General features: G+C 36.1%; 3 protein-coding genes and 1 long non-coding RNA gene across 5 annotated transcripts; 3 read left to right on the top strand and 1 right to left on the bottom strand.

Annotated features, from left to right (window-relative positions):
- Positions 1–30,443: 30,443 nt before the first annotated feature.
- Positions 30,444–32,438, top strand: LOC145124403 (NAC transcription factor 56-like). The gene is made up of 3 exons (XM_079059728.1): positions 30,444–30,786; positions 30,868–31,172; positions 31,846–32,438. Exons 1-3 carry the CDS (start codon positions 30,603–30,605, stop codon positions 32,335–32,337), a joined length of 981 nt encoding a protein of 326 aa, XP_078915854.1. The 5' UTR covers positions 30,444–30,602; the 3' UTR covers positions 32,338–32,438.
- A 4,525-nt stretch (positions 32,439–36,963) lies between these two features.
- On the bottom strand, positions 36,964–42,026 carry LOC145124717 (helicase-like transcription factor CHR28). 2 transcript variants are annotated; one of them, XM_079060165.1, is made up of 11 exons: positions 41,654–42,026; positions 41,092–41,179; positions 40,135–41,012; positions 39,952–40,008; positions 39,764–39,841; positions 38,889–39,666; positions 38,574–38,704; positions 38,275–38,496; positions 37,749–38,201; positions 37,445–37,654; positions 36,964–37,366 (listed from the first exon to the last, which is right to left on the bottom strand). In XM_079060165.1, the coding sequence occupies exons 1-11, from the start codon at positions 41,804–41,806 to the stop codon at positions 37,262–37,264; spliced, it is 3,153 nt and encodes a 1,050-aa protein (XP_078916291.1). In that variant the 5' UTR covers positions 41,807–42,026; the 3' UTR covers positions 36,964–37,261. The 2 variants fall into 2 exon arrangements, with proteins under 2 accessions (XP_078916291.1, XP_078916292.1); XM_079060166.1 differs by having other exon boundaries at positions 39,952–40,002.
- Positions 42,027–50,233: 8,207 nt separating this feature from the next.
- Positions 50,234–52,302, top strand: LOC145125944 (LisH and RanBPM domains containing protein). The gene is made up of 6 exons (XM_079061350.1): positions 50,234–50,390; positions 51,057–51,216; positions 51,327–51,433; positions 51,530–51,661; positions 51,738–51,894; positions 51,989–52,302. The coding sequence occupies exons 1-6, from the start codon at positions 50,340–50,342 to the stop codon at positions 52,108–52,110; spliced, it is 729 nt and encodes a 242-aa protein (XP_078917476.1). The 5' UTR covers positions 50,234–50,339; the 3' UTR covers positions 52,111–52,302.
- Positions 52,303–53,378: 1,076 nt separating this feature from the next.
- LOC145123254 (uncharacterized) lies at positions 53,379–54,584 on the top strand. The gene is made up of 2 exons (XR_013715063.1): positions 53,379–53,991; positions 54,257–54,584. It is a non-coding gene; the product is annotated as an uncharacterized LOC145123254 (long non-coding RNA).
- Positions 54,585–72,089: the final 17,505 nt, after the last annotated feature.

Raw genomic sequence — 72,089 nt, 5'->3', positions numbered from 1 at the left:
GGAAGATCAGTGAGTATTTGCATGGTACGTTCCAAGAGTCAAGTGATGTACCTGGTAAAACATTCTATGGAGTGCAATGTTGGTATGCCGACTGGTGATGGTTCGAACCCTAAGTGGGGGAGAATTGGGTAATAAATTGAAAAGATCAGCAATTTGTTCAACTGCGGTTAGAGAACTGATTATGGAGATTTACGGTGCGGACACGTGAGACCTGGGATATTGGTGGACACGACATGGTGCAAGGCGGGGTGATGTATGGGTATGTGCTTAAAGAAGGATGAGAGAACCCACGGCATGTGGCCGTTGGTCAGAGAATTTATTATGGCTAGGGACATTTCGGGATTGCGATTGTTGATTTCGAGGCGGTTGGGTCGCCGAGTTCAGAGTGCAAGAGCTGAGATTTGTGGGTATAAGTATAAAATTGTGATTTATACTCCAGAAGGGACAGCAGATGATTTGTCAACCAATCTCAGAGCCGATATGAGTAGTTCGTATGGGCGGTAATCAGTAGAGGGCGTACCTTCGGATTTTAGTCAACATGTTTCCAGTTATTGGCAATTCCTTTGTGTTTCAATTTGTGAGATGGGAATATTCCAAAGTTACAAGTTGTGCGAGAAGAAGATCGGTTGTGAGATTCTGAGAGGGTGCATTGTGGTATCTGAGTTTGATGTCGTGAGTATGAGATCAGTGGATAAGGCAAGACATCGTGAGGTCCTGTGATGGTGTACCAAGGTATCCGAGTATGATGTTCTAAATTTCGGATTATTTTGAGACTTGAGTTATGAAATTACAAGTAGCGTATCAGGTGTCTACGGTTCCAGTGGGAGCCCCTTTTGCAGCTAATTGACATCAAGCGGGATTATCTGAGAATGTGAATTACAGGGAGAAAAGTGTTTTGTCCCGACGGTGGTCGTCGGGAGTAGGGATGCTTATCTTGGATGAGTATGTGCACCTACCTATGTTGGGCCGCGGAGCATGAGTTAGTGAACGTAGGGTGTCGTGATACTGTGGGGAGCCGTAGTACTCACTAGTCAGAGAGAGGGTGCTGTGATACTGCGGGGAGCCGTAGTACTCACTAGTCGGAGAGAGGGTGTCGTAATACTGCGGGGAGCCGTAGTACTCACTAGTCAGAGAGAGAGAGTGTTGTGATACTGCGGGGAGCCGTAGTACTCACTAGTCAGAGAGAGGGTGTCATGATACTGCGGGGAGCCGTAGTACTCACTAGTCAGAGAGAGGGTGTTGTGATACTGTGGGGAGCCGTAGTACTCACTAGTCAGAGAGGGTGTTGTGATATTGCGGGGAGCCGTAGTACTCAATAGTTAGTGAGAGGGTGTTGTAATACTGCAGGGATCTGTAGTACTCACTAGTCGGTGAGAGGGTGTTGTGATACTGCGGGAGCCGTGGTACTCACTAGCCAGTGAGAGAGTGTCGTGGCGCTGCACGGAGCCGTTTTATTCGATAGTCAGAGCATGACACAGGAGAGTTCCTAGGCTTGAGAAGCCTTATTGGATTGAGTCTTCGGGGACCCGGTGGCCAGACCAGGAGAGATACGGAGGTCTCCATAATGGACAGGAATCATTATATTTTGAGTTAGGTTGTGGAGACCGCCATCGGAAGGAATCGGAGAAGTAGTGTACGCGTGGGTTGCAGGTCATGGTCGCGAGTTGAGTGTTTCGATGGGACGAGTGGTTCCAATTCAGTGTCGGGCCAGACTCTCGAGTTGAGTTTGATTCTAGTGGTGTATTGAGTAGGCGGAATGAGATTCCGGATTCAAGAGATGGATTTCATTGTGGAGGGGGTATTGTTTTTCATCTGGTGTCGTAGACCTGAGTGGGTCAGTTCGTTGGTAAGGGAAAACCGCAAAGCGTATGGGACTAATGGGTGGTTGACGACAGAGGTCGAGGGTGAGACGATTTCAGTCGGGATTATAGTAATCGCTTGGGGTAAAGCGAGCTTCGTGACTTGTGTGTCACGGTGGGCTGAGATGGTTACTGTGAGAAGGAAGTCAGTGAGACGTTTTGGAGCATGCTGAATAACCTTTGGAGGTTCAATTGTTGGGTCGGGAGATGACCTAGTGCTCAAGGTTGAAAGGGGGATATCTGAGGAAGGATCTGGGATTTATGTTTGTTAGATGTCGGAGGACACTGCTGAGTAAGCATGATCATTTCGTTCATTAGAGTATGTTTCAGATCGTTTAGTATGTCTGTTATGAGTGATCGGTAGCTGATTGTTGGATTTTGTCTTGTGAGAATCAGAGGGGCAGTGGGTTATCAGGGTCTGTTATTCGAGGAATGAATAACGTGGTGATATCTTGAGTGGACGGTCTGGCGGCGGGCCAGGCTACTAGAGTTCCAGATTTTGTAAGGTCAGAAAGGGGTATCTTAGCGACAGAGGGGTCGGTTTTGTTCCCGATTTGGAAGTTTTCGTTGGTTTCAGATGTCTGTAGGGAAATATATCTGAGTGGTATGATTTCCTTTCAGTGGTGCTTTTGGGTTATTGGGTTCGATCTATGAGTTGTTGAGAAGCGATTTCGAGGGCGAAATCTAATTTAAGTGGGGAGAATTGTAACATCCGGATTTTCAGGTACATTGTTGTGTATCTTGACTTTGAGGTTTGGGGAGAGACTCGGCGAGTCGAGGGTCTAACTCACCGAGTCGAGTCGAGCTGCTTGCGTGGAATTAATGAGGGGACTCGACGAGTCAGAGAGCTGACTCGCCAAGTAGGCACTGGTATGAGAAACCCTAAATCCCTGGGTTTAGGACCTATTTAAAGGCACTTATAGCCTCCTTATGCGGCCACACTTCACAGAGAGAAACCCTAAACCTGCCCATTCGTTGTGTAGAGAGAGAGAGAGACCAAATTGAGCATTCTTGTGCATTTTTTAAGGAGATTTTGAGGAGAATTGTGGATCTCATCAAGGAGAGGATGTGGATCTAGTGTTCTTCTAGCATTAGCATCTGTACAGAGGTAAAAAGTTCTCATCTTGGCCAGATATTTCGTTACTTCTCATTTTGGGAGTTTTTAGGGTTTTCTTCCAATCATCTTGTGTCCTTGAGTTATTTGAGCATGGTTTGAGGTTAGAACCTCATATCTGGACTATAGGAGGCCTTGAGAGTTCAAAGATCCAATCTTTATTGAGCTAGAGGCAAGCTCATGTGCATGTAACCCTCTTTAGAGCTTGTAATGGCATTTTGAAGCAATAACATCATGCATGAACGTAAAGATCGAAGCTTTACGTGACCATTGAGCCTTGAGATCACAGATCTAGTGTTTGGAGTGATAAGTCTGTCTTAAATCATCTGAACGAGCTTTGGGTCTGAATGAACTTGTCGAGTTGGTTAGGGTTTATCCCGGAGAGCTGAATCATGCGATAGCTCGGCGAGTTGGGGGTCAACTCGACAAGCTGAGCTGGACTTCCACGAGACTTCAGAAGAAATGAATGGACTCGACGAGTCACAAGGGTGCACTCGGCGAGTCGGGTCAAACATGGACTGTTGACTCGGGTTTGACTTCTGTTGACTTTAGGGTTGGTCAACATGAGTAATGGAGACCATGGAGGGGTAAAATGGTCTTTTACCCAATTCGAGAGTTAGAGAGAAAAGGATAACATGTGGTTACTTAGAGTCGAGAATCGAGTATTGATTAGAGATATTTACCCTATAGGCGGTGGCTAGTTTGAGATTCGAGTTGAGGATATTTACTTGCTTGTTTGCAAGGTGAGTCTTCTCACTATACTTACCATGAGTGGTATTTTGTGTGACTGAGATGTCTTATGTGTTTATATTGTGTATAGTGATATCCTGCATTATTCTTTGTGATTTATGATGTATATTACTCAGAGCCATCCGAGTTAGGACTGGAGGGTCCATCAGAGTACGAGACCGGAGGGTCCTCACTTAGACCGGACCGGAGGGTCCAACGAGTAGTGAGACCGGAAGGTTCTCACTTAGACCAGACCGGAGGGTCCAACGAGCTATGGGACTGGAGGGTCCCACTGAGACACATTGACCGGAGGGTCTTCCAGAGATATAGCCTCGAGTGGCTAATTATTTATGCATGGTATTTTGGGGAACTCACTAAGCTTCGTGGTTACCCTGTTATGTGTTATGTGTTTCAGGTTGTTCTCAGGATTGCGGAAAGGCACCGGCTTGATTATACACACCAATGAAAGAGTTACGTTTTTTGAGGATCCTAGATTTTAACCGAGCAATTATGGAGTTTTAAATTGTAAACCTAATAAATGAGATTTTTGTGAAATGCATTATGAGAATTGTGTGATTTAAAATGAAAAATTTGTTTTGAAAATTTACGGTGTTACATTGTGACATGTAACGCCCGCAAGATAGGGCTAGTTGATAAAAGAATAAATAGGATAATTATTAGTCACAGCGATAATTACATATTATCAAAAAAGGATTATTTAGGGTAAATAATCTAAATGGAAGTCGTAGTAGTCGTTAAACCGAGAGTGTGCATATAGAGAACGCCCAAATCTGACTTCGTTAGAGGAAGTTAGGATTTTTAGAATTTGTAGCGTAGCAGTATACAGCTCAGAAACCGAAGTAGAGATCAGTTGATTGTTAGGGAAAACATTCAAAACAAGAGTTGAATATCTCGTCCATATGATTCCATCGATATGAAGACAGTCGAGAACGAATATCATATGAGAAAGTTATGAATTTTTAACGGACTTTACAGTATAAGCCTGTTAAAAATATAGCTTTAAAAATAATGTCAAAATTAGCCAATGGAGTCTAAATGAAAGTTGTAGATCCCGTCAATAGCTACGCATGAATTTAAAGAACGTTGAACGCAGAGTTCGTATGAAGAAGATACGATTTTATGAAGTTTCCCGAGAAGCGTACGTGTAGGTAGGTTGCACGGCGCGCACCTTCTAGAAGGTGGGGGCGTGGACCACCATATTTGCGACACGTGGCAGAAAAACGGCAGGATCAACGTCTCAGGTGTGCACGACGCGCATATGGCCTATATAAATAGAGGTGCTCGACCTCATTCTCTTTCACACCACCCACACTTCTCTCTTTAGATTCCCTTCGATTTTAGCCCATTTCTCTTAGTTTTAGCCTTCAGCGAAGCCCTGCGATCCCTGAAGAAGTAGTAGCTAGCGAGTAAAAGCTTTGTCAGTTCGGTTTCTTAACTTTTGTCAGGAAGAACCTTTGTAAGTTAAGCTACACTCTAGTCTTTTCTGTGTAACTTATATTTATAGTCATAAGTCGTTATTATGAACCTATAAATAAGATTTATCAGTAATTCCATGTCGTTATACTGATTGATCTACTTACGGGAGAGGTGTCTAGAATAGTCATGTTAGCTTGGTTGTTGGATTTCAGAAAAACTATATGTCGAAATGGTCCTGCCTCCCAACTGTCCCGCCTGACCGATCCTTACTTGATAGATCTTGATGTGGACATTAGGATTAGTGAGGATCTAGACTATTCTTAGTCTCCAGGATCATAAGACTAAAACTATGTATTAATTATACTTAGTTCACGTCAAGAAATATCTAAGGTGTTAGGCGAAGCTTTGTCCAGATCACCAACCACCCACTTAATTCAAGTGAGTGAGTAGTCTTTTTCATGAACATGATTTTAATACAAGTTTTAATTAAAGTATTAAATATATGTTAGAAAGTTTATGTACGAGCTATATACTTATTTCCTGGTTTATGTGTTAAAAATGTATTTAAGGATATATGACATGCGAACCAGATATGGTTATATATATGATAAAAAGGTATATGTTTATTTCACATGATAACAATAATAGAAATATCATTAGGGAAATAGACAAAGGTATATTAACACTTAAAATACTCTACGCTAAATATATATATACACTAAGATAGGTTAGTGTTGTCTAGAAAGAGTTGGTATTAGAGGTTTGGTAGCTATGCCCGTTAATAATATAAGACTAATTCAATTAAGTTTGATATCGGGTAGTCTCATTCAGGACATGTGTGTGTAAGTTAGGAACGAAGAGTAGGATTTTGTTCCTTGACACTTTCAGGTGTTGATGTACGGTAGCTCCGTACGGGGGTATGATATAGTATTCCCCTAGGATGACCATATATAGTGGGTCCCGATCAAACAACTATAATGGTATGTCTGCATATTCTTGGATAACCAGAAATGGCAGGTCCTGATCAGACAACTGTAATGGTATGTCTGCATATTTCTATACGGTTCATTAGGCAGGATAATCCCTCCTGATAATCGTAGACTAGGATCTGTGAGGATCGATTGGATGCAGGTAGGATTAGGTATGAGGGTATGTAGATATCCAAATAGGATACACATCTATATTGTTGGGTAATAAGTGGTTTTCCAATATTATATATATATATATGTATATATATATATATAATATAATCACATTGTGGGATTGAAAACCCTATGTACTTACCAGGTTTCCCAACCCAACTTAACCCTATATATATATATATATATATATATATATATATATATATATATATATATATATATATATATATATATATATATATATATATATATATATATATATGTGTGTGTAAATTAATGCAAGGTCTGTTTATGTTTATGCTTATTGTATCGACGATGACGTCCCGAGTTTTTAATAAATCAATGAAAAACATTCCTTCGGGAATATTTTATGGGACAAATTCCGCATTTGTAAATTAAAACTCTGATTTTAAAATAAGCATAAACTGGTATTTTATGGCCGTGAAATTGGGGATGTCACAGACCACGACGTGGCCATGCCGCTTAAATGAGAATCATGTTTGCTTGGCGACCACGACGTGGTGAGGAAGTGACCATGATGTGGTGATCATTGCATCCCAAGCCGATGAAATTTAGGGTTTCTCTCATATTTAAAGACATTAACTCTTGGTTTAGGGGATCCTCTTTAACCTTCATTTCCCCATTTCGAAACCCTAGTCTCCTTTCCATGGTTTTGAGCTTAGTGGCTTGATCTTGAGCTTATCTTCTTGATTTTGTGAAGCTTGAGGGGGAAGGAACTTCACATTAGATCCTTCATATTCTTCATATTTCTGAGTCATTTGAGGTATAAATCTTGCACCTTGATCTTTGTTCTCTTAGATTCAAGCTATATCTCTTTTTGGATGATTTGGACCCTTTCATGAATGGTCTTGGAGTTTGAGTAACTCCAGAGCTTATTATGTCACTCTAATGGTCTTTAGACTTCTATTAAGAGAGAAAAAGGTCCTAGCTTGAGTGTTCTTAATCCCATGCACAAAGATTTAGCATTTAAAGAGTTTATTGGACCTAGGCTGTAGATCTCGCATTGTGGTGATGTTTTATTGGATAAAGTTGGAAACTTTATCCATTAAGTCATAAGGAAGAATCAGGTATGTAGTTATGGGCTTTGATCTGTAAGGATTAAGCTCTTAATGCAGAAAAGGATCGTTATGGCAGCAACCACGACGTGGACAAGGAGTACCCACGATGTGGTGGTGTTCTGCATCACGACAGTTTTGTCCTATCATGCCTACGATGTGGCCAAGAGGTCACCACGACGTAGTAACCATTGGATTGTTTGGCCGTTGACTTTTTGTTGACTGTTTACTTTTGACCAATTTGACTTCGGTTCAAACTTGAAGGATTTGGGTTGTCGGTTAAGGATTTATCTTTATTTAGTGATAGTTGGTTTGCCGGATTGATCGGTACAAGGAAGTGAGAGTGTTGTTGTGTTTCTCCGGTTCTATGATTCGGCTGAGTTTTCTCACTATTCCACGTATGACATTGTATATCCTTTGTATGTTAGGATAATGGTATTAATAAAGTACATGTATGCTAGTTGACTAGGATAACTCCTTGTTATGTATGTGAAGTATGGGACACTTGGTGTCATGGTATGCTAGACCGGTAGGGTCTTGTCTGTTGATTGTATAATACGGTTAGAAGTCATGATTGGTCAGGGTAATGATACTATGGGTTGATTGTTGAGTGAATACCTTATATGGGTTGTATGTATTTTAATTTGGATATCCAAAGAACTCTTGGTCTAAAGCCTTATATCATGGTGCTTGTTTGATTTATTTCTCTTGGGTAGGATCATCTGTTCGACTGTCTATCTGACTCCCATTATGTATTCATGAGGCGGTTGTCAGTATTAGCACTAGACCCAATACGGATATGGACAGGAACAGAATGAAAGATCAGGATGTAGCCCATGACAATATGTGTAGTGGCAAGAGTGCCAGTGGAAGATATGTATGATGATTATGTGCATTGTATGCATGTTGAAAGGAGAGTTGGCAGATTGGTGCTAGATCCGATAACTTTATTTGTATGCATCGTATATATGGTGGATTATGTGGTATATTGGGGAACTCACTAAGCTTTACGCTTACAGTTGTGGATTAAATGTTTTGTAGGTAGTTCGTGTGAAGAGCTCGACGGGATTGTACACTCGTATCGAAGATATTGGTTTCCGTTGTTTTTCAAATCAACTCCGTTAATCTTATGGTATTCAAACAAATTAATGTCTCTTAATGATTATAAGTAAAGGGTTTTATTTGGTTAATCTATTTTAAAATGAAAAATTTTTGTTGTAATTTTTGGGACGTTACACATCTTCATCTAAATCTCTATCTTTGTTATGTGACTCATCACATAATATTTGTCACATGGATAATTTATCTCTTTATCTCATTAATAGATATTCTACTACACATATAGTACTTAATTCATTAAGTACTTAATATTTATCTAGGTATATTAACATATAGGTATTCTACACAATACCATCCATGTCTATACATAGATATATACACTTATGATTATACTATGTATAATCATTCTTTATCTCTATCCGAAATCTCTTAGATATACATAGATACCTTTTCTCATTATCCACTCTTACATAGGATTAAAAGACATATAATCCTATTCTTTCTTTATCTACTCTTAAGGGCATTACTCTTAACACCCTTGTTCTTTCTCTATTAATCTCTACATACTTTGTTTATACACACATGCTGTGACATCCCCCCATTTGTCAACACCAATTAAAACGTTTTTCTTTACGCTCTATAAATTGAGATGCGGAAATTCCCATGTAAATAAAACATTTTTAAGATGATGAAAGTTATTTTATTAAAACCTTGAGGATGTCATTCGTTCATATCCAAACATACATTACAACGTAAAATATAAAAGGTCCTGAAACTACTTATTACAGGCACATCCATTTATTCCAATCAACATCCTAACTAGATTAGAGCAGCCTTGGTTCCACTACCTGTGATGTATAAAAATGAGTGGTTCATGTTTGGGAAAACCTGGTAAGATGCATAGGGTTTTCAAGCCCATAATAATTTAATGATAATAAATAATATCATTCCTGCAAACAACGTTGTCAGATAATATATATAAATTCTGACTTAAGACCAACTACCAAACCCAACCGATCCTCACATATTCTAAAGCATGATTGTGACATCCCCATTTTCACGGCCAGAAAATACCGATTTTGTTTATGCTTTATAAAAATCAGAGTACCTCTTTTAGTAAAAATGTTGCGAAATTTGTTCCCAGTAAAACATGATAAATACGTTATCAAAGCATTTCCGAAGAAATGTATTTTTATTCATTTTAAAACATTTGGGATGTCATCGTCAATACAGAAACATAAGCATAAGCATAACTTACATTCATTTACACTAGTGATCTACATCTCTTTAATCTCTCAGTGTGATGTAACTTCGTATCGACACATGTGATACAAATAAGCTTGAGTGGGTCTGGTTGGGAAATCTGGTGAGTACATAGGGATTTCAATCCCACAATGTTATATCATATATATATAATTTAGAACTCACAAAATATACAATTTCATAATATATATATATATATATATATATATATATATATATATATATATATATAAGCAACTCTTACCCCACCCCGTTAATCCTTACAACGAGATTATCCATACTCTCGGACCTTAAATTTTACCTCTTACTTAACCCATACTCTCGGATCTAATTCATGCTCTTGGATCAATAATTGTGCCCATTCCATACTCTCGGATTAGGGACAAGTGTCTATGTGTAAATCCATTCTCCCGGATTAACGACGAATGACTATGTTTTATCCATACTCTCGGACTGAGGACGACTGACTGTGTCTTAATCCATACTCCCGGACTAAGGACAACTGACTATGTCTTAATCCATACTCCCGGACTAAGGACAACTGACTAGGTCTTAATCCATACTCCCGGATTAATGACAGTTGATTATGTCCAATCCATACTCTCGGACTAGGGACAATGACTATGTCTAATCCATGCTCCCGGATCAATGACATATACTAAAGTTCTATTCTCTAAGTATAACTCACTCATACTCGTAAGAAAATACTACCCAATATTCCTCATAATTAATTTAGGTTTACTCTTTATCCTAAATCATCATATATAATCAGGTATGTTCTTTAACACGTATTTCAGGCAACTTCAATTAACTTGCACATAAACATATAATTAATACTTCAATCAATACTTGTATTAAAATCATGTTCATGAAAGGGACTATGCACTCACCTGATAAGGTGGTGACTCGGTACTCGGACAGCGCTTCGTTTACTTTAAAATAATTTCCTTCGACGAAACCTAGTATTATTACCACTAGATTTTAGTCTAATATTTACTGTGACTAATTATTAGTCTTATTATTATTATTATTATTATTATTATTATTATATAAGCGTTTAAACAATACTTTCCAACCACTATGTACAGACAAGGGCCAAACATAAAACACCGGAGGGCAGGACCATTTTGGCATATAGCACTTCTGAAATCCAACAACCCTATGCGGCCCTTTAAACCAGATCCCCCGTACCGCGAGTAGTTAAAAAGATATTATAACGACACTTATATAAGTCATATTAATAGCTCAAATATTTATTATAAGTTCATAATAACAATACTAATTTTAAATATAAGCTATATTAAAATAGGGTAAGCATAACTTACTTACAAGGGGGTTTTAGCTAGGAGTCGGGCTCTGCAGGGGCAGAACTTCGTCGCTGAATCTTTCTAAGAAATATTCGTGCAGCGCTTCAGCGCTCACCTTACTATACTAAAACTACAGAAAGAGAAGTCGAATCACGAGGGACCGAAATGCTCGGGGGATAAGAAGAGAAAGACTCTTGAATCAAGAGAATGGTGCAAGAAATATGAGAGCCCAAGCCTCTTATTTATAGTAATTGAATTTACAAAACTACCCTCCATAATTACTTAATGACCTTATAGTTATATAAACGACTAAACATCCCTTCATAATACTATTTTAAATATATTTAACGATATTTGTACTAAACTAATGTCGAAAGTACTCAACACTAGTCTTATAATAACCGCATCGTCGATACCTTTCTAATGATATATACATTTGTATATATATGTGTACGTATATATGATTTATACTTTATTTTAATATGTAAATATGCTATTATAATTTGTAACTCGTTCATACGAACTCCATTTTTGACGTTCTTTATATACACGCGTTGGTATTTACGAGTACTACAACTTTCATTTAAACGCCGTCAGCTAATTCTCATTCTATCTCAGATTTACAAAACTGTATCGAATTTATCGTGCTCGAAGAGTAGGGACCAAGTTTCGTCCATATCTTTAACATACGAGCTCTACTCTCGACACTCTTTATATCCACGCGTAGGTAAAAACAAGATCTAAAACTTTCAGTTAGACTCCGTCGGCTAATTCTCGACCGATCTTAAATTTAACAGTAGGAGGAGATTATACTGTTAAATGTCCGCGTAAAATTCATAACTTCTACATACGGACTCCATTTTCGTCTGTCTTTTTACCGTTGAGTTCCTATTAATGAGATCTTCAACTCTCATTTAGGTCGCGTAGGCCAAAAACCGCTCGAACTAAAATTCGAGTTTCGGGCCGTGCACTGCTATGTCAAACTTAGAAAATTCATAACTTCCTCATACGAAGTCAGATTTGGGCGTTCTTTTTTTGTATGTTCTCGGTTTAACGTATATTACAAATTTTGTTTAGATCACTAAGGCTAAAAAGTATTCTACCGTAAATTCACTATTTACGTCTCCCGGTGTCGTGCCGGTTTTGCCGTAAAACTTCGACGGGCCATAACTTCTTCGTTATAACTCGGATTTCGGCGTTCTTTATATGTACGGAACCCTTGTAACATATAATACAACTTGGTTAAGATTAATCCTTCTAAATAATCTTCCATCAAAAACTCATTTTTGATGCTCATCATCTCTAAATTGACTAGTCCGGATCTGCAGGCGTTACAATGATTATCTGGAGGAATCACCCAACCTGATAAATCGCTTGAGCAACTGTTTGACTACACTGCTAGGGGATTCCTTGGCCAGTGTAAGTCATATAAAGGCAACCAATGTTCAGAGATTTGATAAATATGGTATCCTATTTTATCTATGTCAATGGGTTATAAGTCCATGCTAGCAACGTAATTCACTAGAGCGCCTATAATAGTCAAGAGTTGTCATCTACTCTGGTAAATGACCCAGACATACTTTCCAGTTGTCTGATCTAGACCCACCATTTATAATCGTCCAATAAAGAGGAGGACTTCACTCCGTTATGATCTCACATTCTACCCCAACTATGAGACCTAGTCGATATCAAGCTTAATTTGAACTAAGCAACCTTTACAAGTCATATTCTTAAACTTAAGGCAAGACTCATAACTAAAGTCAATCGATTCCTAATATAGTTTCTAATCTGTTTATCCTATTTATACAAATAACACATAACACAGATAATACATGTAAACATTTAATATTACTTAATAGTATTAATACTTTTTAAATTAAGATTATGTTCTCGATAATAACTATGCACTCACCCGACAGAGTGTCTGGTGATTGGTGAGTTGGGAAGAGCTTCGCCTTACACCTTTTCCAAAAGACCTAGATGCATATAGTACTAAGTTTTAGTCTAGTTTCATGGTTAGTATGCTACGGGTTTAGATTCCTCAATCATCCTAATGAATACTAAGAGTTCCATTAATGAATAACCAAGTAGGATCATATCGGAGGTAGGGTCCATTGGGTATATAGAGCATATTGTTTGGAAAATCCCACTTTAAACACCTCACTAAATCCATCGTAGACATTACTCCCATAAGTAGATGAATCAGTATAACGACTTGAAATCATTGATAAATCTTAATTATAGGTTCATAATAACAATTATGACTATAATTAAAAGTTACACTTGACATAAACTAAGTGTAGCTTAACTTACAGGGGTTCTTGATGAAAATCGGGAACTAAGCAGGCAAAATATTGACTTGGGATCTTTTACTTCAAGGCTACTATTTAGATCCTCTAGATCCTAGATAGACACCCAAAAATTAGAGAATTCTATGGCTAAATATCAAATATTTCAGAGCAAAATCGACTAAAATGGTGTGAGGACAAAGGAATAAATGAGCTGCTATTTATAGGGAGGTTTAGAGCTAAGCGCACTGCGCACCATGGAGACACGCCGCACCTATGTTTAGAAAATGATGACGTGGTAGAATTTTGGCTTGATATGTGGTGCAAAATGGGTGAGGTTGTGTGGTCTTGTCGTGCACGCCGCGCTCTTGACGCCCGCGCGTACCGTTTGTTAGATTTTCAAAATTATGTATCTTCCTCATACGTGCTCTGTTTTTGACATTCTTTATATCTACATAAAGCTCTCGACAAGATCTATAACTTTCGTTTAGACTCTGTCGGCTAATTTTGACTTTATATTTTTCACACAGACTTAGACTATTAAAGTCTGTATAAAATGCATTACTCTCTCATCCGGTGTTCGTTTTTGACAGAATTTCTATCGTTGGACTCCTATTAACGAGATCTTCAACTCTCATTAAGATCGTTTTGGATAAAAATCAACCAATCAAAAATTTGATTTTTGAGTTGTATACTACTACGTCGAATCTTAGAAAAATCATAACTTCCTCTTATGAAGTCAAATTTAGACGTTCTCTATATGCATGCTCTCGGTTTAACGACTACTACAACTTTCATTAAGATCACTTAGGCTAAAAAGTAATTTATATAACTTTACTTTTAACGATACGTAGAGTCGTACCGGTTTAATCGCGAAACTTCGAAAAAGCATAACTTTTGCATATGAAGTCGGATTTTTGAACGCTCCTTATATCTCCTGAATTTGTGTTACATTAAATATAACTAGGTTAGGATTATTTGTCCTAAATAATCTTTTATCTTCGACGCATATTTTAATCTTATTTATTTTATTATTAAATACTTATATAACTTACACATAATATCATATAAAACACATAAGCATATAAATATATAAATAATCATTTCTTATTCATTCATGTCACACCCCAAAACCAGAACGGCGGAAACGTTCGGGGCCGGAGGACGTCATGTACAGTATCATAACAATGCACAATAGTAAACAAGCAACAACATCATCCATTGCATTAATAATATAATTTAATACAAGTGTGTTTTAATGTATTTTTAAGACACCAAAAATATATATCAAAATAAAAGACGAGTCTTGAACACACTCCGTCTTCTCAAAACCTGGTCCAGTGAACTTGTCTATTGGTGACCTGAGAATACAAGTTATTTTGAAAGAGTAGATCAACATTAAAGCTGGTGAGTTCATAAGTATTTTAGTGTCAATGTTTGTATAAGTTTGAAGAAAATGTTTGTAAGTGTTTGATGTAAAGTTTGTAAATGTTTGATGTAAAGTTTGTAAATGTTTGATGTAAAGTTTGTGTACTTCCTAGAAAATCCTATATTTTCTACTAAAATGGAGAGTAGTCTTCTACCAAGACCTGACTGTTCTGTATGTTTGTTCTTTTGTAAAAGTGAGTGTTTTCCCAAATATATGACTATTATTACTAGAAAATAGTTTACATTACCTTTTATGTGAGAAGATCACTATATGAATGTAATGGGAAAATGACAGTGTACAGTAATGTTGTAATAAGTAACTACTGCAACACTAACTACCTTAAAACCAATTTGTTTAATTAAGGTTAAAATGTGATGTGGTTATAACCATACTGATTGACAAGTGTCTAACACGACGACCTACTAGCGTCGAAACTGATGTGACATTTGTCACCCCTTGGCCTTTCCGGCCAAACTTTAGCGAACAGTCGGGATGCGGGCTTGTCAGTCCCGTATAGATCTATACACACAATGCCCGCTCTCCCTCCAGGAGACTCTGATTACAAAACGCGACCTAACAAGTATATTGCTAAGCCGTGAAGTAGTTACACATAAATGTTATTTTGTTCTTGTAAAAGGATGTATGTTCCTTTCTGTTTCTTGTTATTGTATGTTCCTTTCTGTTCTTGTTATCGTATGTTCCTTTCTGTTCTTGTTATTATATGTTTCTTTCTGTTTTTGTTTTTGTATGTTTGAACTGACTCATGTATGAAATGGCTCTTGTAAGTTTCATTGTTCTAGAAATAGTAAGTATTATTCTCCTAAACTATACCTATTATAGTTTACTAGTAAGCTCTGTAATTGAATGACTGTTCATGTTTGTACACCTTTGTTACCCAAAGGTGTTGAACTGATTGTAAGTACTTTTATATCTACATACATATACATAATATATAACTAAGACTTAAACGACACTCGGACAAACAACCGATACCCTAAGTCCACAACCAAACAAGGAACAAGAAATAAAGTGAGTTATCAGTCCTAAGCCCTTTCAACCTTATTTATATAACTATATCTAAGTAGACATGATTTTGATAATATATAAGTTTAAAAGAGTTTGATAAAGATTTTAGCATATAAAAGAGTTTTAACCATTTGAATGGTTATAGATGACTTGATGTCAGTTTATAAAATGTTTTGAAATAGTTTGTTTGATAACACAGTTTTGAAGTATAAGAAATCCACTTGTTTGATAGTTATAAATCACATGTGATTGATACTATAACTATAATGTTTTCTACTTGTATTCCCCCCATAAAAGCATTTAAAATCATTTAAAAGATAAGTTAGGGGTATGAACTCACCTGTAGTGAGTGACTCGAATGGAAGATAGATATAGGATGCTTGAGATCACAAAAGGAGTCTCGAAGCACAAATTGATCCTATTAGACATATAATCACATATATAGGCATACAATTAGTGTATAACAACTAATCATGTATTGGAAACACCCCTAGGGACTAGGAATCACTCACAATGGAGTGTATCAATCACACATGATTGATTTAAGGGAGTTCACGGCCACACCAAGTGTCTTTACGGCCAAAGAAAGAGTTTACGGTCAAAAATGCTTAAGTGTTTACGGCCAAGGCATGAACTAAGGATGGTTTACGGCCCTAACAAGATCACTTGAAGGGTTCACGGCCATATGAAGGGTTTACGGTCGTGAACTCTTGAAGATGATGTTTATATGATGCTTAAAAGGTGTTTGTTTCATGGGGATTCAAGAGCTCCTAATGGATAATAAGAATATGGAAAGGATACTTACTAAATGGAAGTCTTGAAGGTGTTTACGGCTCCAAGATCAAGTGTGTGTTCTTGGTGTTCTTGGTGAAAAGATGAAGATTTGAAGATCTTGAAGGAAAAGTGATGAATTCAAGGATGTGATTCATAGGTTTCATATGATCAAGAAGATTAACTACTAAAAATGGATGAATTACTTACGTTTTTTAAGAGAAAGGATGGATTCCCTTGATCATACTTGAGAGAGTTTGAGTTTTCTTGATGAAAGAAGTGAGAAGTGAGGAACTAATGAAGGAAATCTATACTTATGATGAGGGGTTCACGGCTACCAAGAGTTTACGGTCGTAAACTCTAGGTTGGGCCGTGAACACCCTTGATGAATGTTCTTGGCTCAATTACAAAGTCATAGATTTGTTACTCACACATCCTAGCATCAAGTCCTAAGTGTACGAGGCTTAAAAACTCACAGAATAACCCTTAGCACGGCTAAAAGGTAACAGATACAAGTCTGACTTTGATTGAATGGAATGGCTTTACAAGATAGAAATTTCGGGTTGTCACATCATCCCCGTTAAAGAAAATTTCGTCCCGAAATTAGATTTTAAGCAATTATAGGATAAACTAAGGGAAAAGATGAGGATAGTTCAGTTTCATTTGATCCTCGTGCTCCTAAGTGAATTCAGGTCCTCGCTATGCATTTTAAGCGGACTTTCACTATCGAGATAGGGTTCCGATTAGTCCTAACGACTACGCTGCCTAGGGTTTCTACGGATTCATCCACAAAGTTGAGGTTCTCGCTTACCTCGATCAAAGCGAGTGGGATAACAAAAGTCTCGTCGGACGACCAGTTTTTAAGTTAGAGACATGGAAAGTAGGGTGTATGCTATTGGATTTCCGAAGTAGTCGGGGTCTATAAGCTACTGGATCAACTCTAGTAAAAATCTCAAATGATCTTACGTACCTTGGATTTAGTATTCCACGCTTTCCGAAGCGTATTATGCCCTTCTGGATGAGACCTTCACCTGACGAGGTCACCAACCTGGAATTTCCAAGGGTTTTCTCTTATCGAAGGCGTTAGCTTTTTTTCCTGACCCTCGGAGCTTCACGTCGCTCCTCGATTTGTACACTCTTCTCGGTAGTTTCTCGGATGAATTTCGGACCAGCGAAGATACCGTCTGGAAATTTAGCTAGTTGCGTGTCGCCTACTTTAATCCAGTGCAGAGAGGATCTGTACTTACGACCAAAGTGGGCTTCGAATGGAGCAACTTTAAGTGCTAGCATGGTCAAGGACTCGACTAGTTGATAATTGGGTATTCTTGTTCTTCCAAAGTCTATCACATCTTATCTCCGCGCAACTTCTAATGATTGAATCGTTCTCTCATTCTTTCTGTTGGTTTAAGGATGGTAGGCTATCTATCATGACTGGCCTAGTTTCCAAAAATTTATGAAGTGACTGCCTGAACTGGGAGATGATTCTACTATCTCATACGGAGATAACAGATATTGGAACACCGTGCAGTCTAACTAATTTCTCGGGCACACGTCCTAGTTAACTTCTCTATTCTGCCTGATTCCTTAAAATTGTAGGAAGGGTGCGGATTTGGAAAATCTGACGACGATCACCCAAAAATGGCAATCAAGTCCACCTGTTGCCTTGGTTAACTTGATTATGAATCTCTTTGTAATCTGCCACAACTTCCTCTTAGGTATCTCCGGTGGTTTGTAGTGAGCCTGCGGGCTTTTTCTATGAAGTTCATGATAAGACTTATACTTAGGTCATCCTCCATCACCTCGTGTATACAAGTCGTATATAATTTAGATTGACAAAACATTCGGATGGTTGGCTCTGCCCCAAGTCCACAACCAGACAAGTAACAGGAGATAGGGCGGAATCACACATCCTAAATCTCGTTAAGTCTAAATTATATACCACTCTTGCGTATACACTTAGCAGTGATTGATTAACCTAATGAGTTCTTAGTCTCTATTCTTAAACTTGGCATGCGGTACATGTAGTCTTCCTCGGAGATCTATTGGGTATACTTCGGGTGTTTACTGACTTCTGAGACTTATCAGTGTTTTTCGCTTTAAGGCTATTAACTACTGGGTAGGCTAGAAAGGAGCGGTACCCCTCGCACGGGTACTTCTGAAGTTATGAAGTGAGAGGTGATATAAGGGCTGGCGTTATGGATTGGAAAATTTTCATCTGACGGTTGAATTAAGGGAAGAGTTCTTTTTACACAGAATAGAAATTTTTCCTGGTAAGGACCAAGCCAAACCACGTCGGATGATGATGTCGGGACTTCTTGATGAATCAGATATTATGTTAATTGGAAGCAGAAATCATGACTAGGACTATGAACTAACCTTGGTATGAATACTACGAACCCTATTTTATCAAGAATTAACAATCACAAATAAACGAGGGTTCTGATAATTTGAAACAATGAACTTTCAAGAAGTGACTCCTACTAGGTCTCTCTATAACCGTTTGGTGTACACCAGTCATGTATAATTAATTAATGGGGTATGGAAGCGTACCAAAAATTATAGCAGGGTTCTTTGATGTTTCCCCAAATTCTGGGGTCAAACTCCTCCTGATCACTCGCTATTCTTCTCGGTTGGACAGTCCCTTTTGAAATGTCCTATTTCACCACAAAGGTGGCATATTGGACTGATTCCAACATTGGTGGTCGAAGTAATGTGTCGGATCGGGACTCTGCAGAAACGGGTAGTGTGCCTGTTCCTGTTGCAGTTCTTGTAATGAATCACTCGGCAGACTCCCAGGTGATGGAAGCTGCACTTTTTGCACTTGGGTAGATTTCCAGCATACTGCCTTGCTGGGGTAGGGGTAACCGGGATACTAGTAGAAACGGCAGTGGGAGTAACAGATGTCGTGGTTGCAAAGGCTGCCACTGATTGTTGTCTCTTGGCTAACTTTTGAGGTGATTTGCCCTTCTTCTTATCCCAGAACATCTGTTTCTTGTTCTTCATTTGGAGGTTCGGAGTGTCGTTGCGAGTAGGCACTCGTTGTTGTACTTGGTTATCACCTGGATTGGGATCGTTGATAACAACTCCACTACCATTTGCATTGTTAGCGTTAAGGTGAGTCATGACAGTTGTAACGGCAGCTGTGACCATAGCTTGAAAAGTAGTCGTATTCACCTGAAGGATTGGTGTTTTGCCAGTGGGTTGATTATGTTTCTTCGGAGGCATGATTATGTTACATGATAAGGAATGAGTTCGTGAGTGTTTATGGTTTGCTCTAGATGTATCCTAATCATTTATATGAACGTAACTTTTTCGTTTTGTTGTACTGTCCTCGATGATTTGACCTACATCCCTATGATGCAGTCCTGGTAAGGTGTAGAAGGAAGTTCCTACAATGGTCATTTGTCACAAGGTGGGTGTCATTTGAACTAAGTTATCTTTGGTTGGAGGATATCATGTTCCAACTTTCGAAAAGATTTGAAAGTAGCCCATAATAGAGTCTACATAAAATAGACCTATGAATTTTTGAGAAATAATCACTCTCGATTGAGATTTCTTGATTCGATTTATTGATGTTAGTCAATATTACTGGTATTAAAGATGTAATAAGTTCAGGAAAATGACCTAGGAGTAGGTCTTACATCAAACCAGAATAAGAAAGTTTTGACAGTATTAAGACCTAACAGATTGAAAGTTCAAGGTCTTAAGATAAACAGGAATTTACAGGGAAAAATGCTACTTAGAGCATAGATAGGAAGGCTATTCCTTAAAACAAAAGAAAGGATGAGTAGAGCATCTCCTACTGGCGTCGGGCACCCCTCGGATGAACCCTTAATCCGGACAGCTGACGCTCCACATCAAGAAGGTGTCGTTCATACACTGTCTGGCGTGCTCGGAGTTCTATGACTTCAGCTCGGGTTACAGCTAGCTCTTGCTGCAGGGCCTCATTGTCTCTCATAGCTCTCCCATGAGCAACCTCAAGATTGTGAATATTATCCGTATTGGCGTTTGTATCCGCATCTAGCTCCATGGTTTGTTGAATGGTTGACGTCCCTAGCTCAACATTCCGAGCCACTCGACGAACTAAGATGGGAAGAATTCTGTTTGCTGAGCCTCCCTCACTCAGATTGTAGAAGCTTCAGTCTCCGTTGTAGGGTAAGGGTTGACCCTGCTCATGGCTCCACCGACCCAAGTTCTCAGCCCATGAAGGCGTCGGGCCTTGAAAAGCCGGACGAGGGTTAGGATTTGAGATTGGAGCTACCAAGGGTAGATCATTGACTTCCGGCTCGGAGTCAGAATCCTCCGGGAAGTTTTCTGCGAAGTCATCATCCAAAGGAATTGCATGATTCTCTTCTGGATCTGCATCAAGCCATCCACCATTTCCTTGGTTAGGGAAGTACGGATCTCCATGAGGATGAAATCCCGCCATGATATCTATGCGAGAATAGCGGTAAAAGAGATAGTTAATTGACGCACTACTATAGATAATTATAAGATGATCCTTACTAGTTACTCCAATATTTGCGTAGTGCATATCAGTCATATGTAACCAAGATAGAATAGACCTTCGAATAAGTGACCCTAACTCTAAGTCCACAACTAAACAAGGAACAGGAAATAAAGCAAAGATCACAGATTCTAAGTCTATGACACCTTAGTCACATATAACCTTAGCGTATCCACTCAGCAACTATTGACATACTAGTAAAGACCTTTTAGTTTGCACATAAGTAATTATAGTAACACAAAATACTCCTATAGTATTTTAAGTTTATGTTATGTTCTAAAGTTTTCATTGTAGTAGTGTTGGTAATTTTTAGACTTGTTGCAACACCACAACCATTCCTAGGCACATGCTAATCACATCTCGGAAAGATATAGTTGATCAGGCTATATCACTCCCAGATCTGATTATATGTCCCCAAGCCTACTTGTGTTGTCCAACAACCGTAATACTTTTGTTCTGTTCTAGTATGACACTGGTCCTAGTATGAATGCTTGTATGTATACTTTAGTTAAATATTTTATTACTTAAAAAGTATAAACTCTTGGTCAGAGTATTTTAATCCCGATGTGTTTATAGTTGTATATCTTTTATGGGTTGATATACTCAATTCACTATAAACAAAGTTCTTATACCAATCTGTCACACCCCCAAACCAAAACGGCGGAAACATTCGGGGGCGGAGGACGTCATGTACAGTATCATAACAATGCACAATAGTAAACAAGCAACAACATCATCCATTGCATTAATAATATAATTTAATACAAGTGTGTTCTTAATGTATTTGTAAGACACCAAAAATATATATCAAAATAAAAGACGAGTCTTGAACACGCTCTGTCTTCTCAAAACCTGGTCCAGTGAACTTGTCTATTGGTGACCTGAGAATACAAGTTATTTTGAAAGAGTAGATCAACATTAAAGCTGTTGAGTTCATAAGTATTTTAGTGTCAATGTTTGTATAAGTTTGAAGAAAATGTTTGTAAGTGTTTGATGTAAAGTTTGTAAATGTTTGATGTAAAGTTTGTGTACTTCCTAGAAAATCCTATATTTTCTAGTAAAATGGAGAGTAGTCTTCTACCAAGACCCGACTGTTCTGTATGTTTGTTCTTTTGTAAAAGTGAGTGTTTTCCCAAATATATGACTATTATTACTAGAAAATAGTTTACATTACCTTTTATGTGAGAAGATCACTATATGAATGTAATGGGAAAATGACAGTGTACAGTAATGTTGTAATAAGTAACTACTGCAACACTAACTACCTTAAAACCAATTTGTTTAATTAAGGTTAAAATGTGATGTGGTTATAACCATACTGATTGACAAGTGTTTAACACGACGACCTACTGGCGTCGAAACTGATGTGACATTTGTCACCCCTTGGCCTTGCCGGCCAAACTGTAGCGAACAGTCGGGATGCGGGCTTGTCAGTCCCGTATAGATCTATACACACAATGCCCGCTCTCCCTCCAGGAGACTCTGATTACAAAACGCGACCTAACAAGTATATTGCTAAGCCGTGAAGTAGTTACACATAAATGTTATTTTGTTCTTGTAAAAGGATGTATGTTCCTTTCTGTTTCTTGTTATTGTATGTTCCTTTCTGTTCTTGTTATCGTATGTTCCTTTATGTTCTTGTTATTGTATGTTTCTTTCTGTTTTTGTTTTTGTATGTTTGAACTGACTCATGTATGAACTGGCTCTTGTAAGTTTCATTGTTCTAGAAATAGTAAGTATTATTCTCCTAAACTATACCTATTATAGTTTACTAGTAAGCTCTGTAATTGAATGACTGTTCATGTTTGTACACCTTTGCTACCCAAAGGTGTTGAATTGATTGTAAGTACTTTTATATCTACATACATATACATAATATATAACTAAGACTTAAACGACACTCGGACAAACAACCGATACCCTAAGTCCACAACCAAACAAGGAACAAGAAATAAAGCGAGTTATCAGTCCTAAGCCCTTTCAACCTTATCTATATAACTATATCTAAGTAGACATGATTTTGACAATATATAAGTTTAAAAGAGTTTGATAAAGAGTTTAGCATATAAAAGAGTTTTAACCATTTGAATGGTTATAGATGACTTGATGTCAGATTATAAAATGTTTTGAAATAGTTTGTTTGATAACACAGTTTTGAAGTATAAGAAATTCACTTGTTTGATAGTTATAAATCACATGTGATTGATACTATAACTATAATGTTTTCTACTTGTATTCCCCCCCCCCCCCATAAAAGCATTTAAAATCATTTAAAAGATAAGTTAGGGGTATGAACTTACCTGTAGTGAGTGACTCGAATGGAAGATAGATATAGGATGCTTGAGATCACAAAAGGAGTCCCAAAGCACAAATTGATCCTATTAGACATATAATCACATATATAGGCATACAATTAGTGTATAACAACTAATCATGTATTGGAAACACCCCTAGGGACTAGGAATCACTCACAATGGAGTGTATCAATCACACATGATTGATTTAAGGGAGTTCACGGCCACACCAAGTGTCTTTACGGCCAAAGAAAGAGTTTACGGCCAAAGATGCTTAAGTGTTTACGGCCAAGGCATGAACTAAGGATGGTTTACGGCCCTAACAAGATCACTTGAAGGGTTCACGGCCATATGAAGGGTTTACGGTCGTGAACTCTTGAAGATGATGCTTATATGATGCTTAAAAGGTGTTTGTTTCATGGGGATTCAAGAGCTCCTAATGGATAATAAGAATATGGAAAGGATACTTACTAAATGGAAGTCTTGAAGGTGTTTACGGCTCCAAGAGCATGTGTGTGTTCTTGGTGTTCTTGGTGAAAAGATGAAAATTTGAAGATCTTGAAGGAAAAGTGATGAATTCAAGGATGTGATTCATAGGTTTCATATGATCAAGAAGATTAACTACTAAAAATGGATGAATTACTTACGTTTTTGAAGAGAGAGGATGGATTCTCTTGATGATACTTGAGAGAGTTTGAGTGTTCTTGATGAAAGAAGTGAGAAATGAGGAACTAATGAAGGAAATCTATACTTATGATGAGGGGTTCACGGCCACCAAGAGTTTACGATCGTAAACTCTAGTTTGGGCCGTGAACACCCTTGATGAATGTTCTTGGATCAATTACAAAGTCATAGATTCCTTACTCACACATCCTAGCATCAAGTCCTAAGTGTACGAGGCTTAAAAACTCACAAAATAACCCTTAGCACGGCTAAAAGGTAACATATACAAGTCTGACTTTGATTGAATGGAATGGCTTTACAAGATAGAAATTTCGGGTTGTCACAATTATTAAAGGTTAAAATAGTTGAGCAAAGTGATTACAAGACTATGACTAATCTAGCAGGAAACGTGGGCGTTATACATGCTCAAATACATGATCTTAAATGTATAATCACAAGTACATAATCTTACATAGGATTATAATGCATATAATCATCTATTTTCTTTCTTTTTGTCATGCTTCGAGAAATGACTCTCACATACAAATATACATACATTTCATTCTCTACTCCCGAATTCAACCCAATCAATGAACTAAACATCCCATAATACTTAATTCATCATAATATAACATCTGATGCATGAACTAACATAACTACTAGTTTAGGGTTTCAAACCCTAACTTCACACTGTAACATCCATAAAATTTTGAAAATTTTAAAACTTTTAAATAAATCTAAAAACCATCATTCATTACAAATTGTTTTCAAAATAGTTCAACATGAGAGAAATCCCAGAAATCATAAAACAAATATGAGGAGGTGCACGATCACGCCTTCGCCTTCCCGCGATCCTCAGAAGTACCTGAAACATAATCCAAAAGTGTAAGCCCGAAGCTTAATGAGTTTCCCCCAAAATACCAATCATAATACCAAAACCAGAATAATATCACAAAAATCATGCATTCAGAGCCTTCAACCTGACTGGAACGCCCCGACCAGCCTACAGTCTATCTGGTATGCTCACAGAACCTACAACATGACTGGTACGCCACCTTGGGCCTTCAGCCTATCTGGAACGTTCTCTAGGCCTTCGGCCTGATTTGTACGCCCCACTGGCCTTCAGTCTATCCGGGACGCCCTGGGTCTGTTGGCCTTCAACACAAAGCAGGTCCGCCTCAACCCACCCACACATAACATGTCGACATATACATAACAATTACACATATAACCAGACAATCATGCAAATAGACAGATCTTACAGATCACTAAGTATAGCATCATCTTATTATCAGGATACAGATCTAACAGATCACTACAATACTCACACATGCAATAATCGGGATAACAATCAAAAGGGCCGACCTTGGTGCCTTCGACCCAACAAGTATAGTGAGGAACACTCACCTCACAATCAACTGAACTGATAAGATCTAACTTCGAATCCCAGCTCCCGACTCAAAGCCTACAACCAGCATGACCAACCCATCAAAACCTTAAATACCCAAAATTCCCTCAAAGTCAAACTTGGACAACCATGGTCAAAGTCAAGGTCAACAGTCCATGTTGACCCAACTCGTCGCCTGCACCTACCAACTCGTCGAGTTCCTTTAGTACTTAGAGAAATGAGGAAAACCCGAGCCAACTCGTCGAGTTATCAAGACAACTTGTCGAGTTCCTACAGTATCCAGAATAGCGGGAAAACTCGAGCGAACTTGCTGAGTTGTCAGGACAACTCGTTGAGTTTTCCCAACTCAACTCATTCAGTCCTTTTTCGTCCCTTCCAACTAGGGATGAGATTTAGAACCGGAAAACCGGACTAGAATCGGAATCAGACCAGAACCGGAACCGTTAGAACCGAAATATATAGAACCGGTTCCGGTTCCGGGTTTAAAAATTGGCTTTATCCGGGTTCCGGGTAATCCGGGTTTGGTTCCATCGGGTCCGGGTAAACCGGGTCTAAAAACCGGAACCGGTGTTAGGAACCAGAACCACTTTTAGGGCCGGAACCGGTTTTTTGTGAAACGTTTAAAAGATGCATATCTCATTCGTTTCAACTCTGATTAACATGTGGTTTTTTCCAACGTGTAGTTTAGAGTTTGTACATGATTTTAGACTATAAATTTGCCATTTTTAGTTTTATATTCATTGACTTACAGTCCCTCAAAGTCTAGATATCAAAGCTGAAAGTTTTTAGTTTTTTAGTTTTTTTGTATTCTGTGAAAGTTTTAAAACACGCATATCTAATTCGTTTGAAGTTGGATTGAGATGTGGTTTTTTCCAACTTGTATTTTAGAGTTTGTACATGATTTTAGACTATATTTTTGTCATTTTTGGTTTAATATTCAATGATTTATAGTCCCCCGAAGTTGGGAGTTCAAAACTGAAAATTTTCAACTTTTCAGCTATTTGTTTTTGTACTTTATATTTTGTGAAAATGTTAACACATGCATATCTCATTCGTTTAAAGTCGGATTGACATGCGGTTTTTTCCAGAGTGTAGTTTAGAGTTTGTACATGATTTTAAACTATAATTTTGTCAATTTTGGTTTCATATTCAATGAGTTAAAGTCCCCCAAAGTTAGGATATCAATATGAAAATTTTCAAAGTTCAACCCACTGAGTAGTAAGTAATTACCAAAAAATTCTGGTTTTTCCGGGTTTTCCGGTTCTAAACCCACTTTATCCGGTTCCAACCTACCCACTTTGATGTTTCCGGGTTTTTCGGTTCTAGACCCACTTTACCTGGTACCATACCCGGAACCGAACCGGAACCAGTTCCTATATACCGGTCCGGTTTCCGGTTCTACAAAATCTCGTTAACTGGTTCCGGGTTTTTCGGGTCCGGTTCTATCCGGTTCGGGTTTGGACCCACTTTCATCCCTACTTCCAATGCTCAAGAATGCAGATCTGGAACCCAAGAGCTGGAAAGCCAAGTAAAGTTGCTAACTTTACGTCCATGCATAACACAAAGAGGCTAAAACACTCAAAGAAGGCTTAACAAGGGCCTAAAGCATAAAGGGGGGCCTATAACATGATAAAGCTTGAAGCTTTAAGCCCAAAGAGGCCACAAAGCATCCAAATCTGAAGTGGCAACTTCAAGAAATGGCCAAACCCAAGAATGACTCCAATATGAGCCAAAAATGACAATAAACTTCCAAGGGGAAGATCTAAGCAATAAATGACCAAGGTATCGACTTTATACCTCAAAATGGTTGCAACAACAGAGAAGATTCCAGATCTACAGCCTTCCTCTCAATTAAACCTCTTCAAACTCCAAGCTCCTTCAGAAGATCACCAAAAATTCACTCTTCAAGCTTACACACACACACACACAAAAGGGAGAGAATGCGCGAATTAGGGTTTCTCTGGACAGAGGGGTGGATAAAGAGGCCATCCAAAGGCCATAAGGCCTTTAAATTGGGTGCAACACCCTAAAAATTAGGGTTTCACAATCAGCCACCAACTCGTCGAGTTTTCCTCAACAACTCGTTGAGTTGGTCCAAAAATATGCGCGGCCCAAGAGCTTCCAACACGTCGAGTTGAGGCCATCAACTCGACGAGTTCCAAATGGGAATTTTCCTTTTAAGCCATAAATCTCATACCTGGGAGTCGGGATGTTACACACACACATATAGATTTCACCATTAAAATCACACATAAAGATTCTTCAAAGCTTCCAGACACTACTAATGACATCAATTAACAAGCTTCTTAAGGGTAATCATTAATATCTAATTCACTTCTATAAATCCCCATTAAAGCCCTAAGAGCTTAAGGATGAAAGAGACGATTACCTCATAAGCTTTTGATGTTCATTCCTTGTTTCTAGCACCTTGGACCGCCACTTGACCCACCTTCATCCTCCAAATCGCCGGAGCTCCCTCCTCTAAGGAATGATGAGTGTTTTAGCGAAAATGAGGCTGATCAGGGGTTTAATCTACACGACACTGTGTCGCGGAATCCTGTTCACCATGCCGCAGTGACCTTTTGACCCGAGATCGAAGGCAGTCACTTAGTTGCCGCGCAGTGGCATTCTGCTTGCCATGTTGTTGTTCTCTTCCTCAATGACATCCTACTTTGCCCACCGCGTCGTGGTGCCCATACATCACGCCGCAGGGAAAAGTACATTGTCATTTCTCTTACGACGAGCTCTCGCTACGATGTGGTTATCTACCCACCGCATCGCGGTACCGGCTTGACAGTAGCCCTTTCGGCTGATTCCATTCCAACCTTGGGACATTTTCGTCCTAACTTCTAACCTTCATAACTTCTTCGTTACTAACCCATTTTCGATGTTATTTATGTACACGTGAAGGTAGGAACATACTTTACAACTATGTTAAGTCATATCTCACTGACTAGATACAGGTCTTAATATATTAAGGCACAAATTTGGCCCCAAAAAGCATAAAATTCACATTTTACCCTTTTGACCAAAATTGCATATTTTCATGCATTCTTTCTCTTGAACTTACTCATCTAACTTCTTATCTGTTACGTAAACTTTTATTGGTCATTTTCATGAAGTCACAACTTCATAATCTCATCTCTTTCTCATAATTGACCATTTTGCCTTTTGGTCAATATTTGACTAAAAGTCAAATCTTTCTAAATTTCAGGTTCTTACAAGTGATATCTCATCTCTTTTTCGAGCATATCCCGACTCGTTTGACAGCGAAGCGCTGCTCGCTTGTTTCGACGAAAACCGACAATTTTAAAGCATGCTTCGTGGGTGAGTTTTACGGCCCCATTTTAAACCTTTTACTATTTTCGGGGGAGAATACATGTTAAATAATAATAGTTATTATATAAATATCGATTGTGTATTATCGTTATTTTATAAATGTTATTATTTATATCGTTATTATAAAAATGTAGCTAAAATTGTCGCAATTGTATAACGATGAATTGTATTATTGGAAATACTATTTTTAAGGCTTGGATATTGGCTTTACATTGTCATTATTCTGCCTGTATAATATGGATAATCATTATACACTGCCGTTACTTTACCCGTTTAATTTTACGAAATAATTCATCATTATATTTATAAAACATTATTATAATTATACAATGTAAACTTTTGCATGGAAAACTTGAACATTTAATGTTAAGGTTACCCCTAACTTATAACCGCTAAGTCTTAAGTGAGTGCGAGAGTTATGTATAGATCTATACGGGCTGACACCCCCACTTGCGCTTGCTAGGTACAACTATCGACGGTCAAGTCACGGGTGATAATTGCCTAAACAATATGACATCCAATGAAACATCAGGAGGGGCAACAACTCGTCAGTAGCTCGGTTATAACAATTTATTGTAACGTTGATAATGCTAGCCTAAAATCATATAATATAAGTTGAAAGATTACTTATATACACAAAAACACTTACTTTTTTGGGTAAAAGTACACATATAATATAAGTTGGAAGTACTTATGTATTGTAAAAACATAAACTTTTGGTATAAAAAAATACATTTGATACAAATATACAAACCTGTGAACTCACCAACTTTATGTTGACGTTTTTAAAATCACATGTATTCAAAGAACTATAAGACAGACGTGTAACATTTTTTGGGGAACAATCGTTGATTCGCAGGCATATCACTTTATTGTTATCGTATATTTTATATGTTCAATTGTTTTTTAATGTCACACCCCGACTAACGGCAGAAACGTTGGGTTGTGTGATGTCATCATGGAAACGAACAATATAAATGAACGTTCACGAACATAAATGAACGAATGAGACTATTGTTCATGTTCGTTCGTTTAACAAAACGAATGAGAATTTGTGTTCATGTTTTGTTTATTTATTAAATAAACGAACATAAACAAATTTCTAGCTCAACATCTTGATAAATCTTCGATTCTTTTATAGTCCTAATGAAAAGTATTAAATACAATCAATGTCTAGATGTTGTTTTTCATTTACAATTTCATCAACCAACAGGAAATAAAATATAATAATGGATTCCTTTGAAAGTAAATATGCCTAATTTTTCAAATACAAAATAAAGTATACAGTGGATTAGCTCAAATTAAGTCATTTTCCATTATAAATCATTTATTTCAAATAATAATAATAATAATAATAATAATAAAGTTTCTTCACATTGTAGATATCATATAATTAAACTATAGCATTGACAAAATGTTGTCATCCTATTGAAAACGACAAGTTTGGCTTTGTTCAACATCAAAGCATGAAGCACGCCAAACTACTCGATTTGTAATACTTTAAAACGTAAAACATAATCAAATTGGCTCGAAATAAAAGCAAAATAAGCCAAATTTTGATTTAGTTTTGTCATTTTTATTAGATGGTTTACACTTACACCTATGCATAACAGATAATATGTAATTATGTAGGATTAAAGGTGTTTTAAAGGGAAATTGTTTGTTAACACACGAAAAGCATGACATCAAAAACTTCACACCTTAAATTCATGAAATGGGACCCACAACAACCCTACTCCTTTACACGTGTCAGATCACAAATGGTACCCCACACATAAATACTCCTGCATCGTTTAGGGTTTTCAACAAACGTCTCATTTCTTCACTCATGATACAAATCTTACATAACACCAAAAACCCTAAAAGATTAGGGGAAAATCTTGAGCTTTAGATGGAAAGCACCGATTCATCCACATGTTCACAATACCCAAATCTCCCACCGGGCTTTCGGTTTCACCCAACAGACGAAGAACTAGTAGTTCATTACTTAAAGAAGAAAGCTTCATCAACCCCTTTGCCTGTTGCAATCATAGCAGAAGTTGATCTTTACAAGTTTGATCCATGGGAGCTACCAAGTAATCATCTTTCGACTTAGTACTTTGATCATTGATCAAGTTTAGATTTTGTATGAATAATGTAGTTTTTATATATGTTAGGTAAAGCTACGTTTGGTGATCAAGAATGGTATTTTTTCAGTCCAAGAGATAGAAAATACCCTAATGGAATGAGACCTAATCGTGCAGCAACTTCAGGGTATTGGAAAGCTACTGGAACTGATAAGCCAATCTTGTCTTCAAGAGGAGATCAAAAGGTTGGAGTTAAAAAGGCTCTGGTTTTCTATGGTGGAAAACCCCCGAAAGGGATTAAAACCAATTGGATCATGCATGAATATCGACTTGTTGATCATGCTTCTTTCAAGTCTCCCATCATCAATTTATCAAACAAAAAGGGATCCTTACGGGTAAGCTAGCTTTGGTTTCTGGGATTAAATTTCAAAAGAATTTATTGACTTATCAGCTTTTTTCCACCCTTATAAGCTAAAAAGAATGTTTGACTATTGGAAATTAGCTTTTTAAACTTCTTTTTTCAAGAACTCATTTGCATATGATCACTATTTGAAAATTTGAGTCTGGTTTTTAGTTTGTTTTAGAAAACCAAAATTGTATATTTTGTAGTTTTTTTGTTTAAAAATTGGAAATATAAACGGAACAAACTATAGTTTAATACCATGAAGTTTTATAGCATAAATAAATACTTATTCGATTAATTGCTTAAGGCATTTCCAATTTTCTATTGCACTCGTTAGTTATAAATTTTTAGAATGTTTTTTGATATTATATATATGTTGTGAAATTCAAGGAATATATTTTTAATTCTTTTATCAAGTTTGACTTTAAATAGTCCAATTATGCTTATTGCTATTTTAAGGCTAGAAACCAAAATTTCTCCTACATACATTTCTACAATCCAAACTTATCATTAAGGGCCCATAATTTATCTTCATATCTTCTTATACGATCGATATAATTTAAATCAAAAAATGAACTAAACTAATATAACTTTATAAAAAAGGGTCAAGATTCATTTTCTTTTCTACTGTATTAATGTCCTTTTTTGTGTATAAATTAATGTAGCTTGATGAATGGGTTTTATGTCGTATATATAAGAAGAACAATGCAAGTAGACCGGCGGAAAGAGATTCAGATAACGATTATATGGAAAACATTATTGCTTCAAAGGCTACAAACTCCATTGGTCTAACAGAAAACAATCACGAAACGTATTTTGAAATCTTTAACAATGAAGATGGATCAAGAATTCGACAAAGCAACTCTATATCCAAGTTTGATTCTACAAGTTCTTCAATGAAATCGGGGGTTTCTTCGCTGATTTTGAATAATGGGAAACGCTCATTCCCGACTACTCACTATTGGAATCTTGAGTCCTCCGAGAAAAGGTTTCATTCCGATGATGACATGAATGGAATGATGGATGGAAATGGTTCCTTCATATCTTTGATGAATCCAGTTCAACAAGGGATTGGTGGATTCCATCCAAATACAGTACTTGGTTCAATTGGTGATTCTACGTTGCCATATCAGCTTTCTTCCTTAAACTGGACCTAAACTTCTATTTTTATTTTTGTTGTTGTAAGAAATCATAGATTATATTACTTTTTATAATAAAAATGCTAGCTTTAGACTATGTTTGGCATGGAGCCAAAAAAGTAGTTGTTAGCTTATAAACCAGTTGATTATAAAAAATTATGCTTGATAAAACCCAAGAGATAAGTTAAATAGGAATGTAAAATGATTGACATAAAATGACATGTAAAAGTTTTACATGATTCAATATAACAAAACAAATATATAATATATTCCATTAAGTTATAATAAGTATTAAATAACAGTTGTCCAATTATTTATGCTTAAATGAAAATTTATTATATCTCATATATACATCATATGAGATATATTTTGTAATAAAAATAAGAAACTAATACGAAATTATTTTCTAGTTGATCATGGCATTTTTTTTATCGAGAAACATAAATCCATTACTCATAATACACACTTACAAAATAACATATATAAACAATTAAGCATTAGAAAAAGACGAACCTGCGGTTGAATAGAAACATTTGTCTCTATGATCAAGTGGTATGGTCCATAAACAGATGGAATTTGTATAGTGAAAGTTATTATTGTTTGGATATGAAAGTATGCATGTCGAGAATTGATGGATATATATTTATGTAAGATTGTAAGGGATTTTCTATTATGTGGAGTTGGTTGCAAAGGATGGGGAATAATTTCCACAAAAAGTCGAAAGTCTAAATGTAACATCATGATGTAAAGGTAGACTATTATTTAAGTCAACATGCATGTGGGACTTGTTCATAATATTTAGACATTTGGTTATTTAATCAGTTTAAGATGGGTTAAACGGGGTAGGGGTTATTAGGGATTTTGGGGGTAGAAAACATGAGATTTTAAGGGTCATGTGAGGTAAACGAGGGGGGGGGGGGGGGGGGGGGGGGGGGAGGGGGGGAATTGGTTGTGTTTATGATTTTTGACGTTTTGAAATTTCTTTGGTGTATATGGAAAACTAAACCAAACCAAATTAAATTTCAGACAACCTAGACCAATCGGAAACCAAATTACACTTCGGTTTGAAATAAGGAAACCAAACTCTTGCTTGAACATAACAAAAGTAAAAGAGACCAAGAGATGAAACTTTTAGGGTGCATTTAGTTGCGGAAAAATTTGTCGTTTTCCGGAAAAAATTTCCAAGAAAAATGAGAATTTTGAAAACGCGTTTAGTTCGTCTATTTTTCTAAATTTTTCACGGAAAATGAAAATTTTCCATTTTCTAAAATTACAAAGAAGTTGGAAATTTTTGGAAAACCGATAATCATTGTTTTTCACATTTTTCTAATTCCAATTTTTTCTAAAATATAAACACACACCCACTCCCACCTCATCCACCTCTACCTACCCTCACCTTAACACTCCCAACCCACCACACCCCTACCTACCCACACTCACTCCCAAACCCACCCCCACCCCGACAAACACACACACACCCACCCCCACCCCCACAAACACACATACACACACACACCCACACCAACCCCCACAAACACACATACACACACACACACACCCAACACCACTACCACAATCACCGACCTACCATCACCATCACCACCACCCCATCACCAGCACCACCTCTGTCATCACCACCACTGCCACAATTGCCGCCACCCCGCTGCCACCACCACCACCGTCGCCATCATCGACACCACCACTACCCCCTGCCGCTGCCCCCACCAACGCCACTGTCCCCACGCCCACCCTACCACCGCTACCGTTTTCTAAAAATGAAAATCGATAGAAAAATACACATCTAAACACGTTTTCTAATTTTCTAAAACTGAAAATGAAAAACGAATAAGTTTTAACTAAACGCGTTTTCCAAATTTTCCAATGAAAACGGAAAACGAAAACTGAAAAGGGAAAACAAAAAACGAAAAATGAAAACTGTTTTTCCGTAACTAAACACAACCATAGAGCTTTGGGATCACGATGTCATTTGTAAAATGTAAACGTTGAATTGAATCGTTGAACATAGGTTTTTATTTTTTTTTAGTTTGATTTTAAAAGTATCAAAATATATGTTTTTTAGTAAATTAGATAAATTGAATTGAATTGATTTGGATTGGATTGGTAAAAATCCAAACCAAAAATCAAATTTTAAATGTGGTTAGGTCCAAATTTGATTTCAGTATGGTTTGGTTTTCAACTTTTTCGGTTCCAAACCAAATAATGCCCACCTCTAAGGGTGGGTGTTGTTTTGCCTTGTTGAAATCTTTCGGTTACAACCCATTTTTCTGTGAGAACTAAGTTTGTTTCTAATTATATTTAAAATTTTGATTACCCTTTTGATAAATTGCCAAAATAACTACCAAGTTACAAAATTGGTGGGTTTTCGAAAATCGAAACACATTATGAGTTTTGAAACAACTTTTGTCAGCAAATCTTTTTTTCTTGACAAATAGTATGAGTTTCAAAGAAAATTATTAGTTTTGAAATGGATTTTGTCATAATTTCGAACTATATAAGAAAAGTTACAAAATATATAAAAATTCAAACTCAGTTTTTGAGTTTGTGGCTATCTATAATGTTGTTTCTATATGCTTTTATAATGCAAATTCTTTAAACTTTCTAAACATAGTGTCGAAGGTTCATGAAGAAGATCTATCTTTTTTTTTTGTAAAATCGTTTAACTTGTTCACATCTGATGCCATCTAGCCAAGAACAAAAATCATGCAAGATCCAATACCCAAAACATGTGATACTAGAAGTGGCTTGCAAGTTGGTGTACCTTTGTCCTAACAATTAAGGAAAGCGTAAAAAAATCCATAGATATGAGAAGTAACCATAAACAAGCTATGAGCAATAATAAACTACAAGATAATTGTACTTATGGACATCCGAGTTTCCTTTAAACCAAGAATAGTATCCTGGAGGTGGAGAATCATGGAAAGGCCAAGAAACAATGAACTCGCTCTTATTAGCCAAGAATGACTAAAGGAACGATGAAGACTTTTAACATTTAGAAATTTATGATGTTTGACGTGTTTTATATAAATAAAGACAAATAACAGTCGTGAATAAATAAAATCAAACAATAATCTGATTGTGCAACTTCTTTTTTGTTCATTGAATAAATTAATAGAATAAAATGTATTGCATATTCTTTTAAAGATAAAGACAATAATAAAAATATAGCTACCGTTAACATAATTTGTTATAATATATGGTGTTTCATCCGTGCAACTTCCTTGTATACCTAATTTTGAGGACTTTTCATGACCTCCGTTCTCTGACTATATTTTTGAAGTCTTTGAGGACAGGTCGACGCCAATTTCAATTATTATCTCTTTCATGTACCTTTTGAAGACTTCCAGTTGTGTTCATTTTCAATTATCGACGAATGCCCTATTCTAATGGTTTTTCTACGATCGTCCTCAATTGAGCACATGAGATGAACATGTACACAAAAGTCACATAAAAGTTCCAACTTCTCCCTATGTGTTCTCAGACTACCCATTGTAGAACACGCACATCCTACAATTCATTATTGTGTGGGCTTAATTCATTTTGGTTTAATAACAACTCAAGCACAAACAACCTCAAAAACAAGTTCAAACCTTCATCCAAATTTATACTATGAATTTAGATATTGTTTATATGATTTTTGTAGTTGTTCTAGGTAATGACCAATGTTTCAAATTGGAAGACGACTATATTCCAAGTTTAGCAACTTATTAATCAATTTTACAAAAAAAAAAAAAAAAAAAAAAAAAAAAAAAAAAAATCACTTCAAAGCTCAACAAGGAGAGACAATATGAAGTTGCAAAGGTGCAAATCATAAGAGTTTCGAACTTGTTCATTGTTTCGAAACTCATATATAAACAACAAAATACCTATATATCGCCTTATATTACACCATATATATAATATTTTAATTGCTTCATTTGTGCCAACCATATAAAGAAAAAAAAAAAGTCTACACCATGCTTGGCTTAGTTGCGAATTCATTTAGATAGAACTACTAACTACAAATATGAGTTCCGAAATTGTGTTATTTTATGGCAATTTTCGCAACTTCTCAAAGAAAAAAATTGTAACTACGAAATCTGATCATTTCCATGAATATCTCTAAACTGTAACCTATATAGACACATACTAAACTAATATGGTGAATGACATACAACGAACAAGTAGATAGCATATCAACAATCTTACATATAATAAAGGTTTAAACACCTTGATTTTGAAATTACTTTTAATAAATAACCATTGACTAGCAATCTTTTTAGTTGGAGAGATAAAAAAAATTATATCAGTGTTACAATTATAATATAATATTTCAAATAAATATAAAAGATTGTATGCATTAAAAGATATTTTGAGTTGGTTTCAACCATTTGAGTCGTTTGCTTTTTATCTAAATCTTTTATTAAGAGGGTGTTTGGCTAAAACATATTTAAGGAGTTTTTTAACTTATTACCGGGTATATGCCAAAAACTAGTGTTTTTGATAGAGACTATTTAACAATGTTGTACAGATTATTAGTAAAGTCAAACATCAAACCTCTAGTTTTATAAGATGATAATTGATAATAAAGTTGACAAATCAAATTTGTTTACCTAACAGTTATAACTTAATCTTCAATCAGTCAAATGGATAATATGAATATGTTGAAGTCAACCAAAATGTATTCCAATGCTTACAATTTCATAAACTGTCATATTCAAAATAGATTGCCATAGACTACACCAACCTCCTATAGATCATCCACCATCTTCCAAAACAATATATATTCTTTCAAGAATCCAAGAAAATCCCAAAAAACCAATGTTAATAATGTCGATTAAAGGTGACACGCAAAAAAAAACTAGCGAGATCACAAAAAATCAACGTTTTTTTTTAAGTTAAGTGTATTCCTTTCCCCGGGTGTAGACAAAGGACATACCCGTAATTATGCTTGAAATAGATATCTCATGTCCTCAACAGTGAGACGCGTCTTCGAACCACCATTATCATCGTCTCCAAACGCTGATGCTACCATTTTTCTCTTCTTTTCCTACAAAAACAACAATTTGCAATTTTAGTCCCGCCTGCTACCAGCTACCGGTTACCAGTTACCAGGTATTATACCTACCTGAAGGGCTAAAATGCGATCTTCAACAGTATCTTTAACGGTGAGTCGTAAAACTGTAACCGGGCGAGTTTGGCCAATTCGGTGAGCTCGATCGATTGCTTGATCTTCGGTTGTTGGGTTCCACCAAAGATCCAGTAGAATTACATGACAAGCAGCAACCATGTTTAACCCAAGGCTAGCCGCTTTCAAAGACATAATCATAACACTTACCTACAAAACAAGACAATCTAATCTTAGGATATAAAATTATAAATCATAACAAGTCTGAGGGTAAAAGAGTAATTTCACAAAAAAGAGACAAAACCTCAGGTAGAGTGTTGAAATCCTTCACTGCTTTATCTCGAGCGACAACAGACATTGTACCATCCAGTCTTCGGTAGCCAATTGAGGAATCTTTAAGACAAACTTCAAGCAAATCCAGCATTCTTGTCCATTGTGAGAAGACTATCGCTTTCTCCTTTACGGGTGCATTTCCTAAAATACCCTTGGGTGTTGAAATGGATTGGAGGACTTGGAGGGCAGCTTTGATTTTGGAGGAATCGAGTGCTTTAATGGGTTCAATCTTCAAACAAGGCTCAGATTCTGGTGAACCAGAAGAAACTTCAAGTGTTGATTTAGAAAAAACCAAAGATTTACTAATGAGATTTTTGCAATCTGAAGATGGACATTGATTATCATCACTTGAAAGATGTTCCAGGATGCACTGATTGCAGAACACATGCTCACAACTTGTTACAACAGCATCTTCAGGTGGATCCTATACAACAAATTCATCATGTCAAATAGGGTTTTAGTTACTTTTTAGGGTTTAGAAATGTTGTTGTGCATACATTACATATTCCACAAATCGCTAAAGAAGCTTCCAAACATTTAAGAAGAGTGTTTAGTTTTTCAGATGGAAGCTCTTTTGCTTTTTCAACAGACAATCTCCTGTTAGTACTTGGGATACAGTCTTTAACAAGTAAAGGATGATCACATGCTTGTCTTAACCGAAGAAGCATCAACAATATGTTTACATAATTTTGTTTCACAGTCCCAGCAGCAGCATATTTCTGAATACACATTAAAAACTTAACAATATTTAAAACTATTAATAAAAAAGAAAAGGTTAAAAGTAAAAATAACAAACTGCAAATTGAGCACGTGATTCAGCCTCCAGACTGCGGTAAAAGTCACGCTCTTCTTCTGTGAAGTTGACTTTTTTCAGGGTAATGGTTTTTGGCGGCAAACAGATAATCGGTTCTCCCTTAACAAGTGTACCTGAAAAAATTTCATCAGAGTAAATTAAATTACATTTTGGTCCCTTATTATAGCTGATTTTTGCAATTCTGGTCCTGATTTTTTTGCCTTTTTGACGTTACAAAACTCAAAATTGAAAAATAAGCTATACCTAGGGACCAAAATGTAATATACTCTAAAAGAAAGAAATATAGATTATAGTTACGTTTTGTGCGTCGAAGCATAATCGTCTTCAAGATAAGCTGTAACCTTTTGTATCCAGATACCGGATTCCTTTGAATTGGGGCTTTGATTTGGGAACAGAACGATTTGAATACAGAAAACGGATTGTATCTTAAGAATCTGAAGTAACTATAAAGATCGTCAATGGAGTTTTGTATCGGCGTTCCGGATAAACACCACCTGCGTTTAGCTCGAAGGCCCCAACAAGCCCTAGCGACTTGTGTTTTGTAATTCTTAATACTCTGAGCTTCATCCAGTATAACCCTAAACCATCTTAATTTTGCAAGAGGCCGATTAATTAAATCAGAATTGGAACTTTCGACAGAGGTGGTAGGAGGATATTTCCTTTTCTTGTTGGGTGAGAGCTTTGTTTGAGTTTGACGATCGTCTTCTTCAACCAGCGGTTGTTTTGGAACCTCCATGGATACAATCGCGTATGTGGTGAGGACGACGTCGTACTTTGCCACCTCGATTGGATCCTTGGTTCTATTTACTCCGTAATAGACGAGAACAGAGAGATTGGATTCGTTGGTTACTTTGTTCTGTAACTCTTCGTTCCATTGACGAAGAACGCTTGTAGGGCAAACGACAAGTGTCCCTGCTGCTAGACTGGTTTTTATGTTGTTTGTATGCAAAATAACATCTTCTTCTTCATCATCTAAATTCAAAGTCTCTTGTTGTTTCTCTTTTGTTTCAATAGATAATGGAGGAGACCTTTCCTTGAGAATAAGGGCGATTGCAGATATTGTTTTGCCTAGCCCCTGCAATATAAATAATCAATAAACAGTGTATACAGAGATTATACTATTGATTCAGAATGAAATAAACAAAAAACAAAAAAGGAATACGGATATAAACTTGATCATCTGCAAGAATTCCTCCACAGCAGTGTCTGCTTTTTGTCTCTTTCTTTGTCATCCATGACAGAGCAATCCGCTGTTACATAGTAAAATATAAAAAGTTATCAACTTTATGTTCAAAAGAAGGTTCCATTTTTCCAGTTTTTGGAACCCTGAAACAGAAAGGTTTGTACACAACTTTCAAACCTGGTGTTTCAAAAGGGGAACTGTCAAGCCACCATCTTTTAGAGATGTTTCCTGCAGCTAAACAACATGAACATCATGAGAACCAATTTCAATCTAAACATAATACACTGTCAGTCCTCCAAAAGTTGCAAATGAGGGTCATAAACATTTTGACATGATTTTGAACCACTAGACGTTACTGACCTGTAACTGTAATGAAGCTTGATGAGCAGACTTTTCATCATTCTTTTTGAGCTTTGCATTTTTTCGCATGTTTGCAGATGTTTTTTGTGCAGAGACAAGTGAATTCCCATTTGGAACATGTGTACCATGGTTTTCATTGTTCACAACCACTTGTGTTCTTTTTGCCATATTACACCTATGAAACCCATGAAATCCATTTCTTGACTCTTCAGCAGCTTCACCCAAACAACTTTCACCACTTGCCAAAAAGGTCTTACTGCCTTCAACACTGACATATGGGCTTTCAGATACAGTCTCATAATTCATCACACTGTTTATTGATATATCATGAACTAAATGTTCCTCTGATTCAATCTTATTATCAAAAAACATGCCATAAGTATCATTTGAACCAAAACAATATGGTTCATTTATGCTTGTTATAGATGGCATACAAAACTCGTCATTGGGATCATGGAGAATGTCAGGATACATACTAAGATCCATGAATTGGGATTCCATGTTGACAGAGGCCTCTAATAAACTGTTTCCAACTGAATCGTCAAATATTCCATCAGTTATCTCATAATTATCCATCAGTTGATGATTATCATTTCTAATAGTAGTAAACCCAAAAACATCATTCCTATTATCTCTCTCGAAGTAAGTTTCTTTAATGGCATGCTGGCTAAATGACATAAAATCTTGAGTATCTGTACCTCCATGAGTTGCTAACCAAGAACTAACATGTGCTGGAAAAACATCTGGATGAAATTCAGATTCCAGCTTTTCATAGCCAAAATTAAATGTAAGTTTATCAGTAATAGATGAATCACTTGAACAGAAAGTTCTTGAAGTTGAGGCTTCTGAGTAACGCAAAAGGGGAAATGCAAGTGAACCTGAAAAAGGAGGCATACATGGATCAAACTCAAAAAACTGTGATAAATAATCATAAATTTGTTTAGAAGACAAGATTACCATTGTGGGTTTCAGAGTGCTCATTAGCACCATGTGAAGCCAACTCACTACAGGGTATAGTAGTTGATGAAGGATCAGCCAGCCCATTCTGCACAAGTTACATTGCATAGAAACTGTTCAAGGAAACGCAAACCCTAGTTTTTTCAACCTATACATGAAAAAATTAGATGACTCGTCTTTGAATAGTTTACAGCAATGACATACACTTTTAAACAAATTTACAAAATCATACTGCAATTCATCTCTAATCGCTTGAAATCCAGAAAAAAAAAGTTTACAAATTATTTTTCAAAAACGTCTAATTCTTCATGTCAAAACATACGCATCCACAACTCAACTACATTAACAGATTCACAAAATCAGACACCAATCCACCTTAAATCGCTTAAGAATCCGAAAGAATACCAAAAGTTTCGAGCTTTTCATGTAAAAACATGCATATACACATCCATAAATCAACCACATTACAACAACTTTCACAAACTCTAAGCAAATTCACACGATGAAACTCCAAATCACTTAAGTCGCAACCAAAACAAACAAACAAATATGCTAAATCTACCTCCGAATGGTCGCCGCGGGATTTCTCCCCAATCGTATTAAACAACGATACCAAGTCCACCGGCTCGTCGTCATTGGCGGGTGAAGCAAACCCGTAACCATCATCGCCATCAAACTGATATACGTACGAGTAACTACTGTTTGCCATGATCATCGTCTGTTACGACGGCAATGCTACTACTATAATGATGGTCACTTCAAATTCCAAAGAAAAAACCCTTCACTTTACCTCTTCAAACAGCCACAGTGAACATTGAACAACACATTTGCCTTCTATTGTGCCCTAATTTCTGTGAATCAACTAAAGATCATTGCCAGATTGTTATAAGGAAATCCAGTGAAGAATCCACGAGGAAATCCAAAATTGACGTTTGCTTTCGTTATTGGACTCGTATATATGGAATCAAATATTCAATGCGCATGGCTTTCGACCTTTCTTGACTATTTTTTCTATTTTTTATTTAAAAAATAAATAAATTTAACGTTTTATTTACAAAATAGGTTCAAAAACGTGACTCCAAACAAACTCATATTCATTCCACTTTAGGTAATATAAACATCATTTTACAATTTACACAAGCATGGAAGAGGAAAAGATGATTCACTCATCGACCATTTTGAAAGTCTGCGGATTCTATTTATGTCCGCTTATTAAATACAATCGGTTGGTAGAAAGTTTGTTTATTTTCATTTATTTAATAAATTAACATATATAACATGCCTTTTTTTCATTTAATTAAACAAACAAACAGAAATAATGACATCGTTTGTTTATTTATGTTTATGAACATCCGTTTATTTTGTTCACATAGGTTAGTTTATATACGGTTATTATATTACACATTGTATATAATATTATAAAATGAGTGAAACTTCTAAAAACAGTTTAATTTTGTTGGAAACTTTTTTTTTGAACGATAATTTTGTTGGAAATTTAATAGGTTATATTTACAAGTTGCTAAATTACCTTTAACCTATATTGCTAGGGATAATTTTTTGTGGGTTTATAAGTTTTTTCTACCTTAAGCCTTCAAAGGCTTTAGTGAACCTTAAGGAATGGATCAAGCTCACACGTGCCTAACCAGGTTGTAGACATAAGACGTGAAGTTCGCAAAATGACATAATTTAGACACATTTTGCATCGGTTGTTGTAAATTGAGGAGCTCTTATTCTAAACAAGGTTCAGGAGCCCTTATTCTAAACAAGGTTCAAATTGGATCGACCCCGCTAGTGTGTTAACCACACGTTGACTTCATGGATAGGCACAAGGAAGTCTTTATAAGTCTTGAGGAATTGGGTAAGCTCCAAGTTTTTTATATGGTCAATTTGTGACATGTGGCACGTCATGATAGTGTTGTTGTCATCTTTAATTCGATTTTTAGGGATTTAGTATAAATAGGACTTCTTGAACCAAAATCGTAGCTTTCTTTGCTCTCTCTTCTTTCCCTCTACAAAACAAATTTCTTTATGTTTCTGATAATTCGTTTCGTGTTTATTGGGTTCTCCATTGTTGTTGGAACGAATGATAACTGCATTAAATCATGAAATTCTACGTTGCGGCTTGCAACCATTTGAGTGTGTAAAAACCTTGAAGGATAATACTCATTATGTGTGGTTATCGTGCAAGAATATGCAATTTTTACTAAACCTTTTTGGGGGTTATCATTCCATCATTAGAGCACATTTAAATTGGATAATTTTGTTATATCGAATGCCACGGTAGACGAAATGTCAGCATCATGCATACCTAAATGTAAAAAATTATGCCATATTGAATTTTATAGTAGACATCATGAATGATTTTATACAAATTTATATGATTGAGATATATGTAACACCCGGTTCTCATGTACATTTCTTCATGTTTTAAGATTAATTATTTTTGAGAATTGTGAGTTGTGACTCTACGTGGGGCATAGTTACCTAGTTACGCATGGTGTAACTCATTGTCACACCCCCGAACCAGACGGCGGAAACGTCCGAGGGCTCGCGTGACTTAAATTGAAATATTATCACAATAAATATACATGAAACATAACACATTCATCACCAAACATTACATAGTACAACTGGCATTGTTTACATCAAGTACATGGTTTACATTACATGATCCCAAAATATAAAGTGTTTGGTGATTAGCAACTACAAAAGAAACTTTCAACACATTGGATGCTTCCTTGTCTAACGATTACCTGAGAATACAAGTTATTTTAAAAACGGTCAACATATATAATGTTGGTGAGTTCATAAGTGTTTTTGATGTAAAATAGTTTATGTCGTTCGTTAAAACCCAGAAAATCTGATATTTTCTGTATTAAGACTTTTCTTGAAAATGTTGTGATGATCATGTAAGTATATGCGTGAATGATTTCAAAACATGAATAAACGAGAAGTTTTGCATTATAGTTTTTGAAAGTACAAATGAGTAAGGTTGGTTTCCCCGGAAAACCCGATGTTTTCCGATAAAAAGTTGTGATTGTTTTGCATTATTGTATCGTCACATCGAATGAATATGATTTTCCTTGATTACTTAAATGATATCGGATTTCTACGTGAGTCGTTATAACCATGCATGATAATGACTAGTTCGTCTGTCTTGGCATTCTAATGAACACCGAAATTTGATCTTAAGATTTTGTCACCCTAGACTGGCCGAGTCTAACTGTAGCGAACAGCTTAGGTGTGGGGGAGTCACCCCCGTATAGATCTATACACAAACTCTCGCTCTCCCTTCAGGAGACTTTGATTACAACTACAGACTACGACCGACACTTATTGGTGTCACCCGTTATTACTCACTTAATCCACATGAATTTGATTAACCTTGATTAATGATCTGATTTTAGTTTACTTGAAGAGAAGATAAGCCTAACAGACGAGGAGAAGAGGACTACTAGGCCCTACTAATTTCGTATGTTATTTAAGGCTGTCGAGTGTACGAAAGGCGCGTTGGCCCATTTCGCATAAAGTTTATTTGGACCTTACTAGTAATGCTAATGGGCCACTGAGGCCCAATAGCATGTAAAAACCATTGAGTGTCCTTTAAGCATGTAATTGGGTCACAAGAGGCCCAATAACATGTGTTATTAATGTTGAGCCCAAAAGTCATGTTAATGAGTCACGAAGGCCCAATAAGCATGATTACAATCTCTCAAGCCCAACCATTAGAATGTTTACTTGTTTTGTATAGTATTAATGTTGCGAGTTGTTTAATTGATATGTCGTAAAAATCACGAATTTGTTTTATAACGATTCATAGATTTATAAAAATAGTTATTTTTCTATTTAAAACCCATAAGTTATAAAGTTTTGTATATTTTGACCCGATTATTTTATTATTAACATAATTGAACAAAAATATTAGTTTGACCTATTCAGCTCCTTATTTTGGTAAAGTTGGCAATTTTAGTCCTTTTTATAAAAAAATGACATATTAGGTCCTTGAACTATTTTTCTTGACATTTTTGACCCAAACACTTATTTAAATAATGTTTTAAGCCCAAAAGTAAATTTTAGAAAGCTTCAACCCTTTAGTTAAAAGACTTGCATTTTAATCCACACTTTTCGTAATGTTTACACTTTTTACCCAAAATCCAAAATCTTTGCATTTTCAATCCTTTTTAGCAAATAAGGTCATTTTAACCCCATAAATAGATTTATTTACCTTTCTACTCACTGTTTTGAGAAATTTACAATTTCAGCCCCCTTAAAACCATATTTTTCGCAACTTTGGGCCTATGGGTCGAAAAGCCCAAAATTTTAGCCCAATAGGCTACAATTTACATTTTTAGTCCTTTGAAAAGCATAATGTTCATAAAAACCTCCATTTTAACTGTTTTGACATTTTGAACCTTGTAAAAACCGTAAATGACAACTTTTTCCCAAACTTTTGTTTATTTGACAAAAATAGTCCAATAATGAGTTTTATGTTGTAGTTTGTTATTTTAAAGCTTGTATAGTAGTTTATCTTGACATGTTAAGTGAAATATGACCTAGAGCACATATTTTCCCTTCTTGAACTATAGATCTCGAAATATCCTTCATTTTTAGCACATATTTACCACAAAAACACAAGAAATCACACATAACATACAAATACACATAGATCTTCACATTTTACTTGTATTCTCCCCCATAAATCATATGAAAACCGAAAATAGAGGGGTATGAACTCACCTTTTCTTGTTGTTGTCGGTTTTGAAGAAAGAAATGGAAGAGTTTTGGTCCTAGCAACACCTTGATGTGGATCTCGAACTTGAGGTGATTCTAGGAGTGTGATTATCACAAATGTTTAAGATAAGGGATCTAATCATGAGAAAAGAGTTATATAATCCTTGCATATGTATAACTTACCAAGAAGTGATGATATTCTCTTGAAAACCCTCTTTGATGCACAAGGAAAATTTCGATATTTTGGAGTGAGAAGGAGAAGAATGCTTGAGAGAGTTTGGAAGAAGTTTGAAGTTGTATGTGTGTGTTTTCCTTGTGCTCTCGGCCGAAGAAGAAAAAGAGAGGGGAAGAGAGAGGTGATGAAGTGACTAACATGGATACATGTTGGGTTTTGCATGGAGATATGGGGTGTAATAAGGAGGTGACACCTCTAAGGTCAACCCTCCCTAATTACATTTTTCCCCCTTTTTTGTTTTCTACTTGGGTCGAGAGAGAGAGAGAGAGAGAGAGAGAGAGAGAAGGAAGAGAATGGCTTGGGCCTTTTGTGCTTGAGTCCGTAATATGATGCCCAATTTGATGATTTTCGGCCCATTGGGACTTTAGAGTAGATCACGGCCCAATTTTGCATAAGAAAATGGATTTGAGTCCATTAAAGCTAATCGAATTTGTTATGGCCCAATAAGGAAATCCTAGTCCATAATGGACTCAAACTGGGATTTTTTTAGGGTTTCCAATCTTTTGTTGACTATTTGAAGTGTTGTATAGAGTGTTTGATGGAATTTTGTTGTCATTGATTAAGCATCATACATTGCTTTCAAGTTTTAGTTACAATGTTATCCTTGTTTAATGTTTACAAAAGCATTAGAATTCCTAGTTGTGACACTCATTAATAGGATGCGGGGGTTTGTTGCCCTACGTGGGGCGTAACCCAAGTTACGCAGGGTGCAAATCCTAATTTCGGGGTCTTGGACCCTATTTAAGGTCCTTAACCTCCTTGAGGCCCTTCTTACTACTAGCCTCCACCCTCTTGAGCATATAACATGAAACCCTAGTCCCTTAGAGCAACTTTTGAGCCTTGTGTGTTTTGGGTGCATCTTGAAGAAGGAGAAGTCCAAGCTTGAAAATTGTTGAAGCTTAAGCATGTGGATCCAAAACCTACATTGCATTTCTCAACTCTAGGAGGTATAAAGCTTGTAACTTGTTGATACATGTGCTAGAATCTCTTTAGTATCTTGATTTTCATGCCTTTTTGTCCCATAATCTTGTGTCTTGTGAGTATAAGCTACTCCAGACCTTCAGGTTGCTAGTTTTCCGTTGTTCTAAAGTTGTTAGGACATAAAAATGGGATCTTGGTTTCTACCTTTCTTCCATGTAAGAGATTTTGGACATTAGAAGAAGTTAGAAAGTTATGGTTTGATTTTAAGTTCCATGTAGCCATGCAAAGGCATAAAGTCATCAACTTTATCATTTGGACATTTATTGGGACCAGATCTGAGCATTTGATGGCTTGTCTTTATGTATTAAGAGCTTAAAGTGAATTTTGCTTGACAACTTAGTACGTGGGGAGTAATCTGAGCTACGCCCAACATAGCTCGATTTTGGCCCGTTTCTGGAAAAGGACTTTGCGCCCTGCATAGAGTATGGTGTACGTAGTGCGTAAGTTAATGAAAGGTTGACCGTTGGTTTTTTGACCAGTTTGACTTTTGGTTAACTGTGAGGGTTTGAGGACTCAGAAAGGAAAAATGGTCTTTTATCCAAATGAGGGTTTATCTTGGTATTTGGACTTGATGAGTTGGAGAATTACCTTAATTGCTGATTAGAGTTTGGTTTTGGATATGTTTAGTGGGAGAGACTTTATCATCATAGGCTCATGAGTGAGATCTATTTGTTGACGAATTGAGGTGAGTCTCTTCATTGTACTTATGGGTCGAAGACACCAATGTCGGCCTACTGGATTATGTTTGTAGGATGATAGTGGTCTTTGTGACACTTGTTGATATGCATGTATGTGCTTGTTCTTTATGACTATTGCATGTGTATGTATGTTTTATATATCGTTTTGAGTGAGGCCCGTTATGCTGTAGGCAGGGCTCGTTATGCTTTTTGGGCGGGGCCCGTTATGCTGTGGGCAGAGCCCGTATGCAGTTCGGGCGGGTCCCGTTATGCTGTGGGCGGGGCCTATTTATATGTATGTGTTATGTGTTATTTTGAGGGACTCACTAAGCTTTGTGCTTACAGTTTGTGGTTTAATGTTTTCAGGTACATCTGGTTCGAAAGGGAAGGGCCCGACATGATCGCATAACGTCCACCATTGTTTCGTATTCTATGACTTTGTTTTGTACTCTAATGACTTTTGATACATTTTCCTTACACTTTGATTGGGTATTTGGAATGAATGAATGGTTGTTTCTGGTTGACTTAGAGAAAAAATTTACTTCATATTTTTGGGATATTTCAAACACTAAGCACACCACAATAAACATTATTTGCATTGGAGATAAACAATGGTAATTACAGCACTAAGCATACCACTAACAACTGATCCCCCGCACAATGGTAATTACAGCACCAAGCATACCACTACTTCTTTCAAAATAATATAGAAGTACAGTGTTATAGATACTAAATCCATCATTAGCTTACATTCCTCAAATATAAGATTACAATAACCCATGCTACCATCAATTTCAGTCCTATCAATTTAGGACACAATATTGTTCTTGTTATAATTTTATCAATGATATATATATATATATAACCTTATCACATTACCTTACGGCCAACAAAACTACTTTAGTCTAACACATATATGTACACTAACGGTACACCAACATCTTGCAACTCAATAAACATGCAATGTCACTAACCATACTATCAAACATTCCACTTACTCAGAAGGCATAATAGAGTTATAGTCATGTTAGCTACTATTAATTTCTATAACTTCTCTTGATAGTAATTAATATTACATAAATTACTAATTCATCTACTAATGGTATTACAGTCACCAAGACTATCATCACTCTTCTGCAATAATCCTTCAAATATAACACCACTGACACTAAGTTCGCTATAAATTTACATTTCTCTATTGATGATATTACAGCCACCAAGGATACCATCATAAACTAATAATTCAAATCATTTCCATAATTATATTACTCTATAACTTTTAAATATCCATTACCAGTTCACATTTCTTAACAGTATACAAGTATGACGTTCAAACACTAAGTCCGACATTGACTTACATTAACCAATATCAATCTACAAGTATAGCGTTCAGAAACTAAGTCGGTCGTTGACCTGTAATTCTCCCGTACCAAAGTACAAGTGTAACCTTACGGGTTCCAATTCTAAACATAACAATACACAATAATCATACTATTGTATTTAACACGTAATCAACACAATACAACAATAACATACATCTAGACAATATATATCTAGAAAAGAAGTGAGATTACTCACCTACTGCGCAAAAACCTTCAAAATGACACAAATGAAATCTATGTATACTTGCGCACGACCACGCTGTTGTGGTTTATTGACCACGTTGTGGTGTTCAAGCGGTTTCCGACTTGCCACGTATTTCGTCTTCATACCGCGTGTCCTTCAACGCTCAACATGTGTCTCGGTGACTCAACCACTACCACGCTGTGGTAACCCAAAAGTTGACCGTTTGACTTTGACTTTTGTTGACTTTCTCAAAACAACAACATACTTTTACCCTAACTTCAAACGGTCATAACTTCCTCATACGAACTCCGTTTTCGACGATCTTTATATCCACAGAATCGTCTCGGAGTAATCAATCACGTTATTCCACTAAATCCTTTCCATACGTAAACAATAATATATGTTGTGAAAAACGGGTATTACATAAGGGTCGTCGGAAAGAGTCAATTTTTGCATGAGTTAAAGAGAGACGAAGTAAAGAGGTGGCAGTAGTAGGTTGTTCGATGTGGGTTTCCGACGAGAGGGAGTAGAGATAGCCGGAGTAACGAACAATAGTCATAAGTTAGCTGAGTAGAGAAAGGTGTAGTAGAAAGTGGCAACGATAATTGTTTACCATGAAACGGTAGATGCCGATGTGGAAAGAATATTATGATGATTAGAATATGATAAAGGAATATAATATTTCATGAGTAACACAAACCTTAAAAAAATATTTGGGATTGTGCCGAGTGAAAAAAAGAAGAAGAAGATGTCATTAATTTACTCTTGAATATAATAAAAACGTTTATATAAAAATCCATTAGATTCCTATATAATTAAAGACCAAGGAAGATAGAAAAAACCAAATTTCAAAGATTGGGCTAAAAAATAATATCCATAACCCCAGGGGTCAGTTTTAAAAAATCATATTGATCGATAGTTCCCCAATCAATACACGCATAAAACCCGATTGTTCTTCTTCTTTTCTCGATCTACAAAATTCAAAAGTCGAAATTCAATCAAACTGATCAAAGTGTTACGATTCTTTAGATGGGTTTGAAGGTTAGAGCAGTAAACTGATGTCATTGTTTTGGAGTGTCATCCGTCAACTAGCAGAAATTGAAGCCATGGTAATAACTTATCCCTTTTTTTCCCATTCGTTCTTCGAGAAAATTAAATCATATTCCCTGCCCCGATACAATCAGCTGTGTAGTTAAAGGTTGTTGTTGTTGTTGTTGTGATTTTTGTAATTTTGAGTTTAGGGCTTTACGTTTTTTTGAAATGAATATTGTAATTCTTACTTATTAGGGTTTAATCGAGATTAATGGTTACGAATCGATTATTCATTTGTTTTTTCATGAATAATATCTGCAACTCTGCTTGAACATATAACGATATGGTTATGTAGAAGGTTAATTAGTACTTGTACCTGATGCAGTTAAATTTGTACATTACCCGCGATATGTAAGTTTCAGGAGATCTGGAATTGTAAATTAATCTATCTTCAGACAGTTTATAGTTATGGCTGTTCATCGGCTTTGAAAAAAAGTAATATAATCGAAAATCAAATTGAACTGAACCAAGTTTGGTTCAAACCTGATTGTGAACAGATGCAAACTTTTTGTTTTCTATTTGAAAATTGTAAACCTAAACGATATTGTTTTCAAGGTTGAAAAGATTAATAACAGATAAAATTGCAAATCACTGTCAGAGCCCAATTGTTTTCAAGTTCCCCACGTCTTTTTCTTATGATGGATTTGACAATGTTGTTATTTACAATTTATTATTATATATAGGCTACTTCAAAGAAGGTAATAACAAGAGATGAATGGGAGAAAAAGCTTAATGATGTTAAAATCCGAAAAGAAGACATGAACAAATTGGTTATGAATTTTCTTGTCACTGAGGGATATGTTGATGCAGCAGAAAAGTTCCGAATGGAATCTGGAACAGAACGCATCCATTTTCATCTCTTTAATGAGTTTATTTATTTATTTTTCAATGTTAATGTGTCAATTTGAATCATTTTCTTCCTTTTATATGAATTTCCTTAATAATATAAACAGCGGATATAGATCTTGCAACCATTACAGATCGTATGGCTGTTAAAAAAGCTGTTCAGTCAGGGAACGTTGAAGATGCAATTGAAAAGGTTAATGATTTGAATCCTGAGGTTAGTTTATTGTCATGATTACAAATTATTGAAGGGCTTTCTAGACATTTTACTATTTTCTTTTTGAATGTTTCAACCCATATATGTTTTATGCAGATTCTAGATACAAACCCACAGCTATTTTTCCATCTGCAGCAGCAAAGGTTGATTGAATTGATTAGAAATGGAAAGATTGAAGAAGCTCTGGAATTTGCACAGGAGGAGCTTGCTCCAAGGGGAGAGGAAAATGTAACTTCTTATACTAATAATAGTCAATTTGATATGCCGAAAATGCCCTTTATCTGATAAACTCCCACCATTGCAGCAAAGCTTTCTAGAGGAATTGGAGAGAACAGTTGCCCTGCTGGCATTTGAAGATGTGAAGAATAGCCCTGTTGGAGATCTTTTAGACATATCTCAACGTCTAAAAACTGCAAGTGAGGTCAATGCTGCAATCCTTACAAGTCAAAGCCATGAAAAAGGTTACTTTTTTTTTTTTTTTATTTAAATCCAATTATCCATGAATCTTTGTATTTTTATTTATTTAGCATTGACTGAATGAGATCCGATTGACAGATCCGAAGCTGCCAAGTTTATTAAGAATGCTTTTATGGGCTCAAAATCAGCTTGATGAAAAGGCAGCTTATCCACGCATCACAGATCTTTTCACAGCCACACTTGAAGACCCCGCTGTTTGACTTTGATTTTGACTTGGTCAAACTACTTAAACATTTGTTACTTGCAAATTCCAGGTTTTCTTGAAATGTGTGTGTGTGTTGCCATCTTTAAAATCCTTTAGTTGTAAACACAATTGTTAGTGGCCTGTGATCTCTTGTAAAATGAAGTGGAGTTTCTAAATGATTTTGAATGTTAACAAGTCTCTTTTTCTTTGGTATTTTCTTAAACAAATGGAGTTTGCACAAAAAAGTAGGGGTAGTTGCAAGAAATAACAACATACTTTCATTTATTTGTGATATCATTTATACACAAAATGATAGAATTTTCAAAGTATAATGTCCTAATTAGAAAAGTATTCAAAGTACAAATGCTATAGTTGTGTAGATTTTACAAAGCACAATTCCATATGTAGAAGAGTAATTTACATGTTTTTGGTCTCTGTTCCAAGTTAATTACTATATTTTTTGGCTCAAAATTACAAAAAACAGTTATACATAGGTACCAAAAAATAGTCAGCATTAAGAAAACATCTAATAAAGAACAAAATTGCTTCATAAATTTTTGGGATAAAAATTGTAAAATTTAGCTATATTCAGGGACCAAAAATGTTAATTACTCCATGTAAAGGTTGAAAGAAAGAAATGAAAATGGGATGTTACCATATACAAATGAATGGAAGTGTATTATTATTTTTTTTACATCCACCCTTGTTTTTATGCATTTAGATTCTCTTCGTTTGTCAAAAAAAAATTGTAGTTAGAGCATTTTTAATGGTAGGTGATTTTAATTATTTATTATTCTTTGAATAACCTTTAACATAAATTTTTACTAGTGGAGTGGTTTTTTTTTTTTTTTTTTTTTTTTTTTTTTTTTGAGAAGCCATTCAAGGCTTCAAACCTCTTCATCCTGTAGGTTTTTTCTATTTTGATCCATACATTTTTTTTTATATCCGAAGTATGTAAATCTTTGGGGAATTGCAATAAAAGACCTTAAGTTTAATCAATTTTATGGTTTTATCCGAAATACTTCCTTTTTTTTCTTTTTTTTTTTCATTTTTTCCAACAATTTTATGCAACTCTTTGATTTTACTCATTTTATATTTTTTTTTCCCGATTTACGCTAATTTGGCATATTTTGTTGATTGGGTATTTTTTTTTTCTTAACGTTATTACTAGTATATATGTTGTGATTCACTTTCTAGTTTCTTAACGGGTGTTTGGGATAAGTTTGAAAATTATTTAGGGATAATGTCAGTGTAGCACATTCAACTTTTGTCATTTGTCCGATTTGATCATTAAATTTTTTTTTTTTGCACATTAAACCATTAAACTCGTTATTGACCTGCCAATTATATCATTATTCCCGAATTTAAAAGGTTTCCCGGTTACCCTTGATCTAGGTGGCTTTTTTTTTATTATTTCAAAATTAAAAAATCACATCTTAATCTACATGGCTTTTCCTTTTTAATTTTTTGTTTTATTTCCTCCAAATAGAAACCCTAAATTAACACTCATTGTACGAATGTGAAGAACCGCCGCCACAACCGGTCCCCAACACCGATCATAGCCATTTTGAAGAATCATCTCCGTCATTTGCAGCTAGATGCCAGCCAATTAAAGCTTCAAAATCAACACAAAACATGTATTCAAAGTGGTAACATAAAGGATTTGTTTTCGTAGGAGGTCGGCGTCGGTTTCGTCGGGATTGTCGGTTTCATTGAAGGGCATCGTCAAAGGCATCAGAGGAAGGTGAACTCTTTTATCCCAGGTGATGATGAAGTTTCGATGAAGAAGTCATGATTCTTGTTACTGGGTTCGTCTTCAAAACTCAAACCCATGAACAAACTCGAACCCATGAACAAAAACAAGAAAAGATACAAATGAAACAATAAGCTTTCCAAGGTAATCTGATTACAATTAAACAATAAGCTTTCAAAATCGAGATCCTACCCTTTGATTCTGCGTATCGATCACAGCCAAAAGCTCCTGTTCTTCTTGAAACAGTTGTAGTGGCTTGATCCCTTTTTATTTATGTGTGTGTTTATCGGTAGCATAAAACAGAAATCAAAGTTCTTCCCTTTTAAATTTGTATTTCTGATGTTGGGATGAAGATGGTGATGTTAGGATGAAGAGGATGATGGGGCGATGGTGGGTGTTTTATGTGCAGGTTTTAGTGGTGTACAGATGGAGAATGGGTGATGTTAAGGCGTTGTTCGGTGGTTGGGAGGAGGAAACTAAGTATTCGAAAATAGATGAGTCCACCACTTTGGCATGGATCTTATGCAGTGGTGTTCAGATTCGTTTTAAAGCTCCTACCAATTTGTTCTTTACAATCATCGATGATTAATGGGTTTTTTTGGTTATGAAATCAATTTTTTGGGTTTCTTTCTTCATTTACTCTTCCGAGATGGTGATTAATGGTTCTTTTTGGTTTCTGGATATGTACGAAATGTGGTTTTCTTTGTAGAAAATGTACAGTCTTTAAATTTTGTTGATGGTTGATGATCATTGTGGATGGTTTTGATGGTGATGGACAAAGTTGACATGGATTTATACATGTGGCTACCAAAAAATATTTACAAACTGATTATTAATGACACATCAGCAAAGCAACGGGGAAACATTTTAAATTCGGGAGTAATGGTATAATTGGCAAGTCAATAACGAGTTTAATGGTTTAATGTGCAAAAAAAAAATTAATGACCAAATCGGACAAATGACAAAAGTTGAATGTGTTACAGTGACATTATCCCAATTATTTATTGACTTTCTTAGGGTGCGTTTGGTTGGCATGAAAGAAATGGAATTCGAGGGAAAATGATTCCAATTCCCTCGAATTCATGTGTTTGGTTGGACATAGAAGAGGAAAAATGATTCCTAAATGAAATAAAGTTTCCACTATATGGAGGAAAAGTGAATTCCTTCCAAAATTGGATGGAAAACATTCTTTCTCATCAATGACAGTCAGATGCCGCCCCACCGACCACCACCACCACCATCGTTGCCGCCACAACCACTACCACCGCCGTCACTGCCACCGACCACTACTACCACCGCCATGACCACCACCCACCACCACCGCCGCCACCACCACCCACCACCACCACCACTGCCACTGCCTGCGACGCCACCAGCACTATCACCATCGCCGCTACCACCGTCGCCGCCGCTGCTACCACCAGCACCATCACCGCCGTCGCTGTCACCACCAACTGACACTGCCACCATCACCACCACTTCCGTTACCACAATCAGTGCCACCACCACTATCACCACCACCGTCGAAGCCACCATCACCGCCACCCACCACTGTCGCCGCCACCACCCCCACTGTCCCCACCACCACTTCCACCACCGCCGAAATTTTACTGTTTTTATAATTTTCATAATATATTTTTACATATAAGTTAGAAACCAAGGTAAAATTAAGCAAAAACAGACAAAAAGGGTAATTATGTTATTTTACATGAATTTTAATTCCATTTCCTACGAACCAAACAAATTCTTGAATTAATTCCAATTTCATTTCCTACCAATCAAATAACATATAAAATTGGATTCAAATTCCTGACATATTCCTTTCTCAATTCCAATTCAAATTCCTTGAGCAACATTCAGCAAACCAAACAGTATATTTTATTTTCAAAAAGTCAATAAGCTTAAAACTCATGGAGAGTTGATTAACATTTTTAGAAATAACTTTTTCCGCCATAAGAAAACCATTTTTCATAAGACACTTTTTTTTTTTACTTTTTAAAAAAGCTTACAACTTATAAAGATGAAAATAATATAATACCTTTATTAGAACGTAACCTTTTTAGCTTATAACTTAATATTTTTATATAAAATATTATATGTAAAAATACAAAAATAGTTCTAAATGCTTTTATATATATATATATATATATATATATATATATATATATATATATATATATATATATATATATATATATATATATATATATATATCATCACATAAGCTGATAAACGCCATTATCAAAAAATGTTTATTAAGCTAAATAAGACCCCCCTAGGGGTGGCAATCATCGACCCAACCCGTAACCCGACACTGACCCAACACGAAAATAAACGATTTTGGGTTGAGATTTTTGACCCGCCAACCCGTTTATTTCATGGGTTGGGTTGGGTTACCTATTTGGGTTCGCGGGTCAACCAGCCAACCCGATTTTATATTTATATATATATATATATATATATATATATATATATATATATATATATATATATATATATAATGTTTAAAAAATATATTTAATTATTTATTAGTTTTGAATATTTGATTATCGTTTAATCGTTTTCCGAATTCCAAAACTGCAAAACATCTTCGAGTCGACTTAGCGTGTCCTAGCCCCTAAAAAGCCCCTAATCAAAAAGAAATTCAATCTTCAATCTCCAAACTCACGACTCCGTGTCTCCCGTCTCCGTCGATCGAGTCATCGACTGTCGCAGTGTCGCACGCACACCACTCGTCTTCTCGTCCTTCGGCTGTCGCACACCACTCGTCGTCGTCACTCTTGTTTATGACTTTATGCTTATGAGTTTATGTTGAATATTTAAGACTTTATGACTTCATTTTATTTGTATTTTTTAATTTCATTTTAAAATGTGTTGCTTATTAAATGGGTTATACAGGTTGGGTTCGACCCACTACCCCACGAACCCATATACTTATACGGGTTATATGGGTTCGGTTGAGTTGATGTTTTCAACCCGCCAACCCATATATTATATGGGTTGGGTTGGGTCAATGTATTTTGACCCGCCAACAATGATGTCTAAGATATCATATGAATGCTTATTCCTATTATTATTCATGTATTAGGAGTCATCTTGTTCAAGTAGATCTTAATGCCAATGTTTTTTTAGGGTTGTTATTTTAAGAAACGTCTTATAAATTTACAGTAAAAAATTGAATATCATTTTCTAATAGAAGAGTTAATAAAAAAACATAAATATAAAAACCTTTCGGATATAAGACAAGCACCTTACCCTAAGTAGCGTCAATTATATACATTATGATAGTTACAAAAGTATAAGTAAAGTAACATTACTTATATATAATTTTGCAATTAAAGTAATGTTATTTATGAAAACATTGTTTGGTTAACTAATAAGACATATATATTATGTGCGGGAGGTCCGGAGGTATCGAATTCAAGCATCATTGTCACCATTCTTCCTACTACCTTTTATAAGATGCCAACAAAGCATGACACGTCAACATAAAATGCTCAATTATTGTGAATCAGAAAAAGGTTAAATGAGTAAATTAATAAATTAATAAAGTTAGCAAAAAAATATTAAGTAAAACTGAAAAAAAAAACAAATAACAAAAAACATACATAAAGTAATACGTATATTTTTGCAAACTTAAGAGTTTTTTTAGAACGGCTACACATGCACCCACTATCATATTCATAAATCTATATCTTTAGTATCTAGCGAGACTTGAATCTTTAACATTTGGCTATGGGACACCTTTCCGTCAAGTCTTGATATCGCTAGCTTTAAGCGCTTCGGTTGCAAACATAAGAGTTTACTTGCGAGTTTCTCTTTAAGGAAAGCTAAAACAGTTGAAAATGTAAAAACAGTAAAACCATAAACTTTAATGAAATTTATGGGGTAAATCTTAGAAAAAAGATGCAAAAAAGGGTAAAACCAATAAAACTGTGTAAACTTAAGGGGTTTTATTTCATTTTCCCTAAAAACTTTATTATTCTTTTTATTATCTCTTTAATTAAATATATAAAATAAAAATGAATACATTTTATAAAAAATCTATCATTTAATTTTTTTTCAAAACTTTCAAAATAAAACAATATTAAATATCGACAAAACTACATAAATGATCCCTATAATTTGCACATTTCGTTAGCTAAGGTCTAAAAAATATTTCAACTTGCAAAAATGGTTATTTTTGGTCGTTTAATAATGTGGAGCACATAGATGCTCTGACGGAAGCTTTTATGGACATGTAGGAGAAAGATAAACAGGACCAAAAGATACCTAACTTGAAACAGATATCCGTTTTGAACCATAAGGAATTTGAAGGTCTGCGATATATCGACGAAAAGGTATCGACGGGACAGAACTCTTAACAGGTTGTTAATTTTTTAAATGACATTTTATTCTTAAACCATAGGGACCATTTTTGTACTTTTGTCTTTTTACCAAACTAGAAGTACTAATTTTACATCCCTTCTTTTTAATTTTCTTGAATTATTATATATTAATAAATATTATTTATCTTATATAATATTTATATATTAATAATTATTATTTTATTAAATTATCAATTTTTTTAAATTAATTTTTTAATTGAATTAATTCCCTTTTATTAGATTATTACTTTTAGTTTATTCATTTCTTTATGTTAGTAAATAGTATTTCATTGGATTATTAACTTGTTTCCAAAATATAATATTAATTTTTTTTAATTTTATTGGTTCCGCCATAAAGTCGCAAGAATACCCAAAAGTGTCACCTCCTACCTTGGAAAATCGTCAGGACCACTTCCAATCACCTTCACTGAAGGTCCGATGGAAACTCCATCCAACGTTGTCGGTAGCCACCTGCGACAACCTCTTCATAATTAATCAGAATCTTTCATATCCGCCACTAAGCCGACCGTTTTCCGCTTCAACCATCACCATTCGAACAACTAGGAGGTCTGATCCAAACACTCATGGTCATTTCCTCCATTAGATAATATTTTATCGTTTTTATTTTTTACTTAAAATGTGAAAATTTTATCATCTTTTATATTTTCGGAAAAGAATATCCGAGAAAGTTATTTTTATCGATTTGTTTGTATGTGACATTATATGTCTACATAAAGATACATTCTTTATTGAAAGTTAGGTCCTCAGCTAAAGAGCTCAAGTCTCGCTTGTAACAAAAATATCGATTAGGATCTAGTAAAATAGTGGATGCATGAGTTAGGCTAATGTTATATTTTGGTTAACAAAAATATATGAAAAGTTAACTGCTATTTTTTTTTATATAAAAAATTAACATTTGGTAAAACTAGTTAATAAGATAGCTGAAATATATAAAATGACATGTAAAGATTGAGTTTTTATATAATTAAAAAATAGTATATTTGTTTTTTTTTTTTTGTTTTTTTTTTTTGAAAAAACTCAATAAGCTTGTTGAAACGTTAGTCTGGATAACTTTTTAATACATAACCTGATAAATAAACTAACTTATAAGCTAACTGTAGCATGTAAAACATAACCTTGACCGTTTTTTTAATGAAAATACTTTAAACTTTTATAATTACAATTTATTTTTATTAAAGTTGGTCAGAAATTACCAATTATATAAGAGAAAAAGATAAATTCAGTCCAATTCGTTAACTGCAAAAAATAATAATAATAATAATAATAATAATAATAATAAGTAAATAAATAAATAAAAGAAATGAGTAATATAACATTATAATCCACATATATTCCTCATATAAATCTTCATATAAATCTTTGATTGACCGATTAATTTATAATTACGTTATTTGTTGCAAGGGTCCTTACATTGATATATTAGAATTGATATTTGAACATTGGAAGTCCCCCTTTAAAAACTCCAAATCAGGCATCCTAGTTTGTTGAGACATTTTTCCAAAACTTAGAATTATTTATTAATTCTTCGCATCATGAAAACTTTTTTTTTCTAACTTTGAACATCCATAACTATTTCATAACTTGGATGTTATCGATCCTTTTATCTATGAATTAATGATCATGTTGGCTACAACTTTCATTTAGAAAGCTACTATATATGGGCTCTACATCTCTAGTTATAATGCTCCAAAGTAAACTATTTAACAATTTTTCAACTTTTCAAAAAACCACTATTTTTCACATAACATTCAAGGAAGCCTTGCCATTCATGTACTATTAATAAAAACTTATGGAACTTAATACATGCATTCATTTTTGAATTTAAACTCTTAAACTCATTCGGTATGTAAATTTTGAAAAAGAAAAATGTGTTTAAAAACTTAAATTCAAGAAGGAATACATGTATTAAGCTCCAGAAGTTGTTATTACTAGTGTATGAGTGGTTTGAAATGAATGGAAAGATTTTCTTTTAAGGCTATGTAAAAAATAGTGATTTTTGGAAAGTTCAAAGATAACTAAGTAGCTTGCTTTAAAGCTTTCTAAATGAAAGTTGTAGTCCACTTGATAAATAATATATAGATAAAAAAATGGACTAAATATGGGCTCATATAAAACAGTGCTGATGAACGTTTGAAGTTAGAGTTTTTTTTTTCTATTAACTTAGAAAAAATAAGAAATGTGATGATTCTTATATTTCACAGAAGATATTCAATTTTCACATTCTCTTGTCTAATAGTTACACTCTCAACCAATAAAAATATAGATTTTATACAAACAAATTAGTTTTTTTTTTTTTTTGGTAACCATGTACTCCAATCTTTGACCAATCTCATAAAATCACCATAATAACTTATGAAAAGCATGTCCAAACACGTCTTAATCTTGTTTTTTTTATAACTTTGGTATTCATCCTTGACCAACAAAATCATCGTAGTAACTTATGAGAAGCATTTCCAAACTCGTTTTAGTGTCATTTTCCCATAACGATAACATCGGTTATCTGATGGATAAATTTATAAAGTTTGAATTCCATGGTTATGCACGTTTTTAGTACTTGGTCTCTAGCCCTTTAAACGTGAGGACCATTAAAAAGCTACGACTTTTTCAAAAAGTTAACAGAAGGTCACCCTTCACTTTAATCACAAGTACAATTTAAGGGTCTTGTTTTATAACTAGTTTAAACTCCCCATAATTCAATGACATGTACTTTACCTATTCTGTCTCTATGAGGTAAGCATAGTATTTAGATTTCAACCTATCAACACTTTTGTTCTTTTCCGCATAATAATTTTAATAGAACATAAAAATGTTTAGATTATTTGATAGTTATTCATTAATTCATTAATTCAGACTCAACCTTTTATCACACCCACGATAAAAAAGACATATCAGAGGCTATATCAAACTGGCTTTAAACAGACCCAGTAAAAAACCAAATCATCAACCTTTTATCAAACTCACAGTAAAAGACATATATATCAAATGGCTGTAAACAGACCCAATTTAAAACCAAATCAGACATAGCCTCTTCCCCAGTAAAAAACATATCAAAGTTAAGTTATATATGACTATTTAACACTATGAAATTGGTTACCTTAAAAGTTTAATACACCATCTCGTGTATGTTAGGAATGATTAGTGATAATATCTAGTAATCAAATTCAAATAATTATATAAAAAGATGTTCAGAAGTGGAAACTAGAGAATGAGGGGAGAAAATGTAAATAACTATAATTTAAGGGCGTAATTGCAAAGAACTAAAATTCCATTTCTATCAGGTATCCATGCAAAAAGTTCATACTTCATACCTCTTTCCATTTCTCAGAACACCGAACCGGGTCGACGCGGGCCGGGCCAATGACCCAAAACCTACTTTAATAAGCCTAAGAAAGAAAACTAAAAAACATAGAAACACTAGAAAGATCCGACCGGAATTAACCTAACCCAAGTATTGCATGAAGATTCTGACTCTAAAGAAGTAAGACACTAGAAAGATCCGACCCAAATAACATAGACCCATGCAGATGTAGTAGTACTTGAAGGATGTGATTCTTGTTGTTGTTTTGGCAGGGGTACTTCGGTAATTTTATGATGCACCACCACATTATGAATATGATGATAATGGTAATGGGTACCATCATCAAAGTTGAGAGCATAGCTTGAAGGATCATATTGAAAATTGAATTGTCTCTTGGGACCTCCATAAAAAGCCACAAAAAATGTGTGTTTCTTCACTGCTTTTTTCATGGCAGCTCTCATTCTCCAAAGCAAGCTTCTACATTGTTTCTTTGAGCAACTGTTCATCCAAACCAATCTTTCAATAACTCCCATTTCTTGAATCAATAACCCAAAATAAAAGACTTTTTCTGGTTTTCTTTAGGAATCTTGATCACTACCCACTTCAAGAAATTTGTAATCTGTATTAATAATAATAATAAATTAGAGAGAATTTTGTCACTACGCAGTTCAAGAAATTTCAACTTTTAGCAGAAAAACAAAGAGATTTTGTGGTTTACTAGAACACCCACTTCAAGAAACTTCAAATTTAGCACATACCTAAGACACAGATTGTTTTTGGTAGAATACCCACTTCAAGAAACTTGAAGTCTAGAGAGAGAAGGTCGTTTTCTAGGATACCCACCTCACAAAACTTAACTTCTAGAGAGAGAGGTTTGCTAGAATACCCACTTCAAAAAACTTGAAAATTAAGCAGAAAAACAGAGGGGGATATAAATTATTAGTGTTGTAGAATACCCATTTCAAGAATCCTTAAAACTTGCATAAACATTTAAGATTCTGTAACACCCACTTCTAGTTTTCATAAGTTCTCTATACTTGATTACCCACTTTAAGAAAATAACGAAGAAAAATGTGAATGAAATCAATGTGGTAAGATATCGATTTCAATAATCTTTAAAAGTTGAACCAAGATACAAGTTTCTACAATTCCCACCTCCAATTTTACACATGAACAAAAAGATTACTATGCTTGAATCCCCGCTTCAAGAAACCACATTTTTTTCCAGAAAGAAACAAAGAAAAAGGAGACAGATCAGTGCAGTAGAATACCCTTTTCACGATTCTTTAAAAAATGTATAGAGATTCAAGATTCTATAGTTCCCACTTGGTGAAGTTCGAGAGTTTAAAACAGGAAACAAGAGAGGGTCTAAGATCTTTTGTACAAAGGTTGGATTGGGGTTTGGTACAAGTACAATCATATAAAGCAAAAAGAAATCAATACTTCTTGGATTTTTATTTTACCAAAAGTTATTTTAGGTGTTTTATAGAGGAAGCTATCCCACTTTGAGCTACGGTGTATTTGACACTCTTTCTCTAAAAGTTAAAGACAGTCTTTGAATTACTTTTAGGTATGTGGTTAAATGTATGTAATATTAAATTTTCAGTAGATTTCTTATGTGGTGTATTTTTTTTATATTTCAATTGATGTTTTTTTTAATGTTTTTATTAATAAAATCTAAAATATGTTTTTATTTAGTATCTTAACAAAAATGCACTATATGCTAATTAATATAAAGGTTAATGTCCCAAAATGATAATTACCAACTCTCTATTTGTTTTTTTAACTCGATCATATTTTAATCGGAGATATTATGGCAATAGTTTTTATTTCACTTAAGTTTAGTTTTTATTAGAAATGAAAATGAAGGAAATAGAGGAAAACTATGTTTTTGAGTTTTTTTAAGGAAAAAATATATAAAAAAAATGAGTCGTGTTCTTGAATTTCATTTAAGAAGAGAAAAAAAAACATAAGAAAAATGGAACATTTTTTCATTTGAAATCTATCCTCCCAAATGTTGATCCTCATGGGAAGAATTTTTCCTTCTCTATTTCCTTTCATTTCCTTCTCGTCTTTCATTTCCTTCTCATCGATTTTAAACTCGATAACATGGCGTTTATGTTTCATGACATAAGACGCTGAAATTCATTTTAATGGTGTAATGAAACATTAAGAAAAATTGTATTGCTCTATTGAACACAGTAAAAAATCAGCCATTTAAATAGCAAATTGAAAGTTATATGTAGCCATTTTATGACATTAACCCTTAATATAATTAACCTGGTCACAAGAAACCTTACAAATCAAGTCACTTTGTAGAAATCATAAGGGTGCTTTGGACTTATCGGAATATTATCCTGTGGCAATCTATGTTTAAAACACAATTTTTTTAATGGTAGTCATTTGAGTGTTTTGGATTTATCAGAATGTTGTTATGTTCCGGCAATCTAAGTTTAAAAAAAACAGTTTACTTTTTATAATATTGTAGATAATTCTTCTCTTGATTTTCGTATAGAAACTCTACAGCTAGGGTAAATTGGGTCTCTTGGATACAACACTCAATCTTGACTTAAACTGCTTGTGTTTTTTTGGCAAGCTTCTAGCTTGTTTTCTTTTGGTTTTAATATAATGTTTTCGTTCAAAAAAAGCTTTGTAAAGATCATTAGGGAATGAATATCAATGCTTGAATTGAGTTAATAACTTATTTGCTACTTGTTAGACTCTTTTGATAAAATGATGGTGACAATTTAAGAGTTAGTAGCTCATTTCCTACTATGGGTGACTTTCATCAAAAGTAGTCATGGTAAATATGGTCGTTTTTGTCACTTTGATAAAGGGAGAGGTAAAGTAACTCCTTTGAATAGAATTATATGTGCATTAGATACATTTGAAGATCAAAATCCTCAAGACGATGAGTTAATGTTTTAAAATACTAGTAATGGTAATCATATTGACTTTGGAATGATATGTGGATTGGATCTCGATCCTTACAAATTCCATTTTCAAGAAATTTTGAGTTGGAGACGTTCAAATATAGGTTCATCGCTTCTATGTATAGTGACATATGGTGAAACTTTAAAAGTGTCTGATTCATTCCGGATTTGAAGAAGCCTTTTATTATACCTTTTGAGATTCTTACACGTGTTGTTATCATGCATCTAGAAGATTATTGGTGGTGTGATTTAAGAGGAACAGAAACCTATTTGATGTCTTCAATCCGACATTTGTAGATAGTAATTTATTAGTGTATAATTGTTCAATGAGTTAGAATAATTTAGTGTTGATAAAAGTAAATATTTTTGGCTTTAAGGGTGTTTGTTAAACCATATAGCTACTATAGATATAATTTAGACCGACATTGTATTAATTTGTATCATTTCAAGGGTTTTGGTCAGATTGACTTGAACAGCCAAACTTAATGTCATGTATTTTTCTTAATAACTAATGTTTTTCTATTTTTTTTATAAAGTCTTCCATGATATCATCTAACCATAGTCTTTCATGCAATTACTATGGTGAAACCATAATCTTTTATACAATTGCTAGGATACAACCATAGTCTTTCATATCAGTGCTATGATCCAACCATGGTCTTTCATACAAGTGATATTATCCAACCATAGTCTTTCATACAAAGTCACAAAGACAATATAGCATACCATAACACCTAGTGTCCTCATAATATAGTAAGAAGACTCACCTGAATCAAAGAGCTGAATCTAATTACTCGAAGTCCAACGAATCAACTACGTGAACCGTCTAACCAATTGTAGGCTAAATCTCAGCCTACAACTAAAGATCTCCAGTTGACTAAAACTCCTAACAGGCCAAAGTCAACGGTCGCGTCGAGACCACTAATTCATTGTCATTACCACAACGTGATAAATTAGTCGTGATTTGCCCAAATCTCGCACCGCGAGTTCCAAAACTCATCGCGCAGTGAAACAGGATTAACAACATACTTCTTAAGGAAATAATCAACTACATGAACCTACTCCAAAAGTCCAATCCTTTATATCTAAATCTCCTAATCGTCTTAATGGATAAATTTTCCAACTTTATCCATCATCAATGCCTAATTAACCACAAATCTAAAGCTTAAGTCCATTAAGCTCTTCATGTAACACCCATAAAAATCATGAAAATTTTGAACTTTTAAAATCAATCCACAAATCATCATTGTTTACAATATAGTTTTCAAAACATGTTTAATATCAGAGTTTTCCCAAAATCATAAACCAAAACACGAGGAGGTGTACGATCACTCCTTCGCCTTTCCACAGTCATGTGAGGTACCTGAAACATAACCCAAAACTATAAGCCCAAAGGTTAGAGAATTCCCCAAAGTACCAACACAACACATAATCACAATAGTAACAACAAACAGCATACTATGGGTCCAATCAACCATCGGGTTGGAATACCTAAGGCCCCTCAACCATCGGGTAGGAATGCGGACATAATATGGGTTCAATCAACCATCGGGTTGGAATACCCCAGGCCATCAACCATCGGGTTGGAATGCCAACATACTATGGATCCAATCATCCTCTGGATGGAATACCCTTGGGCCCATTCAACCATCGGGTTGGTATGCCCCGGCCTGTTGGTTTATACACAAAGCAGTGAAGCCTCAGCCACCAACCAAACATGTGCACATATAACAGATAATCGTATAACAGTCTACAGCCAGTCAACAGATCTACAGATCACTAAGCATAACATCATCCTATATACCAGGATACTGATCTAATAGATCACTACAGTACAATAGCATACATAATAGGATATCAATCCAATGGGTCGACCTTGGTGTCTTCGACCCGTAAGTACAAGGATGAAAACTCACCTCGCAAACTGAACAGAACAGATTAGGTCCGACTCCGAATCTTATCTCTCTAACCGATACCTATTTCCACCAAGTGACCAATTCCATTAAAATCCCAAAATACCCCAAATAACGTCAAGGTCACTTGGTCAAAGTCAAAGTCAAGTGGTCAAGCCATTAAGTCAACCGAGTCAACCTAGCCGAGTCAACTCGTCAAGGCTGACCCATGCGAGTACGCGGGGCGTACTCGCAAGGTACGCTTAGCGTACGTGAAGCCTCGCAGAAGACTGCTCATCGGGGTGATTGACTGAATACGCAAGGCGTACTCCCATGTACGTGGGGCTTACCCTCACATCCTTTAAACTCTATTTAGTGCTTAATGGCTTAAGCACTGAAGCCCATATTTCAGATCCATGATCAAAACACACCCTAGAGTCATAAAGTTTCCAAATTTATGACTTTACACGCCTAGTAAGAGCTTAACACAAGGTCTTAATCCATTAAGACCTCCTACAAGATGCATCGAGCAAATCTAACCAAAGGGACTTCATTTTTAGGGCCAAGGACCCCTCCTAGGGTCTGAAAGGATGTAACATTCATAAACTTTTTGAAAAATTTAAACTTTTTTAACAAACACAAAACCATCATTCATTACAATTTGTTTTTAAAATAGGTTTCACATCAGAGTTTTCTCAGAAATCATAACACAAAACACGAGGAGGTGCACGATCAAGCCTTGCCTTCCCGCGATCATCTGAGGTACCCGAAACATAATCAAACTGTAAGCCCAAAGTTTAGTCAGTCTTCCCCAAAATACCACCATAATACATAATCATAACTATCACACAACAGCACGCATATAGAACCTTCAACATGTCTGGACCGCCACACCGGGCCTTCAGCCTGTCTGGACCGTTCTCCGGGCCTTCAGACTGAATGGTCTTCATTGCAGGCCTTTAGTTTATCCAAACCGCCCTGAGTATGTTGGCCTTCAGCACAAAGCAGGACCGCCTCAACCCAACCACACGCATGTCGACATATACATCACTCATAAACCTATAATCAATCAACAGACAAGCACATATCATACAGATCAATAAGCATAGCATCATCCTATCTACCAGGATTCAGATCTAACAGATCACTATGGTACTTAATCATATGATAATCTGGATAACAATCCAAAGGGTCGGCCTTGGTGCCTTCGACCCGTAAGTACAGTGAGGGAAACTCACCTCATAGTAGTGCACAACTGATATGGTCAGACTCCAAATCTCAGCTCCTGGCTCAAAGCCTACAACCATCATGACCAATCCATCAAAATCACGAAATACCCAAAATGCCCTCAAAAGTCCAACTTGGTCAACCATGGTCAAAGTCAAAGTCAACGGTCAAGGTCAACATTCCATGTTGACCCAACTCGTCGAGTGCACCTCTTGGACCTGTCGAGTTCTACTTAACTCAGAAAGTCGGGGAAAACCCTAGCCAACTCGCTGAGTTGTCTGGAAAACTCGACGAGTTTTCCCCAACTTAACACATACAGCTGATTCCTCGATTTTAGGGAGTTTAAGGCTCGGGTCTAAACTCCAAATGTGTCTCAAAGGATAAAGTTTCCAACTTTATCCTTTGGGACTACTCCAAATGCTCAAAAACCCTTCCATAAGGCATGAAAACTCAAAGGCTTAACCATCAAGCACAAAATCCTTGAGATCTAGAACCCAACTTTATCCAGGAGAGTATCTAGCCTAAAAAACGTCCCAAAGGTGGGTGATTTATAGGCATGCTTGTCCAATGCATGTCTTGAACCAAAAAAGAGCCAAAAAGGGGAAAATATGACCTAAAATGCATGTCCAATGCATGTATTGAACCAAAAATGAGCCAAAAAAGGGGAAATATGACCATATATAGGGTGCAAACCCTAACATTTAGGGTTTCTCATTCCGCCGCCAACTCATCGAGTTGGTCCAAAAAGATGTGCGGCCCAAAGCCGTTCAACACGTCGAGTTGAGGCCATCAACTCGACGAGTTCCAAGGGAAACTTGTATTTTGAATAATAAATTTCATACCAGGGAATCGGGATGTTACAACTCTCCCCCACTTGGACTAGGCTTCGTCCTTGAAGCCTACTGCGATGAACAAATCCGAATAATGCTCCTCCATCTCAGCCTCCGGCTCCCAGGTCCACTCAGACCCCCTCCGATGCTGCCACTGTACCTTTACCAAAGGTACCTCCTTGCTACACAGAACCTTTACCTTCCTTCCTAGAATAGTTATCAGCCTCTCGACATAGTTCAGGTGCTCATCAACCTGAATATCATCCAATGATACCACTGCATCCTCATCAAAAATGCACTTCCGCAACTGCGAAACATGGAAAGTGCTATGAATCTGACTGAGCTCCTCCGGAAGATCCAATCTATAAGCAACCTTGCCAACCCTGGCAATAACCCGGAATGGTCCAATATATCAGGGGACCAACTTCCCCCTCATCCTGAAGCGAATCACACCTTTCCATGGTGATACCTTCAGCAACACCATGTCACCGACCTGAAACTCCAACTCAGATCAGCGCCGGTCGACATAACTCTTCTGCCGACTTTGAGCAATCTGCAATCTTTGCCTGATCTGCTGAATCATCTCCGTAGTCTGCAGAACCACCTCGGTCCGACCCATAACCCTGTGACCAACCTCGCCCCAACTGACTGGGGTACGACACCTCCATCCATACAAAAGCTCAAAAGACGGAGCACCAATGTTGGAGTGAAAACTGTTGTTGTAGGAGAACTCTGCAAGGGGTAGGTAGGATTACCAGCTCCCACCAAAATTAGCAAATCATGCTTGCAACATATCCTCGAGGGTCTGAATGGTTCGCTCACTCTGGTCGTCGGTCTGCGGATGGTAAGTTGTTCTGAAATGCAGCCTCGTACCCAGTTCCTCATGAAACTTCTGCCAGAATCGGGAGGTGAACCGAACATCACAGTCTGAAACAATGGAGACCGGAACCTCATGGCAAGCAACGATCTCACGAATATACACGTCGGCCAACTTCTCGGCCGACGGGCTCTCCCGAATTGCAAGGAAGTGGGCATTCTTGGTCAATCGGTCCATGATGACCCAAATAGCATCAAATCCCTTTGTCGTCTTCGGCAACTTGGTGATAAAGTCCATCGATATCTCCTCCCATTTCCACATGTGAACCTCCAGAGCATCGATAAGCCGTAGAGGGAAACCATGGTGTTGGAAGAAGAAGTTTCATGGATGACACCTTATGTCCTTTTTCTAAAAAAAAGAAGTATTGCCGAAGGATATGAAAGAGGCAAGAAAGATGCAAATTAATTCACCGAACTATACCATGTATGGCGGACGACTGTACAGGAGGGGTCATTCCACCCCATGGCTAAAATGCGTCACGAGCAGATAAGCGGATGCAGTAATGCAAGAAGTACACTCGGGAATTTGTGGAGCACGTGGGGGGCCACGAGCAACCACTCAGAGGATCCTTCTGGCAGGGTACTTCTGGCCTTCCATGACTCACGACACGGAAGCATTCAACAAGAAATGTCACGACTGTCAGATACATGCGAACGTGCCAGCCCTACCACCACAAGACATGATTAACATCACAAGTCCATGGCCGTTCCTCCAGTGGGGAATCGACATTGTGGGCCCTTTCCCTGAAGCACCGGTAAAACTTAAATTCCTTATCGTAACAATTGACTACTTCACCAAATGGGTCGAAGCTGAAGCAGTCGTGGTCATAACCGGGGAAAGAGTTATCAAATTCGTATGGAGACAAATTTCTTGTCGCTTCGTTCAACCCCATACCATTGTAAGCAACAATGTCAAACAGTTTGTTGAGAACCCCTTCAAGAAGTGGTGGCAGGAAAGGGAATCCAGCAGAACTTCACCTCGGTGGCTCGCCCTCAGGCCAATGGCCAAGTACGAGTGACGAATAGAACTTTAGTAAAAGGAATTAAGAAGATGTTGGAAAGAGCCAAAGGAAATTGGGCTGATGAACTACATCATGTGTTATGGTCATATTGAACCACAGTGCAGACATCGACCAAATAAACTCCTTTTCGCCTGGTGTTTGGAACAGAAGCAGACATCCTTATCGAAGTCACGATTCGAACTACCCGAACTAGTAACCCAGAAATACGGTCGAACACAACGAATCTCCGAACGAATCCGGAATTGCTAGAGGAAAAACGAGAAGAAGTTGCAATATGGCAAGCCAATTACAAAGCATTAGTAGAGCGATACTACAACGCTCGGGTAAAAAAGTCATCGCGTGCGGTGGGTGACTTGGTCTTGCGCAAGAACGAGGCTAGCAGGCAAGAGCCCATTGGGACACTTGGCCCAAACTGGGAAGGGCCATATGGAGTGATCGAAGTACGACAAAGTGGAGCTTACGTTCTAGAAACATTAGATGGGATCTGGTTGCCAATAACGTGGAACATGCGTAATCTCCGAAAAATCCACTTTTGAAAGTGGTAATGCAAGGTAGTCAAGAAGAAAGGATTCAAGCAATGATGACATTTTAGAATTTAGAACTTTTTTGTTCTTTTTTGGATGTAATTCGATTACTTATTCTAAAATGATATATTTCATTCCTTTCAAAACTACCGTTTACGAATAATCCAAGTTAACAACTTAAAATCATCGCCATAATCCTCCATATTATGGCTCAATGTTATCTTTACTCGAACCTTAGGATCACGCCTAATGGTTCGAACAACTCAAAATCATCGCCATAATCCTCCACATTATGGCTCAATGTTATTTTTACTCGAACCTTAGGGTCATGCGTATGAGCAACTTAAAATCATCGTCATAATCCTCCACATCATGGCTCGATGGTATCTTTACTCTAACCTTAGGATCATGCCTAATGGTTCGAGCATCTCAAAATCATCCCCATAATCCTCCACATTATGGCTCGATGTTATTTTTACTCGAACCTTAAGGTCATGCCTAATGGTTCGAACAACCTTGTAGCACTCTAAATTTTCAAACACATTTTTCATTTTTAAAACCACATAAAACACAATCCCACATTTCTTAAAACTCAATGTATAATTTGTTCAAAACTCAAGACAACAAAATGTTTGACAATATCCCAGAATCCTTAAAACATAATCTCTAGCTGGTGTGTACAATCAAATCAGCGCCTTCCTACAATCCTGAGAGGTACCTGAAACACATATCACACAACATTGTAAGCATGAAGCTTAGTGAGTTCCCCAAAATACCATGAACAAATAATTAGCCCCTCATGGCTATATCTTGATAAGGACCCTACGGTCATTTGTCTCAGTGAAGACCTCCGGTCTCGCAGCTCGGGTCGGACCCTCCAGTCCGGAATTTCAGTGAAGACGCTCCGGTCTCACAACTCGGTTTGGACCCTCCGGTCCTAACTCAATAAGGCACAAAAATAATACACAACATAAATCACAAAGACAAAATGCATGGTATCACATAACTCAGTATAAGCACATAAGACCCTCTGGTTGATAACTAAAATAAGACCCTCAGGTCAATAACTCAAATAAGACCCCCCGATCACACATTATTACCACTCAGGTAAGTATAGTGAGAAGACTCACCTCGCATAGTAAACCAATGTATCCCACACTTGAACTGCTGGTCTAGACTCCGCCCCTCCATAGCCTCCAAAAATCCACAGCTTTACCAAAACCCTAAAGTCAATGAAAGTCAACAGTCAAAG

Source organism: Lactuca virosa, chromosome 7 (assembly GCF_052849685.1).
Source record: "Lactuca virosa cultivar CGN04683 chromosome 7, Lactuca_virosa_CGN04683_v6, whole genome shotgun sequence".
Classification (NCBI taxonomy): Eukaryota; Viridiplantae; Streptophyta; class Magnoliopsida; order Asterales; family Asteraceae; genus Lactuca; species Lactuca virosa.
The sequence above is the reverse complement of the archived record's forward strand: the minus strand, read 5'-3'. Positions and strand labels throughout refer to the sequence as shown.

Coding starts and splice junctions, on each gene's coding strand:
- LOC145124403 (XM_079059728.1), top strand. CDS start 30,603: ATGGAAAGCACCGATTCATCCACATGTTCACAATACCCAAATCTCCCA. Junction 30,787..30,867: donor TGATCCATGGGAGCTACCAA/GTAATCATCTTT, acceptor TATATATGTTAG/GTAAAGCTACGTTTGGTGAT. Junction 31,173..31,845: donor ACAAAAAGGGATCCTTACGG/GTAAGCTAGCTT, acceptor AAATTAATGTAG/CTTGATGAATGGGTTTTATG.
- LOC145124717 (XM_079060165.1), bottom strand. CDS start 41,806: ATGATCATGGCAAACAGTAGTTACTCGTACGTATATCAGTTTGATGGC. Junction 41,180..41,653: donor CCCGCGGCGACCATTCGGAG/GTAGATTTAGCA, acceptor TAACTTGTGCAG/AATGGGCTGGCTGATCCTTC. Junction 39,842..39,951: donor TTCCCCTTTTGAAACACCAG/GTTTGAAAGTTG, acceptor ACTATGTAACAG/CGGATTGCTCTGTCATGGAT.
- LOC145125944 (XM_079061350.1), top strand. CDS start 50,340: ATGTCATTGTTTTGGAGTGTCATCCGTCAACTAGCAGAAATTGAAGCC. Junction 50,391..51,056: donor TAGCAGAAATTGAAGCCATG/GTAATAACTTAT, acceptor TATTATATATAG/GCTACTTCAAAGAAGGTAAT. Junction 51,434..51,529: donor TTAATGATTTGAATCCTGAG/GTTAGTTTATTG, acceptor TGTTTTATGCAG/ATTCTAGATACAAACCCACA.